Raw genomic sequence first — 72,089 nt, 5'->3', positions numbered from 1 at the left:
TCCTGATCCATCTCCCAAAATTTTATCTAACATTGCAGGCCAATGAGATCTGTGTCTAACTGAGTGATCACGGCACGATCATTATAGGCGGTGGGATTTGTAGGGATGTAGTTAGCTTTCAGCTTTTGCAACATCTGGTTCAACTTCGTGCCTCTTATCTGATCAAAAAAGTAATTACGTCTCTCAAGAGCCTGAGAGATGGTAGCATCTTTGACAACTTTCAGAACAACTGCTTCTAGTTTAATGAACGTGTTTAATTGGGATTTTCTCTTTAAATGCTTGGCAAAAACCTGAGTTCTGAACTTGTACCACTCATCATAAGTTGCAAGCTTCAAAGTTGCAAATCCATTGACCTGTTGCCAAACAAGGTCAATGTGTGTTTGAATAGCATTGGAAGGCCTGGGTTCTTCGATCAGTTTGCCCTTTCCTTTGTCTTGACTGAGAATATGTGGAATATTCAGCCCAGTCGAAGTGGAGTCCACCAGTTCTCTGATTATTATCCCTTTTGGTCTAGCCGGTACAAGAATGGTAGGGCGATTGACTTGAATCAATGAAGCTTTAGTCGTAGCTGACTTTTGGTGAGAATTAGCTGAAACTTCTGGAGGAATGACCTTCAGCGGAATAGCTTGAATAGGCTGTTGAGCATCTGAAACTTCCAACCTTTCAATCGGAATAGATTCCACTGTAGTTATCAATTTAGTCCTCTGTGTTCTTGGTTTCTTGGCAATTGTTGGAGATGGAGTTTTCTCTAAATCGGATTCACTCACAATCAATTTCCTCTTTGTTGTCTTCAATTGAGCCAACGTCTTGGTCTTTTTAACTGATTTGGGAGCTATCTTCTGAACCCCAATCTCTTGTTTGATCTTCACAAATTGAGTAGGGGAGATATCCAATTTTGCCTTGGGTGGCTGAACATTCTTCGCATTGAAGATTTTGAATTTTGAAGATTTTTCTGAGTCATCAGCCACTAACTCTTTGACTTTCAGCAAATAGCTTAGTTGCACTGCAAAGCCTTTTGACTGTTTTGAAGATTGAAACATATTCTTTAGGATATTGAAAATAAGATGCTTCCAGTTGAGTTTCCTTTCAGCCATGATGACAGAGATGGCTTGAAATTTCTCCAAAGTAAGTGCAGCAAAAGAACCTGCTTTCGCCAACAACCCTTTGGCGACTATATCAGCAAGTAACTGAGCCTCATGCTTCAGTTCTTTCTTTGGATCGGAAACTTTTATCTTCCGTCCATCAGCAGATAATAGAGTTAATATTTCTTCAAGATCAGATGCTATCAGCAAGTAGTGCCAAACCATCAGAAGGTAGAGAGAAGAGTTCTCCAAAAGAGTCTTCAGTGATGGTCAGTTGCTGACCATTGACAGTAGAGACGATATTTCCATCAGAATTGATAATACCGTTAGAGTAGAAATCCTGAAGTTCTTTGGGATAGATTACTTTCGAGGATTGCCCCAAGAATGTCCTTAGCCCAGCAGTCTCGAGCTTTTGAAATACGTTTTTGACATCAGCTTCGCTAAATGATAAAATGGATCCAAAATTTATGGCCATAGCATTCATCATATAAGCGGGAATTTGATTCGCTATTTAGAACTGAATGTTTTCCTGTGAAAAATAAAACTTGAGTTTGCTTGAGCTCTGAGGATTGAAGATAAATGTAAGCGTAAGGAAGATGAACTGAATCGAAGCGGGTAAAGTACTGATGTTTGTGACTGTTTGAATTATCGGACACGTGTCAGTCCAGGAAATTTTTAAGAAGGACGTGTGTACGTGTGCTATAAGCGTGTGTACTATTAAGCGGTTCAAAAGATGTCCATGTTTCAAACAATCATTTGCTGAAAGATAGCATTTAATGCTTGATAATCAGTCACATCACTGGTTTTTGGAGATAAAATGAGGTTAAATAGTTAACGTATATGAGAAGATTAGTGACATCACCAACAGAATGATCAGTCGTAAAACTGAGTTCTTTCAGTTTGAGACTTACTAATTCATGTCTTCTCAGTTAACTTAAAACCAATATTCCCCATAAATAAATGCAATTAAAGATACGAGGATTTAATCAATGTATAAAGACGATTAAACTTAATCTCAGTCTTAATAATTTAAACACTTGATGAAATGCTGTCGTCCTTTCAGCTTCCTGACCCTGGTCTATAAATAGAGGTAACTGGGTTAGTTTTAAACATATCAACCAAAATTAATACTCAGCAGATAGTATGGCTGGTGCGGGTAGCTCAAGAACTCCAGATATGGCCGATGCTTTTATAATGGCGGTCATAGAAACTAGGAAGGCTTCAATTGAAGAGCAAGTCTTTCAGAAGGTTCTCGGACTGTGGGAGGATCTTCAAAGACTCCAGTTATTGTATGAGTGTGGAGAGGCGAATACTCCTCGACTGTTGGCCAAATTGGAGAAGTATCGAGAACGTTTGAATGTTTCGGAGACTTGTAACCTGTTTGAAGATGGCTATGTTAATGAGCTAATGCTCTACAAGGAGAGAGAGACCCTGAAGAACATCGCTGATGCTGATAGCTTTACCAAAACCTCCTTTGGGGAAGTTAAACGATGGTTAATCCTGTGGATGCTTCATGTAGAAGAGGAATATTTCAACACAATTCGTTGTAACTTCTTTAAATGAATGAAAAGCTTTTTTATAATTTATCTTCTTCTTTTATATATTCCTGAAAAAGTTAATCTCATCAGTTGAAGGGTAAACTGTCAAACTAATAAATGAGATAAATCAACAGCTGACATAAAAGTAGTAAAGTGATTAAGATAAATCAATTAGACCAAGTATATTTCGAAAATGAGAAAACTTAGTCTCGGGTAATGGTTTGGTGAAGATATCAGCTGCTTGCTGCTCAGTTGACACATATTCCAATTTGATTTCCTTCTTCAGAGCATGATCTCTGATGAAGTGATGTCTGACATCTATGTGCTTGGTCCGTGAGTGAAGAACTGGATTGTAGGTGATAGCAATCGTACTTGTATTATCACAGAATATAGGCGATTCTTTAGCATCAACTCCATAATCTCTCAATTGTTGCTGAACCCAGAGTAATTGAGCACAGCAGCTTCCAGCAGCAAGATATTCTACTTCAGTTGTGGAAGTTGATATGGATGTTTGCTTCTTGCTGAACCAAGAGATCAGTCTGTCTCCTAGAAATTGACATGATCCACTTGTACTTTTACGATCGAGCTTACACCCTGCATAATCTGCATCTGAATATCCAACTAAATTGAAAGATGAGTCTTTGGAATACCATAACCCAACATTTTGCGTGCCTTTAAGATATTTTAAAATACGTTTGGCAGCAGAGAAATGAGATTGCTTAGGGTTTGTCTGAAATCTAGCATACATGCAGACAACAAATACAATATCAGGACGACTAGCAGTTAGGTACAATAATGATCATATTATGTCTCTGTAGAGTGTCGTATCAACTGATATTCCCCCTTGATCAATGTCCAGTTTAACTGATGAGCCCATGGGAGTACTTGCAGCTGAACACGATTCCATACCAAATTTATTCAGTAATTATTTCGTGTATTTAGTTTGACTGATAAAGGTGCCTAACTCCAGTTGCTTCACTTAAAATCCAAGAAAGAATGTCAGTTCACCCATCATACTCATTTCAAATTTATCCTGCATCAACTTAGCAAAATTCTCGCATAATTTGGGGTTAGTTGACCCAAATATAATATCATCAACATAAATTTGAACAAGTAAAATGTGATCATTCTTGGAAAATTTGAACAATGTCTTATCAACTGTTCCAACAGAGAAATTGTGATCAGTTAGAAATTTTGAAAGAGTTTCATACCAAGCTCTTGGAGCTCGTTTAAGACCATATAAGGCTTTGTTCAAATGATAGACATGATCAGGAAGATGATGATTGATAAAAACCTTGAGGTTGTTCAACATAGACTTCTTCCTGCAATTGGCCATTCAGAAATGCACTTTTCACATCCATCTGGTATACTTTGAAGTTTTTGAAAGATGAATAGGCAAGAAATATTCTGATTGCTTCCAGTCTTGCAACCGGTGCATATGTCTCGTCATAATCAATCCCTTCTTTCTGCCTGTATCCTTGTGCAACTAGCCTTGCTTTGTTGTGCACAACTGAACCATCTTCATTCAGTTTGTTTCTGTATACCCATTTTATACCTATAACAGTTTTTGATATTGGTCTTGGAACTAAGTTCCAGACATTGTTATGGGTAAACTGATTTAGCTCTTCTTGCACTGCATTTATCCAGCTAGGATCAGCAAGATCATCATCAGTTTTCTTTGGTTCCAATTGGGATACAAAAGCTGAATGAATAAATAGATTGAGCATCTGATTTCGTGTCCTTACTGGATCAGATGGATTACCTATCACCAATTCTGGAGGATGTGATTTCTTCCATCTGAGTTCTGCATTTGATGATTCTAGATCAGCAACTGCTTCTGGGAACAACTGATTCTTTTCAGTTTCAGTTGGAGCTATTTCAGTTGGTAACTGAATATCATTTGTTTGCTCCACTAACTAATTATTAGGATTCGCTTCTAGTTCAACTGATTGATCTACTATCTCAGGTTCAGGTGTTTGGAGGTAGCTTTGATTTTTATGGAAGTCTTCTTCTTCATCATCATCACCCAAACTGATATCTGTAAATCTATCGGCTAGCTCAACTGAATCAGTTGGCTTAATAGTTAGCGCAGATTCATCAAAAACAACATGGATAGATTCCTCGACATTTAAAGTATTTTTGTTGAAGACTCTATAAGTTTTACTAACTGAATAATAACCTAGAAATATTCCTTCTGCAGATTTAGCATCAAAGGCTTTTAGAAAAGTTTTACCATTGTCAAGTATAAAACATCTGCAGCCGAATATTCTAAAGTAAGAAACCACACTTTTTCTTCCATGCCAGATCTCATAAGGTGTTTTCATATGATTTTTATTAATCATTGATCTATTTTGAGTGTAGCACGCAGTGTTAACTGCCTCTGCCCAATATCTTTGAGAAATACTAGAATCAGCAAGCATTGTTCTAGCAGTTTCTCTGAGGGTCTGATTTCTCCTCTCAGTTACACCATTTTGCTGAGGAGTTCTAGATGCTGAGAGTTCATGCTTGATTCCAGTATTCTCCAAATAATTTGAAAGAATTTGATTGATGAATTCAGTTCCTCAATCAGATCTGATTCTATCAATTCCAACTGATTTTTCATTTAATAATCTTTTGAATAGCTTGATCAGTTGAGCAGCAGTTTGTTCTTTGGACTTGAGAAATAATACCCAAGTGAATCTTGAAAAATCGTCTACAACCACCAAGGTGTATTTCATTCCCCCTAAGCTCATGACTGATATTGGACCAAATAGATCCATATGTAACAGTTCTAAGCATCGGGAAGAGGATTTACGACCCTTGTTCTTAAAAAAAGACTTGATTTGTTTATCAAACTAACATGCTGAGCAAATTTTATCTTTGGTAAAAATCTGTTTTGGGCAATCCAGTAACAAGATCGTGGTTACTCAAATATGCAATAGACTTGAAGTTCAGGTGGCTTAATCTCTTATGCCACAACCAGTTTTAGAAGATTATGAAGCAATAAACTGGTGCATAAGGTTGATTATTCCAACTGACTTTGTAAGTGTTTCCACATCTTTTGCCAGTGAGAATAATCTCATCTAATGAGCTTTTGACTGAACAACAATGTTTGTCAAATTGAACTGAGAATCCATTATCGCATAATTGACTGATGCTTATCAGATTATACTTAAGATTCTCAACTAATAAAACATCATTGATGATAAAGTTACCATGGATAAGCTTACCCTTACCCACAGTTTTACCTTTGGAGTTGTCTCCAAAACTGATGTTTGGTCCAGTGTACTTGATCAGCTGGGATAGTAAGTTTGCATCTCTTGTCATATGTCATGAGAATCCACTATCCAAATACCAGACTGATTCTTTGCTAGTACCTGTTACCTGCACTCACACACAATGTATAACTTTGGTACCCATATCTATTTGGGTCCTAAAAAGATTATTCCCTTGGGAATCCAGACCTGGATTAGTCTAAGTGACTGTCTAGTTACCGTATTGCAAATGGTCTTTTTCGACTTGTGTGTGCCTTGTGTGTAGTGTGTAGGTGAAACAACATGTGATTTTGCTATGTTCGACTGATTGTTCAGCCAATATATTTTCTGAACTGGCTTTCTATTATAGTAATTGGAATAGCCCCTTGAATAATTTTCTGTAAATCCTTTTGATGGCTGACTACGTGAGTCAGTTGAAATATTTGGACTATAACCAATACCATGTCTATTAGCCTTGTTTTTCCTTCCAGTTGGATGTTCAATCAGTTTACTTGGCTCGATTTTTTCTTGTGCCATAACTGATTTAATAAAGTGAATATATTTCCCTTTGTTCATATTCAGTTTTGGCTGAGTATCAATGAATGACATCTCATCTTGACTGTTGAACCCTAAACCAGTTTTATCACTAACTGATTTCTGAGAGTTCTGTATTTCAGTCAAAGAATCAGATGATTTGTTCCAAGCCTGAATAAGCTCAGTGTGCTTTGAATTTTCCAGCATCAACTTTTGAATCATTAATTGATTCCTACTTTTTTCAGTATTAAGCTCAGCAATCTCCCTTCTTAGACTCAACATATCAACTGATTCATCAGTTTTAGCCTTGTTGTCTATGGGATCAGTTTGCTTTGCTTTGGCTTTTTCAAAAGATAAAGCAAGCTTTTGGTACTCACTAACCATGTCATGAAGAGTTGAAATGAGTTCATCTCTTGTGAAATAGTTGAGTTAAAATCAAATACCTGTTGGCTGTTTGTCTCCACCTCTATGTCATCAGTAATCAGACACTTTACTTCTTCCTCATTATCACTAGAACTGCATGAGGTTTCTGGTTCTGACTCTTTGCTGTCAGATTATGCCCATTTAGCTTTGCTTTCTTCAGCTGAAAGCACCTCATGTTTCTTTCTGTAAGGCTTCTTTTCATCCTTAGGTCTCCTTTTGTGCTCATATTATTTCTTCTTCTTTTCAGTTGAAACTTGACTGTCCTTCTTAGGTTTGGGACAGTTAGCAATGAAATGACCTGGTTTACCACAGTTGTAGCATGCACTTGATTCTTCTCTGGAGTTGTTTCTCTAATAGTGCTTTTGGAAGTTCCCTTGATTCTTTCTCATGAATCTTCCATACTTTTTGATGAACAATGACATGGCATCATTGCTCAGTTGATCGGCAGCTTTCTCAACTGAACCAGTTGGTTTTGTTCTTATAGCAGCTAATGTAGTAGTGGCTGCTGGTGTAGAGGGTTCTCCTTCCCGAGTTTGCAGCTCAAACTCATAAGCTTTTAGATCAGCAAAAAGATCATGAAGCTCGACTTTGTTTAAATCTTTGGACTCCCTCATTGCCATAGTTTTGACATCCCATTCTTTGGGAAGACTCCTGATTACTTTCAATGCCACATCTTTGTTTGTATACACTTTTCCAAGTGTATTTAGCTCATTTATGATGCAGCTGGTTCTTTCATCATATTCATGCATAGTTTCTCCAGTTCTCATCTTGATATTGTCAAACTTCTGCACAGCAACAGAAAGTTTATTTTCCTTGGTTTGTTCATTTCCTTCACATAGCTGGATCAACTTCTCCCAAATCTCTTTGGCTGTTCTGCACATCTTGATTTTACTAAACGTTACTTTGTCCAGTGTTTTATACAATATTTCCTTTGCTACGTTGTCTAGATTCGCTTTTCTTTTGTCCTCAGCAGTCCACTCATCTCTAGGTTTTTCAATTCTGTGAGGTGCCCCGTCTGTGATTGCGACTGCTGTATTTGCTTTGAGAATTTTCATTGGTCCGTCAGTTATGACATACCACATGTCATCGTCTTGTGCAGCTAAGTGAGCCTGCATCCTAATTTTCCAGTCATCAAAATCTTTCCTGGAAAACATAGGGATCTTGTTGAATGAAGACATAGTGAATCAATTTGAATGTAAATATTCTTTGACAAGATACAACTGCTCTGATACCACTTGAAAGGATCGGCTGACGAGATGGAAACTGCTTAGAAAGGGGGGGTTGAATAAATACTTACAGATTTATAATTCTTCGAAGATAAAGTTCAGTTTTGTTACAAACTGACTCTAGGTATCTTGCCGGTCGATAATAATCAGTTAAACTGATGAAACAGTTGCGGAATAAACACTGAATAAAAGATAGAATATTTAGCTGAAAAGTATAACTGAAGTAAAGGAAACACAAGTTGTTTCTGGATGTTCGGAGACTTGAATAACTCCTACGTCACCCCTTCTATCACTGCGATAGGATTTTCACTAAAAGACTTTGATCAAATACAATAACATGCACTGATCCACTTCAGTATTGACTTATCACTTGCCAAAACTGAAACTCTTAGTATACAAAATTTTTTACAGATCGTAACTGATCTTAGCACAACTTATAAAATCTATCAAAGATTACATCGTGCTTTATAAGCTCAGTAATGTAGCCTTGAATGCTACTGATATAACTGATAAGCTTGAGCTTTCGATTGCTGAATGTGAGTAGATATTTTCGCAGAGTAACAGCAAGTACAAAAGAATAGTTGAATCGGATCTTACTTCTCAGCTGCTCTCTTAGCTATTTATAGGCTTCCCTTTCAACGGTAACATTAATTGCTGTTTGGATATTATATCCGTTGAATTGCCACGTCATTATTCTTCTGAATGTCGTACTCTGAATTCTCTGAAATGCGGCGTTCCACTACATAACAGATTGAAGTGTACTATTGATGGTTCCCGATAACTGATAACGTGTACAGCTGGTAGTGAAAATGTGTCTGCTGAAAGTTTAGCTCAATCAGTTGTGTAGTTCAGTTACGTTACAATCAGTTACTTAGTTCAGTTGGTTCGCATAATCAGTTGGTTCATATTTTGTCAAACTCCGGAACATGGTTTCCAACAGAGTTTTACATCGATGTTCTCTAAATCATCAAGGATTTTCACAAACTCTCGATTTGATATACGAATTTCTTCTCATCGATGATCTTGAACGGATACAATCTCTGTTTCATATGTAGTTGTTGGCGAGAGACTTTGACATATATAGATGTTCGAGTTTTAGCCATATCGTTGATGCCGATTTCTCCCTTGAAACTTCACGGAGCTTGTCACCCATCCACTTAGTGCGCTTCCTGGATGTCGGGTTGAATCTTTTCTTTGTCCATTTTCGAGTCTAACAAATTCTTCATCCTTCTTGAATTCATCTGCTAATCCTTTTAGGACCAAGATTACCTGCATCTTGATCCTCCAAAGTCCAAATCATTTTCCATGTAGAGTTGTCGATATTGAATCTCATCATGCCCATTGTCGTGATTCCCACAGACGACGCAACTTGTTAGACCATGGAACACGTATATCTCCAAAATGGTATGATATTGTCCACTTTGGAAATACACTCTCATGGATTTATTTTTGAATTTTATCCAAAAGACATCATACCAATGGAGATATCATTCCATCTTATTAACTCATGATTTTTCTCTTGATCTTCCAAGGTGAGACTTTGGTTGCATTCCCAACAATTCTCCCCTCAAACGAAGTTTCACCATTATTCTCATGTACGGGCCTCCCTTCAAGCCTATCTTTCCTCCAATCGAGGTCACTCATCTTGTCACGCCCCGCAACCGGGGTTAGTCGACACCGGCGTTATTTAACAATCACATAATTGCTAAACAACAAGCCTCGTAGTACAGTATAAACCAAAATCAGTTTATATCATAAATACCATAAAAATGGAGTCGTCTTTACAATATTAACTCTGAAAACGATAAAAATCTGCGGAAGCGTTTACAACTTGAATTAAAATTAACAAGAATATATTCTTAATTAAAATTCTTCATGCGTCCACTATCAGCCTGAAAACCGGTGTCTGATTCTTCTTTCTCTATTTCTTCTTCTGATTTATCTGGGAGGGTAGAGTAAGGGGTGAGTATTTTGGGAAATACTCAGCAAGTGGGGGGCCGTTCGAGCACAACATAACAAAATGCATAAAAATTCGAACCACACACATTTCATAACATGACTCATACCACGTGCACATCATTAACCAGACACTGAGATTCATCTACTTTCTATGGTTTACTGACGTCAGTCCCTAATTTTTATTCCTCTAAGGGGGCGAGGCCGAATCGGTTATATCCTCATCGTATGAGGGTCATATCATAGTTGGGATTCCCTCCCATATCAAGTTGAATCCTCACAGTGTCAACATAAAACTCATGCAACAATCATAACCAGAAGAGGGTAGAAGAAGAATTGTACTTATAGTGACCCGTTCCAGAATCACCTACTAATCAAGAACTAAGCATGCAATTAACTTAATTAATAACAATCAGAGTTAAACGCGGAAAAATGCCAATGAACGAAAGTTATACAACCCGATCGAAATCTAGAATACTCAAACTAAACTGAAAATATCTGATACAACCATATCGAAACAGAACAGTAAAGAATAACTAACTCAACCATCCACTCCACGTCCTCCTCGTCCTCCTCCTGAGCCTTCCAACCTGAGGCCTGCCCCGAGGGAATGGGGTGTCCAAGATAAACAAAACCGAGGACGTGAGCGATAAGAACGCCCAGTACAAAAGTATGAGTATACAAGCCTATATGAAATGCACATGCTATGATATGATACCAGGGTAGTCAAGAAACAGGAGTCACAAAGGATCTCAAAATGCTCAGTCTAGAGGCGCCAAGTGGATAGTGCCGCGCGGTACTCCTCTGGGTCACTGCATCCACTACAAGATCAGACGTGGACCTAAAATGTCCCGGATCACCGAAGCCCTCCCGACCCGTCGGCCACTGTGTACTCTCGGTGTCCATACGTCCACAAGACAGGGCTGAGCGGCCCCACAAGATATAGCTTATCTCGAAAGAGATACAGCTCAACAGTAAAGGCTATCTCGAAGGAGATACGGCTCAACATGAAATGCAACATGCATCATAAAGCGTGACATAATAGCATGCATCATATGACATATATCCATGCAGCAAATAATCATGCAACACATATATGAATGTATACTCAACCAGGATATCTCGGATAGTACTTTCGTACCTCTATCACAGCAAGCCTAGCCTTACGCAACACCGCTAATCAGGTCTAGCACAAGCCTACGCAACAAAAACATACTCAATGAACGAAACTACCATGCTCGACTAGCAAAACCAGTACTCCCTAGTACTACCAAAGGTTTAGGGTTTACCTTCGTCCGTCGACAGCCCTTTGATGTCGATTGCCTCGTAACTCAGGCGTCGCTACGCTACCAATCCTGGCAGCTCTTGGCTATCGCTCGACCAACAACTAACCCTAGAAACCTTCCAAACCTCTCAAATAAGAGACACAATTTCAAGATTTTGCATTCCAAAATGAGGAATTTCGAGCACTATTTATAGGCTATGTTCGGATCCACCGAACCTACTTCGGAACGTCCGAACTCCTACGTGTCCAACGGCTCTTGACACCTCATAATCGGATCCACCGAACTTACACTTCGGATCATCCGAACTTGCATGAAAACTGACGTGTCGATCGACTCTTGACACCTCATGATCGGATCCACCGAACTTACTTCGGATCGTCCGAACTATTCGGTGCTACCGAACCATCTTCGGTCCGTCCGATCATGACCATGGTCAAAATTACACATTAAACCTTCTTAATCACCATTAATCCGTTAATTACCCAAATTGGAATTCGGGCTACTACATTCTCCCCCCCTTAAAAGATTTCGTCCTCGAAATCAGGCTTAGAGGATGAACAAAACGAAATAACAACATCGTTATTACATCTCAATTGTTGTTGAATACAACTGATATTTCGATTACAACTGAAAACACAAACATATACAAAGCACAACTCAAAAGAGCTCTGGATGCTCTGAGCGCATACGGCTCTCTAACTCCCAAGTGGCTTCTTCAGTACCTCGACGCTGCCACTGCACTAAGACAAGAGGAATGATCTTATTTCGCAACACCTTATCTTTGCGATCGAGAATCCGAACTGGTCGTTCCACATAAGACAAATCCGAATCAAGTTGAACTTCTGAGGGATGTAAGATGTGAGACTCATCTGCTACATAACGTCTCAACAAGGATACGTGGAACACATCATGAATCCCAGACAGATACGGAGGTAATGCTAACTTGTAAGCCAAATCTCCCACACATTCCAGAATTTCAAAAGGACCAATAAATCTCGGAGATAGCTTACCCTTGAGTCCAAATCTCAGGATCCTGCGAAAAGGCGAAACTCGGAGAAACACTTTCTCACCTGGTTGAAAATACAGAGGTCGACGCTTGGTGTTCGCATAACTAGCCTGTCGATCCTGAGCAGTCTTAATCCGCTTCTTGATTACTGCAACCTTATCAATAGCCTGCTGAACTAACTCTGGTCCCTCAACATGTCGTTCCCCAACTTCGTCCCAAAACAATGGAGTACGACAACGTCGCCCATACAACGCCTCAAATGGTGCCATACCAATACTACGATGATAGCTGTTGTTGTACGCAAACTCAATCAAAGGTAAATGATCCTGCCAAGCGTGTCCGAAATCCATAACGCAAGATCGCAACATATCCTCAAGCGTACGGATAGTCCTTTCAGACTGACCATCAGTCTCTGGATGATAAGCCGAACTCAAACTTAGTGAAGTACCCAATGCTGACTGGAAACTACCCCAAAATCGTGAGGTAAAACGAGGATCCCTGTCACTAACAATACTGACTGGTACTCCATGCAATCGTAGAATCTCTTGAATATACAATCGAGCCATCCGATCGAAAGTAAAATCACGGTTATAAGGTAGAAAATGAGCAGACTTGGTGAGTCGATCCACCACTACCCAGATAGCATCACTATTCCGCGAAGACAATGGCAAGTGAGTAATGAAGTCCATCGTGATATGCTCCCACTTCCATTCTGGAATAGGTAAATTCAATAATAATCCTCCCGGTCGACGGTGCTCTGCCTTAACCTGCTGACAAACTAGGCACTTGGAGACAAACTGATACACGCTACGCTTCATCCCTTTCCACCAAAATCGTGTTCTCAAATCTTTATACATCTTATTGCTTCCCGGATGAACACTTAACTTGCTTCGATGAGCCTGGGACAAGATCTCTTCCCTCAAAGTATCATCCTCTGGTACTACAACTCGATTAGACAAACACAGAAGACCATTAGACTGATAATGAAAATTGCTATCTCCACCAACTAACTGAGCTAATCTCTGAGTCTTGAGATCAGACATCTGAGCATCTCGAATCCGAGTGAACAAAGCTGGCTCAGATAAAATGGTAGCAACACGAATACTCTCCATACCTTTCCGATGCTTGAATTTAAATCCCAACGAACAACAGTCTTCGACAGCACTAGACATGGCACTGGTCTGAAGTGCAGAGGCTCTCACCTTGCGACTAAGAGCATCAGCTGTGAGATTCGCAGAACCTGGATGGTATTTGATTTCGCAATCATAATCCTTTAGCAGATCCATCCAACGACGTTGTCTCATGTTCAACTCAGCCTGAGTGAACAGATACTTCAGACTCTTGTGATCAGTAAAAATTTCAAACTGAACACCGTACAAATAATGACGCCAAATCTTCAGCGCAAACACAATAGCTGCCAACTCTAGATCATGAATAGGATACTTTTCCTCGTGAGGTTTCAACTGTCTGGAAGCATACGCGATCACATGCCCATTCTGCGTCAACACACACCCTAAGCCTTGAAAGGAGGCATCGGTGTAAACACTAAAACCATCAGATCCTGACGGTAACGCCAAAACAGGTGCAGAAGTCAGAAGTCGACGAAGCTCTCTGAAACTATCTTCGCACTCAGATGACCACTCAAATGGAACATCCTTCCGAGTAAGCTGCGTCAATGGTCTAGCTATCTGAGAGAAATTCACGATGAAACGACGGTAATACCCTGCCAGACCTAGAAAACTACGGATCTCGGCCACTGTCGTCGGACGTGACCAATTCAGCACTGCTTCAATCTTGCTAGGATCCACAGAAACTCCTTCCTTGGAAATCACATGACCAAGGAATACTACCCGATCAATCCAGAACTCGCACTTACTCAACTTAGCATACAATTGCTTCTCGCGAAGAATCTGCAACACAATCCTCAAGTGCTGGGCATGCTCATCCACACTGTGAGAATAAATCAATATATCGTCGATGAAAACCACAACAAACTGATCTAGGAAATCCCGAAAGACTCGGTTCATCAGATCCATGAACACTGCTGGCGCATTCGTCAAACCGAATGGCATAACTAGAAACTCGTAGTGCCCATATCGAGTACGAAAAGCAGTCTTGGAAATATCATCATCTCTGACTCTCATCTGATGATAACCCGATCGCAAGTCAATCTTGGAGTAAACGGAAGTACCCTGAAGCTGATCGAACAAGTCATCAATACGAGGCAATGGATACTTGTTTTTGATCGTCACACGATTCAGCTGGCGATAATCAATACACAATCGCATCGATCCATCCTTTTTCTTGACAAACAAGACTGGAGCTCCCCAAGGTGAAACACTCGGACGAATATAACCTTTATCAAGAAGATACTGCAATTGCTGCTTCAATTCTTTCATCTCTGACGGAGCCAGACGATAGGGGGCACGAGAAATCGGCGCAGTCCCTGGCATTAACTCAATGCCAAACTCCACCTCTCTAATCGGAGGAAAACCAGGAATCTCATCTGGGAAAACATCAGGAAATTCACAAACCACTGGAATATCATCTATACCAACACTACCTGTGGATGAATCAATCGCATAGATGAGGTAGCCTTCCCCGCCCGACTCTAAAGCACGACAGGCTTTCAGAGCAGATACCACTGGCATCGGAGGTCGCGCTCCCTCACCATAGAAAAACCAACTAGAGCTCTCAGTCGTACGAAACTGAACAAGCTTCTGGTAACAATCCACAGTAGCTCGATAAGTAGTCAACATGTCTATACCCAAAATACAATCAAAATCTTCCATCTCTAGGATCATAAGATTCGCAGTCAACTCGTTACCCTCAAAATCTAAAGGACAACCCATCACTAGACGCTTAGCTAACACCGAATGACCCATCGGAGTAGAAACAGAGAGAATGACGTCTAGAGAAACATATGGTAACTTATGACGCTTAACAAATCGTGCAGAAATGAATGAATGGGATGCTCCGGTATCAATAAGAACAAAAGCAGGAATACCACATAAACAAAAAGTACCTGCTATGACTCTCCCTGTCTCCTCTGCAGCCTGATCCTGATTCAGCGCAAATACCTGACCTTGGGCACGAGGTCGAAGATTTGAACTGCCCACTGCCTGACCCTGCATCCTCTGTTGAACCGTCGCCTGAGATCCGGAACCAGATCCTGCTCCACCTCGCAACTGAGGACAATTCTTCTTAAGATGGCCCATCTCTCCGCATTGAAAACAAGCTCCTGCGGCTGATCGGCACTGCTCAGATGGATGGTTCTTTCCACAATGCACACAAGAACCCTTCTGCTTACCAAAGCGAAAAACACCGCTAGATCGAGATCCAGATCCAGAAGAAGAAGAACCAGACTTCTTGAAAGACTGAGATCGAGGGCTCAAAGTACTCGGAGGTCTAGAAGAAATAATAGCCCTACCACGCTGGAGACTGATCTCTGCCTGGCGACACCGGTTCACTAGCCCATCATAAGAAGTAGGATTATCACAGACAGTGACTCGATCAAAGATTTCCTGGTTAAGACCCTGAAGAAAATGGTCATACTTGGCCTCAGGACTGCCACTGATATGAGGAGCAAAGGGCAACAACTCAAAGAACTTCTGCTGATATGCATCAACAGACATACTCCCCTGCTTAAGGTTCAGAAGTTCAATCGTCTTTGCCTGACGAAGGGCTGGAGGAAAGTATAGCTGCATGAAAGCTGCACGGAAATCAGTCCAAGTCACCCTACCATGAGACTGGACTATCGGCGCAGAAGTCGATCGCCACCACTTACGCGCACGTCCCTCGAGAAGAAAACTAAGGGTCTCCATCTGCTGATCTTCAGTGCACTGGAATGCACGGAAACAACTCTCCATGCGCTCTATCCAATCCTCAGCAACATCGGGAGTCTCACCACCGACTAAAGGCTTGGGCCCCAACTGCATGAAACGGTGCATCTCAAAACGCCTAGGGTCATCACGACGATGACGATGTTCACGACGACGCCTACGATCGTCCTGATCTCCCCAACGACCTACACTTCCCTGACTACTCTCATCACCACGGTGGTCAGCCATCGCTACAAGATAGAATGGGGAAATTATGGTGAAATGGTCAACGGAAATCCCAAAACAGAATCTATATCCCAAAATCATAAGCATGCTCTGATACCATAAATGTAGTGACCCGTTCCAGAATCACCTACTAATCAAGAACTAAGCATGCAATTAACTTAATTAATAACAATCAGAGTTAAACGCGGAAAAATGCCAATGAACGAAAGTTATACAACCCGATCGAAATCTAGAATACTCAAACTAAACTGAAAATATCTGATACAACCATATCGAAACAGAACAGTAAAGAATAACTAACTCAACCATCCACTCCACGTCATCCTCGTCCTCCTCCTGAGCCTTCCAACCTGAGGCCTGCCCCGAGGGAATGGGGTGTCCAAGATAAACAAAACCGAGGACGTGAGCGATAAGAACGCCCAGTACAAAAGTATGAGTATATAAGCCTATATGAAATGCACATGCTATGATATGATACCAGGGTAGTCAAGAAACAGGAGTCACAAAGGATCTCAAAATGCTCAGTCTAGAGGCGCCAAGTGGATAGTGCCGCGCGGTACTCCTCTGGGTCACTGCATCCACTACAAGATCAGACGTGGACCTAAAATGTCCCGGATCACCGAAGCCCTCCCGACCCGTCGGCCACTGTGTACTCTCGGTGTCCATACGTCCACAAGACAGGGCTGAGCGGCCCCACAAGATATAGCTTATCTCGAAAGAGATACAGCTCAACAGTAAAGGCTATCTCGAAGGAGATACGGCTCAACATGAAATGCAACATGCATCATAAAGCGTGACATAATAGCATGCATCATATGACATATATCCATGCAGCAAATAATCATGCAACACATATATGAATGTATACTCAACCAGGATATCTCGGATAGTACTTTCGTACCTCTATCACAGCAAGCCTAGCCTTACGCAACACCGCTAATCAGGTCTAGCACAAGCCTACGCAACAAAAACATACTCAATGAACGAAACTACCATGCTCGACTAGCAAAACCAGTACTCCCTAGTACTACCAAAGGTTTAGGGTTTACCTTCGTCCGTCGACAGCCCTTTGATGTCGATTGCCTCGTAACTCAGGCGTCGCTACGCTACCAATCCTGGCAGCTCTTGGCTATCGCTCGACCAACAACTAACCCTAGAAACCTTCCAAACCTCTCAAATAAGAGACACAATTTCAAGATTTTGCATTCCAAAATGAGGAATTTCGAGCACTATTTATAGGCTATGTTCGGATCCACCGAACCTACTTCGGAACGTCCGAACTCCTACGTGTCCAACGGCTCTTGACACCTCATAATCGGATCCACCGAACTTACACTTCGGATCATCCGAACTTGCATGAAAACTGACGTGTCGATCGACTCTTGACACCTCATGATCGGATCCACCGAACTTACTTCGGATCGTCCGAACTATTCGGTGCTACCGAACCATCTTCGGTCCGTCCGATCATGACCATGTTCAAAATTACACATTAAACCTTCTTAATCACCATTAATCCGTTAATTACCCAAATTGGAATTCGGGCTACTACAGTACTCGGCCGAAATTTCGAAAACACGAAAATGCATACACCGAAATTACACATTTAAAACAAGCTCACTTACAAAGAACAAGTGTGTAAATTATAATATAGCAAAAACTCACTTACCTTAGACTGGAAGAAAACGTGAAAAACTCGGAAACCATAGAAGAATCATGTTTCGAAAACGCAACAGCACCTCTACCGAAAAAATTCGCCGTCTTGTAAAATTTCTTGCACCTTATTGAACCGTTGGATCGGACTCAAACTTTTACAGTACGTTTCCAAGTACGTTAATTAAATTATGAACGGTGGAGATCTGGTTTGGAAGTCTTTTTGATCTGCTTATGGACAAAAACCGAAGGTATGCTGAATTTCCGCCTAAAATTTGGGCAGTTTTCTTGCGAAGACTATAAATGAAAAACTAACCGTTGGATTTTGCCGAAATTTGGATATGTTGTTTGAAACATATTGAAGCATGTTCTGAACGGTGGAGATCGGATTCAGGCTACCCGAGAGAGAGAAACGAATTTCTGAATATGAACATAATTTTGATGACTCGTGCAGTATTTTTGGAGAGGGATTTTCGAAAATTGGAGACCAAAATCTCGAAAATTGGGGTGTAAATTTTAGCTTCTCCTATTTATAGAGAGGGGTGGATGCTATCATGATCGAGTGATATCGCGCGTTTGAATTTTGAATCAAATATATATCTAGAATCGATATCAAATCAAATCTTATATCTTTATCTGGTAAAAATCTTTCCAACTTTGAATTTATATCCCAAACTTTACCTACTAATATCCAAATATTCCTTATTTAATTTCTTAGATCGTGGTCTATTTATTATCCCATGTTCAAAGTATATGCACAGTATTTTCTTAAATCTTGAGCTCAAAAATATTGTACAAGATATAATTATCCACACAACTTTAGATAATCTTCCGAATCTTACATCTTAAATAATGAGATAGATACACGAAGATTGCATAATCCTAATTATAGAAATATTATCATGATTAAAAATCTTGGGTTTTACATCCCTCCCTCCTTATGGAAAGTTTCGTCCTCGAAACTTGGGTTGGCTTAATCTAAGAAGAGGTACGAGTATTGCTCGCACAGCTTCCATTCTAGTTCCCAAGTGACTTCTCTTTCAGTATGAGTAGAAAATCGTCTAAAATTCTTAAATCATATATAGTGATTCTTGTCAGACATCTTAATAACTAAAGTGTTGGATTACTCATATTTTGAATTATACTTACACCACCATATTTTCTTATTATTACTTCTACTACTGCATCCATTGATAACACTCTCATTGAACCAAAATTACATTTGAATGCCCCTCTCTCTATTGCCCACTCACAATGGGGAGAGGTGCTAAATGGGCATTATATTGCACCCACAATGTGGGTTTTAAATAGGCATTTAACACCCAGAGAAAGAGGGATATTATGTTTGAACGCCCCTCTCTCATTTTTTTTAAACTTTTGCACGCTCCACAAATTGCATAAGGCAACCGCCCCACGCGGGCCCCACGCGTTTTGGATTTATATTTTTTTTATTTTTTTATTTTCTTTTTCACGCGGGCCTCACGCGTATTTGAAATAATTTTTTTTTAAAAATTTTTTCTTTTTCTTAATGGTTGGATTTGTTTTTTTTTTTTTTACATATTTTTTGTTTTCATTTATAACCGTTGTAAATTTTTTATTTTTTAAATATATAATTAAATTCGAATTAAATTATAAAAAATTCAAAAGATTTGTAACGGCTAGTTTCGATTCTCTTCTATAAATACCCACAAATGTGTACACATTTTCATTCCAACTCACTACACTCTCCAGTTCTACTCTCTAATATTCTCCCATCTATTTTTTTTAAGTTCCAAAAATCTTATTTTCTATCCGAAATGGATGAAAATAATAAGGCATTTTTTTACAAATTTCTTGAATTCTACAAACAACCCGCAAGATTATCCATCTTCCCAAAATCCACAAATTCCACCATATTATCAATACACACATCCATTTCCAAATATGACATTTCCTCCCCAAAATCTTCAAAATTTCCAAGGTTTTGGAAATTCTATGAATCATCCGAATTATGCCCCTCGAGGTCCATATCAACCGCTTCCAGCCGAATATTGACAAAACATGAGTCATCTGTATTTCACGCAGCCGGTTGTTCATAGATATATTACACCACGCACAAATGTCATGCTTTTCACATCTCCGATGTCGAACGAACCTGCAACTCCGACTTTTGTCCCGGAGACGCAACTTTCCGATCCTGAATCCCCAATTGAGGTGGTCAATTTAGAAAAAGCGGTTTCAAATGCTGAGGGTTCAAGAAAGCGTTCAATTTGGACAAAGATTGAAGAGGAGGTCTTAGCGAGCAGTTAATCGGCAATGATCAAAAGGTAGATGCTTTTTGAGGACGTATTGCAAGCTACTACAATGAGAATCGTCCACAGGTTCAAACACCAGAAGTGCAAATATTATACGGTCACATTGACACAATACAATACAATACAATACAAAAGAATGTATATCGATTCAACGCAAATTATAATAATGTTTACAGTTCATATCGAAGTGGTCACAGTGACGAAGATATATTGAGGTTTGCGTACGAAAAATATCGATCTGAAAACAATGGTGTTACATTCAATATCGAGCATGTGTGGAGAATTAGCATGCATTATTTTGCAAAACAATGGGTGATTGTTAGAGGTCCAGCTCGTTATTGGTATCGAAAAAAGTTAAAACAAATCATGTTAGCATGCATTGTTTTGCATAACATGATCGTTGAGTATGAGGAGGTCATGTGACAAATTGATACAACGATGAAGGTGACGAATCCGCACAACCTATCCATGGCTCAAACCGAGGATTTCAGGATTATCTTCGAACAAATTCTAAGTTACGTGACACTCAAGTTCATCACCAACTTCGTGCAGACTTAGTTGAGCATATATGGGGGCAATACAACAACAATCCATGAATTAGTATTTCGTATGTTATTTTTAATTTCATCAAAGTGTGTTTTATTTCTAAGTTATTGCTTCATTTCAATTTCATAATTATACTGTAACTTTAAATAAATGGTGCTCACGTCTTGTTTAAATTCTTCTTCCGCCGTGGTATTTCTTTCGAACATCTACTTTATTTAATAAATATATTTAAAAAACATTAATATTATTTTCTAAAATTAGGAAAATTATTTTATTAAAAAGTAATATTATTTTAAAAATTAGAATAATGATTTAAATAATGTAAAATATATTTAAAACATATTTATTTAATATGAAAAAATTTAAGAAGATTGATTGGACTGTGAGACCCATAAATAATGAGTTTTAATGTTAAAAAGAATGTGGGTAAAATAGATATGTTGTTATAATGAGTATGTGGCAGTGGATCCGACGATTTTTGATGAACTGATAACACCCACCCATTGCGCATGCTCTAACTAATTCCGTAGCTACACCCTTTTCAAGGTGAAGAAAAAACTATAAATAATGCATTTGAAACGTTCAAATTGAAGTATACACATCTGTAAATGTTTGATGGCATCAGAAATTTTACAATTCTGTTTACTCGTCAACATGTGAACTGAGCAGCAAATGTGGAAGAAGTCAGCAAGATCTTCAAATTTACTTTTCATGGACCCAACTAATCCTCACTGGGGTTGGAGCTGGTTAGAACGATGGATGGCTGCTCGGCCATGGGAAACTCAAAGTTCAACAGAGAAAGATATTAACAGTGATTCCATATCGACAAAAAGTGCTATACCAAGAACTAGTCAAGGAGAAATAACAAAATCTTTTGCACGTCACCTAATAAACTCTGAAAATCCATCTTCACCAATTTACCAAAAGCCACCTTCTAGCTACCAGTCACCTGGAACTCCCACTCCTCCAAAAGCAGCTGCATCTTCGGTGGCAGCAAGAAAATTGAAACCCACAAGCCCAAGAGGGAGTGCTTTAAGTCAAGAAGATGATTCAAGAAGCATTCTTAGCTTGCAATCCGAGCGTAATAGGAGGCATAGTATTGCTGGTTCATCAGTAAGAGACGATGAAAGCTTGGGAAGCTTGATGTCAGTCCCGAGTTACATGGCATCCACTCATTCGGCGAAGGCAAAGTCCAAGCTGCCAAATATTCCATTAGGAATGGAAAATGGTAATACTCCAGAGAAGGGATCTGTGAAGAAACGACTCTCATTTCCACCTTCACCTGACCGAGCCAGGCGGCATTCTGGCCCCCCGAAGATCGACACTAGCTCCATTTCTGTGAGTGGAGTGGCCAATTAATGTGAAGTCCAAGTTTGGAGGCCATGAAGAAAAAAGGAAATTAGACGTTCCACTTAATATTTATTCATTCGAGTGAACCTTTTGTGCTATATTTTTTACATTTGTTCTTCTCTTACTCTTGTAATATTGTTAACGTTCAGAAATATTTTACATAGGACATAAAATTTGAGTGATCATTGTATAAATATCATTTGCTTTGTGTTTGATGAAAATTAATACTAGAATCACTTGTTTATCAAAATTGTCTATTTCTGATTTTCGTCTTTTCACTTTGGTTTTCAAACATTACCTACTTTTGATTTTTTTTGTATTTTTTTTATAATTTATAAATTAACCACTTCTACAATATCATATTTTTTTCGAACATGATGAAAAAGTTAGATACATTTAATTCTTTTAAATGTGTTTTGAGAATAATTTAAATCCTAAAATAATAAATAAAAGTAATATCCCACACACCATTTTCCTCACCAAGGTGGTTTTACGTAGTGGCCTTAGAGAGGGTTACTTATAGGTCTTGAAATATTAGCATTATAACTACAACTTTGATGAGAATTTTATGATCTATTTCGGTTGCCAAAAAAAACTTGTAAGAATCATCTTATGTATCTAATCTTACTATATTATAATAGTAGATATCGTTTAATTAATGTTTTTTCGATTAATTGGCGAAACTTGAAATAAAATCACGATTTTATTCTAACTTAATTAAAATTATTAATGATCCATTTCGGCAATGTCTTGGTCATCATATCAGATCCATTTTCATCTATGTGAATCTTTTTAAGCTTTAACAATTTCTTCTCTAATACATCTCGTATCCAATGATAGTGTATATCAATATGCTTTGATCTTGAATGCATTAAATGATTTTTTCAAAGATGAATTGCACTCTGACTGTCACAGAACAACTTGTATTGATCTTGCACAAAACTTAATTCCTCCAAAATCCTTTTCATCCATAACAGCTCCTTACATGCCTCAGTTGTTGCAATGAACCCCGCTTCAGTAGTTGACAATGCTACACATTTTTGTAACTTTGACTGCCATGACACAGCTCCCCCTGCAAATGTAATCATGTATTCTGATGTAGATTTTCGGGAGTCAACATCTCCTGCCATATCTGCATCTGTGTAGCCTACAAGCTCAAGTTTAGATCCTCCAAAACTCAATCTATGTTTAGAGATTCTCCGTAGATATCTGAATATCCATTTTAATACAGCCCAATGTTCTTTTCCCAGTTTTGAAAAGAATCTACGCACTACACCTACAGAATAAGCTAAATCTGGCCGAGTACATACCGTGACATACATCAGACTTCCAACAGCTGAAGCATATGGAACACTTTTCATTTATTTTTCTCCATCCTCCGTAGTAGGACTCAGCTTTGAGTTCAACTTGGAGTGGTTGGCAAGAGGACATCCAAACGCTTTGGTCTGATCCATGTTGAACCTCTGAAGTACTTTTTCAATATACTTCTCCTGCGAAAACCAGGTCTTCGTGGCATATCTGTCTCGATGGATTTCGATGCCAATAATTATTTTTGATGGCCCAAAGTCTCTTATAGAAAAAATCTTGCTTAGTTGCTTCTTTAGCCCTTTGATTTCAGAAGCATCTTTGCCGACAACCAACATGTCATCTACATAGAGCAGAAGCACCATCAAATCATCATCAGAGGTATTTTGACAAACACACAATGGTCTGCAGTGGTTTTATTAAATCCATGTTGAGTTATCACGGATTCAAATTTCTTGTACCACTGTCTTGGTGCTTGCTTGAGACCATACAAACTATTCTTTAATCTTCACATGAGGTCCTCTTTCCCCTTATCTATAAACCCCTCTGGTTGCTCCATGTAGATTTCTTCCCCCAAATCCCCATGAAAGAATGCGGTATTGACATCCATTTGTTTCATCTCCATATCAAGCTCAGCTGCTAATCCTAACATAATCCGGATGGATGTCATCCAACACAGGTGAAAATATTCCGTCAAAGTCGACCCTATATTTCTTTCTGAAACCTTTGATGACAATCCTATCTTTGAATATTTGTTGACTACTGTGTTCTTCGTGCTTCAATCTGAACACCCACTTATTCTTCAAATCTTTCTTGCCTTTCGGCAACTTCACAAGCTCAAATGTCTCATTCTCGTGCAATGATTGCATTTCATCTTGCATAGCCTCCATCTACTTATCATTTTGTTCATTGGTAATAGCTTCCTCAAAGCTCTCTGGTTCTCCCCCTTCAGTTAGCATGATATATTCATTTGAGGAATATATGTTTGAGTGTCGCACTTCTCTTCCAGAACGTGTGCTCATTGTACCACGAGAACTTTCTGCTGGTGGTTCACTGTGAACACGGATATCATCATCATCCTCATTATCGTTCTACAATTCTTCATCTTCAACCGGTTGTGCATTTACTGTTGAAGACCACCATTCCAGATCTTGTTCAGATCCAGAATTCTCATTTTCCTCAGTCTCCAAGAATTCATTCTCCTTAAATATGGCATCATGAATTCTTATAGGCTTTTGAGAACTGTATTATAAAACTTGTAACCAAGCAGATTCTCACCATAGCCTATAAATATGCACTTTATAGTTTTGACATCCAACTTCTGTCTTTCATCCTTTGGTATATGAACATAAGCAAGACAGCCAAATACCCGCAAATGATTATAGGAAACTTCTTTGCCTTGCCACACATGCTCCAGGACATCATAATTTAGAGGAACACAAGGTGAGCGATTCAATATATATGCAGCAGCAACCACGGCCTCACCCCAAAATTCCTTAGTCAGCTTTTCATGTGAGAGCATGCTTCTGACTCTTTCTGCCAGAGTTCTATTCATCTTCTCAGCTAATCCGTTGAGTTGTGGTGTCTTTGGTGGTGTCGTTTGATGTCTGATTCCGTTCTTTTAGCATATCTCATCAAAAGTTTCAATGTATTCTCATCCATTATCTGTTCGAATACATTTGTGTTTAATGCATGTTTGTTGTTCAACCAAGTTTAGAAAATTTTTGAATGTTTCCGCAACTCGGTCCTTGGTTTTGAGTGTCCACACCAAAATTTTCCGAGAATGATCATCGATAAAAGTTATCTAGTACCTCACTCCTCTGAGCGACAATGGCATCGGAACACATATATCTGAGTGCACTAGATCTAGTATTTTATCGACTCTGCTAGGAGGTGAACTTTTGAATGATATCTTGTTTTGTTTTCCGGCTAAGCGTTTGTGCATTGTTTCTTATGAACCTGCTTTATATCGAGCATAACTTGCTTGCTCACAAGACGTGTAAGATTCTTTTCACTTATGTGACCAATACGTCCGTGCCACAACTCTGTTGAGTTTTATTCCCCTGTTTAGTTCACACCTTCAGAATGATTATCCTGAACTGCATACAACTTTGACATCTTTAATCCTTTTGCCACCACAAATGATCCTTTTGAAATTTTATATATCCCATTTTGGAAGGTTGTGCAGAAACCTTCTTCATCGAGTCTTTCGACCGATATCAGACTCAGGTGCATATCTGGCACATGTCTGACGTCTTTTAGGATACGTTTAGAGCCATCCACGGTAGTCAAGCTCACATGTCTATTTCCCACAACTCTGGATAAGTCGTTATTATCCATTCTCACCACACCAAAGTCCCATTGTGTGTAGGATGTAAAGCATTTCTTCGAGATGTGACGTGGACTGTTGCTCCACTATCGATCACCCAACTAGTTACTTGAGTTGTCAAATTCACGGAATCCTGCTCTAGCTCGTGAACAACATTGAATTCATCAATTGTGTTTGTTTTCTCATCATCGGTTTCATGTTTGTCTTTCGGTTTTCGACAGTATTTTTTAATATGTCTGTTTTCTCCACAGCGGTAACATTTTATGTTGGCATATCTTCCCAGATACTTGCTTCTTCCTGGCTTCTGATTTGTGTTTTTCTTGATCTTGATTCTCTCCCTTGACTCGGCAGCCAAAACATTTGACTGTGAGGTAGAGGATCCTTGAGATCTCCTCCCCATCTCGTCATTCAAGATGCCACTCTTGATGAAATTCATACTCAAAACTACTCATGGTGTTGTGTTCGTGAGTGATACCTTCAGAGTCTCCCAAGACTATGGCAATGAAGCTAGCACAATCAGAGCTATCACCTCATCATCAAGTTTAATGCTCATACTTGATAACTGCTCCACGAATCCTTGTATCTCGTTCAGTTGATCTGCGACCAGAGTTCCTTCTTTGTATCCAACCTGGACAAGCTTGCTCAAATAGAACAATTTGTTGTTGCCACTTTTGGAGACATATAGTGTCTCCAACTTTGTCCATATCGTACGAGAATGTGTCTCGTTAGAGATGTGATTATAGACGTTGCCATCGACAAATTGTCGGATGTACCAGCAAACTTGCTCGTGCTCGAATTTCCATTCAGCATCTGATTTATCAATTGGTTTAGACTCGCTGAACACCGGTATATGCATCTCGGTGACGAATGGAAGATCTTTCATCTTACTTTTCCAAAGTTGATAATTAGAGCCATTAAGGCTAATCATCTTGCTTGTGTGTACCTCTATCTTTTGTGACTGCTACCAACGAATTAATCGTCAAAGCCTGAACACAAAAGAACCACTTCCCTAATACTGTCTAGAAAACATTTTATGATGTGGAAGTTCATACTAAGCTGCAACCACAGAGGATACGAGGACTTCCTATAGTATTTGAGAACCTCGCTCTGATACCAGTTCTTGGGATATCAGAGAAATAAACGAGATAGCATCACAGTGGAACATCATAAGTAATATCAACAATGAATAAGATGAACACCAATATTTATAGTGTTTCACCCCAAGATTGGGCTATGTCCACTCTAAACCTCTCAAAGAGATCATTTCTTTATTAATAACAAAGAAGACAAGAGAATTGAGAATACAAAATATTTCACTCAGAATATTTTGATTTTAACACTCACTTGTGGGGACCCGGACGCTAATCAACTTCTTATTCATTATTGGGACAATTTAATCAGTTATATTAAATAGAGTCTAAATTTTTTATTTTTTTTAAATGCAAGTACGGAAACGTAATGTATTCGATCTGATATACATATCAAAATAAAGTACAAGTCGTGTACAACATACATCAAACTTAAACTAAGGTTCAACAACTAAAGTCAAGTGTTGAATCCTATCTACAGCAATGTCAAAGTCTGTGGTCTCCACTCTAATCATGATCTCTCGTCATCTCCTCGACCCTGATCATGTCCCACCTGTTGTCATGCACACATACAAACAAGACAACAGTCAGATAATTCCGGTGAGATATACATCCCAGTATAAATCAACGAAACATGCGATCATTTAAACAATATAAGGCATGAAACAGATAACATTAATATGTATCAAATCTGAAAACATAATCAATATAAAACTGTCAATCAGAATCGTGACTCCACGTCTCAGACTAGACTCAATCCTAGTCTAGGGATCCTGGTTTCCAGACGTTGACATTCCTATATCGAATTTAGTAATAGAAGAAACTCCAATTCTATTCAATCGATATAACCAAACATCCGGTGTCATGATCTATCCGTCACAGACTGTGGCACTATCGACAATACACTATCTTGTGACATCGTGCAATGTGCCCGTGACGATCCTGCCACTATCAGGCACTTCTGTCACAAGATCATTCGTCTAATACTCGTCTAATACATGCTTCTATAAATCAATAGAACAAGCATATCAAATCAAATCAATGCAAATAATAACAAATAGTATGTGATTTAGGGAAACTCAAGTATATCCTACTCGAGTCATTCTCCCGATACCACATTGACTTATACCTTTCTTTTTTTGTAGTTCTGAAGACGTTCCTGTCGGGAATACAAAGTCTGTCAATACACAATCTGGCAATGACAATATCAAATCTGTCCAATATCAACCGATAAATCCTGAAAAATCATAACAATTCCATAATCGATCTGTTTTTCAATCTGACTTCAATTCTATTATGTCTAACATGTCAAGAACATCATATATGAATCCTATTCAATTCTGACAATAGCATAATTTCAAATCTTAACAAAACGTAACAAAACTTACGTCCAGTTGTATCCTGCTTCGATAGAAACACAGTACTGAAGTCAGATTCAAAATCGGACGGACGGATTTATCGCAGATCAAAATCTAAAATCAAGAACTTGAAGTTGGCCTCGGTTTTCGTTTCTACCTTCTTTTCCTACTGAATGAACGCTTGTAATAATGTATATATATATATATATATATATATATATATATATATACACACACACAATGCATGCAAGGGCAAGTGACTCATTCTTTGTAAAACACGTCTCGCGTAAATGCGCGACCCTCCTCGGCGCATATGCGCGAGACCTACTGTTCTGCGCAATATTCTCCTCGGCAGCTCCCACATATGCGTGCACCCTCGTCGCACATATGTGCGAGGTTCTCTGGAAATGACTTTGAACCCTCGCACAGCTCGCGCATATGCGCGCCCTCACTTCGCGCATATGCGCGAGGCCTTCTGCCCATTTCGCGCATGTGCGCTCGTCTTGTCGCGCATGTGCGTGAATGGCACTGTCCTCGCACATACATTATCACATGTTACCTCAAATCGTGTCTCGGTTGGCCCTTTCATAATCACATTAAATTATAAATCCATAATCATTAATTAACAGTGATTAAATTTCGGACATTACATTTCTCCCCCCTAAGATATGATTTCGTCCCCGAAATCACAGGCAATCAATCATATCCATAAGAAAAAATGTATAATAGAAGCTGAATAAAATACTCACATCAGTGAAATAGCGCTGGAAATTTCTGTCTCATGTCTGATTCAGTCTCCCAAGTATCTTCTTCAGTGCCATGACGAGTCCAGTGAACTTTCACAAGAGGAATAGTCTTCGTTCTGAGTTGCTTTTCTTTACGATCGATAATCCGGATCAGTTTTTCGACATAACTCAGATTTTCATCAAGTTCTGCCTCGTCTGGCATGATAATGTGAGAATCATCAGTGAGATATTTCCGCAGCATAGATACATGGAAGACATTATGTATCCCCGATAATTAAGGTGGTAAGGCGAGTCGATAGGCACGATCTCCTATCTTCTCGAAAATCTCGTATGACCCAATATAACGTGGAGACAGCTTCCCTTTCTTGCCAAATCTGACAACTCCTCGGAAAGGTGAAATCTTCAGAAAAACTCGGTCTCCTGCCTCAAATACCAACGGTCGTCGTCGAATGTTGGCATATTTGGCTTGTCTGTCCTGATCTGCCTTCATTCTCTTCTGAATCAGCTTCAGTTTTCTGTCATATCTCTGATCATATCAGGTCTAATCTCAGGAACCTCAGAGATATCATCCCAATACAGAGGGGATCGACACTTCTTTCCGTACAACACCTCAAAAAGAGCCATTTCAATACTCGTTTGATAGCTGTTGTTGTACGAAAACTCACAAAAAGGCAATACATCTTGCCAGTTAGTGTTAAAATCAAGCACTACAGCTCTCAGCATATCTTCTAATGTCTGGATCGTCCGTTCTGACTGTCCGTCAGTCTGTGGATGATAGGCGGTACTCAGATGTAACTTCGTACCAAGAGCCTGCTGCAAACTCTGCCAGAAGTGCGAAGTAAACCGAGGATCACTGTCTGAAACAATTGACTTCGGCACTCCGTGCAATCTAACCACTTCCTTGACATAAATATCGGTCATCTGGTCATGTCTGCATGTCATTGTATGAAATAAAACATGCTGATTTGGTCAATCGATCAATCATGACCCAAATCGCATCACAACCTCTAGAGGAACGCGGCAACTGCGTTACGAAGTCCATGGAAATGTGATCTCATTTCCATTCAGGAATAGACAAACTCTGCAACAGTCCTCCATGTTTCTTTCTCTCAGCTTTCACATGTTGGCAATTCAGACATTTGGAGACAAATGTAGCAATATCAGCTTTCATCTGTTTCCACCAGTATTATGTCTTCAAATCATTGTACATCTTCCTGCCACCAGGATGAATGCTAAAACGACTGTTGTGCGCTTCTGCCAGTATTCGCTGTTTCAAGTCTGAAACATTCGGCACAACAATACGATTATTCTAAATAACGTTTCGAACCTGTTACTCCGATTGATGTCCAACTCTGACCATAGCAATCGAATTATGTACATTCTGATCAACTTTCCGAGTTGCTTTAATTCTCAAAATCAGCTCTGGTTCGACTTGAATAGAATATAATCTCAGAGGATGACAATCTGTTTCAAATGCTAATCCAGACAAACAGCAATCTTCCATCAAATTCGAAACACCGATCGTCGATAAGGATAGAGAACATACCTTTCGACTCAGTGCATCGGCTGCTGCATTGGATTTCCCCGGATAGTACTTGATTTCACAATCAAAGTCTTTCAATAAATCGAGCCATCTCCGCTGTCCCTATTCAACTCGGATTGTGAAAACAGATACTTCAGGCTTTTATGATCAGAATAAATTTCGAATTTCTCACCGTACAGATAGTGTCGTCATATCTTCAATGCAAAGACTATGGCTGCCAATTCAAGATAATGAATTGGATAACGAGATTCATGGGGCTTCAGCTGTCTTGAGGCATAGGCGATAACATGCCCTCGCTGTATCAAAACACAACTCAATCCTCGGTGAGATGCATCGCAATAAAAAACAAAGTCACCAGTACCTGACGGGATAGTCAACACCGGAGCACTGGTCAATCTTTTCTTCAATTCAAGAAAACTGATCTCACATTCTTCAGACCAGACAAATGGAGCATTTTTCTGAGTCAACTGAGTGATCGGCTTGGCAATACTCGAAAAATCTTTAATGAATCGACGATAATATCCTGCCAAACCCATAAAACTGCGAATCTCAGGTATTAATGTCGGTCTCGGCCAAGAAATCACTGCCTCAACCTTACTGGGATCAACTGATATACCGTCTCCGGATATGATGTGACCTAGAAATACAACATGTCTCAACCAAAACTCGCATTTCGACAGTTTAGCATATAATTTCTCAGACGTCAATATTCTCAAAACAGTTCTCAGATGTTCATCATGCTCCATCATATTCTTCGAATAAATCAAAATACCATCGATGAAAATAATCAAGAAATCATCGAGATATTTCTGAAATACACGGTTCATCAAACCCATAAAAACAGCCGGTGCATTCGTGAAACCAAACGGCATAACAATAAACTCATAATGTCCATACCTGGTTCTGAATGATGTCTTCGAGATATCAGAATCCCTGACTCTCAGCTGATGGTATCCAGATCTCAGATCGATCTTGGAATATACCGAAGAATCCTGCAACTGGTCAAACAAATCATCTATACGAGGCAAAGGATATTTATTCTTTACTGTTGCCTTATTCAGTTGCCGGTAGTCGATACAAAGTCTCATCGAACCGTCTTTCTTCCTCACAAACAGTATTGGAGCACCCCAAGGAGAAACACTCGGTCTAATGTAACTCTTGGCCAGTAAATCCTCCAACTGTTCTTTCAACTCTTTCAGTTCTATTGGTGCCATTCTGTACGGAGCTCTAGATATCGGAACTTTACCTGGCATCAACTCAATGCTGAAGTCTATCTCTCGAATCGGAGGCAAACCATGAATCTCATCTGAGAAGACATCAGCAAACTCACATACCACTGAAAAATCCGCCAATGATGGACTCAATTTCAGTAGATCAACTGAATAAATAAGTAATCCATCCGAGCATTTCTGCAATAATCGAGTCATATTCATAGCAGATATAAAAAGAACTCTGGCTCGAGAACCCTTACCATAAAATTTTCACTCCTCATCCATCTCAGGTCTGAATCTCACAATCTTGTGGAAACAATCAACAGTAGCTTTGTACTTGGTTAACATATCGATACTGATAATACAATCAAAATCAGATAATCCAAGCACAATACAGTCTAACTCAATCTCATGTCCGTCATACTGCAGTATAAAAGATTTAACAGATTTCATTGATATCAAACACGTCCCTAACGGAGAAGAGACAGACACTACCGCAGACAATGACTCAATAGGCAATGCATAAATCAATGCAAACCGCTCCGATATAAATGTATGTGATGCACCAGTATCTATCAATACATATGCAGGATAACCAAAAATAAAACAGTTACCTGCCACAACATCATCCGGAGCGTCCTGGGCCTGCTCCTCAGTCAAAGCGAATACTCTGGCCTGCTGTCTAGGAGGCTGGCTAACTGTCTGGCTTCCTCCTGGCCTCTGCTGCGACTGAGCTGGTGCTGGCTGGAAAGAGTGAAGTGCAGATGGTCGTCTACCAGTCTGAGCTACTGATCCCGATGACTCGGCACCCTGTGACCTCTAAGTATCTCTCTGGGGACAAACTCTAGCAAAATGTCCCTGCTGTGTGCAGATACGGCAACTGCCAAACACTTCTCGGCACTGCTCTCTGGCATGCTTCCCTTCACAAGTGCTACAGTAAGGTCCTGTATAACTCTGGCCCTGACCGGTCTGTCTCGAGCCACTAGAACTGGATGAACTGCTTCCCGATCTTTTGAACTACTTTCCTCGGGCTTTCAAGAAATATTTCTTTCCACCACTACCGCTGCCACTTTAAAATCGAGAAGGTGGTTGATGTGATCCCGGTGCTGGAAGCATAAACGAAGCTCCTCTCTGTCTCATCATACCGGCTTCGGCTCCCTTGGCTCGGTTCAGGGCATCAGTAAAATTATTCGGTCTCTCGGTATTCACCAAGGTAAAAATTTCTGGATTCAGGCCATTAATAAACTGATCAGCAACGGCCTCATCATTCTCAGCCACATGTGGAGCAAACCGCAACAGTGTATAGAACTTGGCCACATATTCCTCAATATTAAGCTGGCCCTGTCTCAAGTTGGCAAACTCGGCTCCCTTGTATTTCCTGTACGACACTGGAAAGAACCTCTGACAAAATTCAGTTCTAAACACATTCCAGATAATAGTCATACCTCGATTCTCTAATGTCTGCTTGGTTGTGATCCACCAGTTCTTTGCCACATCGTGTAACTGGTGTCCTATCAGTTTCACTCAGCCAAGGACTCAAACAGCATCTCAATATCGTCTAACCAACTCTCGCAATCAACGGAAGTCTCCGTACCCTTCAGTGTAGGTGGATGAAACTACTGAAATCTCTTCAACAATGTTTTCATTGGAGTTGCTGTTACATCCATTAGAGGATTCGAAGTGCTACCCTGTTCCGGTACTCTTCGGGGAGGCATATCTGATTATCAAAGAGGTTAGAAACCAAATACAACAAATCTGTTTTAGTCCTCCTCTGATCATCTTACTGCTGATCCAGAACGGCTCTGATTCGTTCTCAATAACACATGTAAATTCAAATAAATTCAGATAAACATGCATTATAAAGCAGTAAATCATGCTAGCAATCAAAATCAGGAGAGACAACTCAATCTACCCCGCTCAATAGCTCCTATCCCAATCTAAAGGATCTATTGCTCTGATACCACCTGTTGTGGGGACCCGGAAGCTAATCAACTTCTTATTCGTTATTGGGACAATTTAATCAGTTATATTAAACATGGTCTAATTTTTTTTAATGCAAGTACGGAAACATAATGTATTCGATCTGATATACATATCAAAATAAAGTACAAGTCGTGTACAACATACATCCAACTTAAACTAAGGTTCAACAACTAAAGTCAAGTGTTGAATCCTATCTACAGCAATGTCAAAGTCCGTTGTGTCCACTCTAATCATGATCTCTCGTCATCTCTTCGACCCTGATCATGTCCCACCTGTTGTCATGCACACATACAAACAAGACAACAGCCGGATAATTCGGGTGAGATATACATCCCAGTATAAATCATCGAAACATGCAATCATATAAACAATATAAGGCATGAAACAGATAACAGTAATATGTATCAAATCTGAAAACATAATCAATATAAAACTGTCAATCAGACTCGTTACTCCACGTCTCAGACTAGACTCAATCCTAGTCTAGGGATCCCAGTTTTCAGACGTTGGCATTCCTATATCGAATTCAGTAATAGAAGAAAATCCAATTCTATTCAATCGATATAACCAAACATCCGGTGTCTTGACCTATCCGTCACAGACTGTGGCACTATCGCCAATACACTATCTTGTGACATCATGCAATGTGCCCGTGACGATCCCGCCACTATCAGGCACTTCTGTCACAAGATCACTCGCCTAATACTCGTCTAATACATGCTTATATAAATCAATAGAACAAGCATATCAAATCAAACCAATGCAAATAATAACAAATAGTATGTGATTTAGGGAAACTCAAGTATATCCTACTCGAGTCATTCTCCTGATACCACATTGACTTATACTTTTCTTTTGTTGTAGTTCTGAAGACATTCCTGTCGGGAATACAAAGTCTGTCAATACACAATCTGGCAATGACAATATCAAATCTGTCCAATATCAACCGATAAATCCTGAAAAATCATAACAATTCCATAATCGATCTGTTTTTCAATCTGACTTCAATTCTATGATGTCTAATATGTCAAGAACATCATATATGAATCCTATTCAATTCTGACAATAGCATAATTTCAAATCTTAGCAAAACATAACAAAAATTACGTCCAGTTGTAGCCTGCTTCGATAGGAACACAATACTGAAGTCGGATTCAAAATCGGACGGACGGATTTATCGCAGATCAAAATCTAAAATCAAGAACTTGAAATTGGTCTCGGTTTTCGTTTCTACCTTCTTTTCCTACTGAATGAATGCTTGTAATTATGTATATATATATATACATATACAATGCATGCAAGGGCAAGTGGCTCATTCTTTGTAAAACACGTCTCGCGCATATGCGCGACCCTCCTCGATGCATATGCGCGAGACCTACTGGTCTGCGCAATATTCTCCTCGGCAGCTCGTGCATATGCGCACCCTCGTCGCGCATATGCGCGAGGTTCTCTGGAAATGACTTTGAACCCTCGCACAGCTCGCGCATATGCGCGCCCTCACTTCGTTCATATGCGCGAGGCCTTCTGCCCATTTCGCGCATGTGCGCGCGTCTTGTCGCGCATGTGCGAGAATGGTACTGTCCTCGCACATACATTATCACACGTTACCTCGAATCGTGTCTCGGTTGGCCCTTTCATAGTCACATTAAATTATAAATCCATAATCGTTTATTAACAGTGATTAACTTTCGAGCATTACATTTCTCTCCATTAATCATGTTCTTTCCAAGGATAAACACTCCTTAAGAAATCTCACACTAAATCATTTGTCTCACTTCTACACTTATGATTGTAGATGAGAGGATTTTTTTTTGTTTTTGTGTGATTTTTGAATGAAGAATGAATGTGTATTAAAGGTGAAGTTTAGTGAATAAAACAAAAAATTAAAACATCATTACTTACATAATCCAACCATTTTTGACGTGTTAATTGTGTTGTTGAATTCTAAAATGATGTGTTTTGAATTCAAATTTCGCTTGCTTTGAATTCAATCTTGGCTTGATTACTTAACACTTGGGCCATCTTATTTTTCTTGTATAATTTTGTCTCTACTGTTATGTTTCCCAATCGACATTTTCTCTCCTCAGTCGGGCATGAGAGGTGGCGGATGTCAGCGGTTCGAGTCCACTTATCTCCAACTCATGTTACAAAGCTATATGATAGCACTCAATTTTTTAGGTTCGGCGGTTCGATCTATGATTTTTATCATTCATGGACATTGATAAGATCCATTCATTTAGTACAACACTAGGATGGAATAACCTTATAATATAAAGGCGAGGTTCAAACGAGGAAAATCTTACTACGATGGATACCTAGGCACCTAGAGACGAGGAAGGGCGTGGTAATCCACGATTCCACTGAAAGATTACGAATAATTGTCCGAAATACAGATGGGTGTTGTGGATCATCTTGTTCACAAGACAAATGTATCTATTCATCCACCGCTTCAATTTCTGCATCCTCAATTTTCAGTATTATCATAATAGGGATTATTTTTTTCCCACGAAAGCTTCGAGGAAGCTAATTATGTGCTTAAGGCGATTTTGAAACCTGACAGTATTCACAATACTGCGGAAAGTAAGATATTTTGTGTTGTTTGTGTATCACAATTTCAAGATCTCTTTTATTGGCCGAAGATTACGTGTGGCCAGGTTTTCCATCTGTCGGTTTTGACAGTTAGATTACCATTTCAAGTTTATTGCATTGAATGCATGTTTTTGCTAAGCATGCGTAAAATGAGAGATGATATTAATATGAAGGTTATATGAAGTTGGCATGGATAAACTCTATGTCTCTAGAGTTCTCTCCAAGCGTAGTTATGCCAAATTTGCTTGTCATGTGCGATATTTTTTTTGGAGAGGTTGACGGGTCCTTGGTTATTTTTGGACAGGAAATGAGGTGCTGAAAGTCGAACAGTTTCTTGAAACCTTAATTCAAGGTAGTTTCCCATTTCCAAATTTTTCTTTAATTTTCTTCAAGGAGGAACTAGAAATCAAATTGTCTAATCTGCGTAGTTTCTGGTTCTTCATGATATTTATGTTTGACATTGATCTGTTACATGGAATAGCTCCTGAGTCAGAATGGAACGCGATATTGATCGATGGGGTTGAAGATTGGTAAAAGTGATATATTTCTCCTGAGTAATTAGACGGTGTTATCAAGAAACGTATCGAGGAACATTGATTAGAACAGTAAGCACTCCTACATGTAATACTTTAGGCTTTTCAGTTAAAAACAACGCAGCTTCTAATGATAACCTGCGAAAATATCGTCCCTCGACCTTGTTTCTGGAGGATGGATCGTATAAGCAACGCATAGTCATCGAGTATCTGAAAGGGATCGAAGCACGAGCAGAAGAGGTTGTTTGTGTGCTCCAGGGTAAAACACAATAGATTTCTTGGATAATGTTCAAAGTTGCTTCTAAATATAATGAATTTGGAAGGAATGCGACTTTAGAGGTTGATGGACTTCAGCAAAGCACGTCCCCAAAAAGCATCCGCCTTTTGATCATTGCCGACTATTGGATCATCGCTGATAGTGACAAAATTTCTTGCTAAGACATCGTCTTCAATCTTTGTCCAACTTGAATGCTTTCTTGAATCCTCAGCATTTGAAACCGCTTTTTCTAAATTAACCACCTCAATTGGGGATTCACGATCGGAAAGTTGCGTCTCCGGGACAAAAGTCGAAGTTGCAGGTTCATTCGACATCGGAGATGTGAAAGGCATAACATTTGTGTGCAGGGTACTATATCCATGAACAACCGACGGTGTGAAATACGGATGACTCATGTTTTGTTAATATTCGGCTAGAAGCGGTTGATATGGACCTAGAGGGGTTGGATGATTCATAGAATTTCCAAAACCTTGGAAATTTTGAAGATTTTGGGGAGGAAACGTCATATTTGGAAATGGATGTGGGTATTGATAATTTGGTGGAATTTGTGGATTTTGGGAAGATAGATATTCTTGCGGATTGTTTGTAGAATTCAAGAAATTTGTAAAAAATGCTTTATTATTTTCATCCATTTCGGATAGAAAATAAGATTTTTGGAACTTAAAAAAATAGATGAGAGAATATTAGATAGTAGAATTGGAGAGTGTAGTGAGTTGGAATGAAAATATGTGTACACATTTGTGGTATTTATAAAAGAGATGTCGCACACCAAGTGATTTGAGGATATATAAAGCGTAAAAAAAAACTTTTTATTTCTTCCAAATCTCCTTTATTCTTTTATATCACAAATGATTTTCTTTTTTTGACATATATTAGAAATGTTTTTACCATGTCAATTGTTGTTATACGTTTATTTGAGCAGGTCTTTTGTGAGACGCTCTCACGAATCTTTACGGATCAACCATATCGATATTCACAATAAAAAATAATACTCTTAGCATAAAAAGTAATACTTTTTATAGATGACCCAAATAAGAGATCTGTCTCACAAAATACGATCTGTGGAACCGTATCACACAAGTTTTGTCTGTTTTTATTTATATTTGATTTGAAAATACTTTACACTCATTTATTTACGTGAAACTAAAAATGAAATGCCGTTATGGTTAAAGCTGTCGACAGAGGATAATTGGCCTTGGCCTTTAGGCTTTCCCTGAACAACTTTTTATTTTGAAATAATGGAAAATTAATTTCGTAAGATAAAGATGTACACTAGGGAATTATCCAAGGATGCATATGAAAATTGAGATTTGTGTGAGGTCTACTGAAAAATATGGATCCACATATATTAATAAATTGTCGTATAAGACGTTTGAAATTAAAGATAGGATAATAATGTGGGATAAATAATAAATAAATAATTATATTTAATATAATATTTGATTTGGTTGAGAAATAATAGTTTGTTTGATTTGATTGATTAAATCTTATTGAAGAAGATAAATTATCATTTTGTTCTGTTAATAATTAATAAAATATTATTTATTGAGGGTAATATTGTAATTTAAATTCAACGATTTATTTATATATAATAAATAATTAATGATTTGATTTATGTAAGATAAATAATTAGTAGATGGATAAATAATATGGTAAAATAAACATGAGATTGAATAAGATAAATTATCATTGAATATGTCACTTGAAACGGTGCCTAAGAGGCTTAATGGATAAAAAACTTGAGTGATAAGTAATTTTTATATAAAGATATTTAGTTTTTTGTGGTAAGGACAAAGGTGTAAAAATGATGAACCGTCGCTAATTAGCGACGATTTAAGCAAAACCGTCGCTCATTAGCGATATTGCAAGGAAACCGTCGTGACCTGTCGCTAATTAGCGATGGTTGTGCTGAAACCGTCGCTAACAATTTCAGCAAAATCGTCGCTAATCAAAATCGTCGCTAATTAGCGACGATTTTGCTGAAATTGTTGCTAATTAGCGACGGTATTAAGAACTCTCGCTATAATTAACGACCTTTTATTCAAAAAATCGTCGCTAATAGCGACGGTTTGATGAACCGTCGTTGATTCAACTATCCGACGGTTTTTAAAAACGGCGCTATTAGCGACAGTTTAAATAAACTGTTGCTAACAGCGACGGTTTAATGAGAAATCGTTGCTATTAGGGACGGTTTATCAAAAAACCGTCGCAACTTGTCTATCAGACATGTAATATATTTTTCTCTCTTAAGTGATTTTGTTGTTTACTTATTATTGGAAGATTTAATTGTTTTATACATTATTTATAAATTTGAAAATCATTAATTTAGATGAGTTGAGTAGATTATTTAAAAAAAATTATAAATACATTTAATTTTAAAAAATTATAAAACAATTTTTTTTATAAAAACGAAATAACTAGTGACGGAATATAAAAATAACCATCGCTAATTAGCAGCGGTTTTTGAAGAAACTGTCGCTAAGTAACGACGGTTGTTCAAAAACCGTCGCTAATTAGCAACCAGTTTTGACAAAACTTTCGCTATTTAGCGATGAATTATTAATACACCGTCGATAAGTAGCGACAGTTGAGTCATATTCCGACGCTAAATAGGCGACGGTATTTATCTAAACCGTCGCTAATTTAGCGACGGTTTAGTTTCTAAAAACCGTCGCTAATTAGCGACAAGTTTTGAGAAACTGTCGCAAAATTTAGCGACGTTAAAAACCGTCGCTAATTTGATTAGCAACGGTTTATTCCGTCGCAAAAAAAAATCGCTAAACATAATTTTTTTTTTTGTAGTGTAACTTTTCAGTTGACCTAAATATTTATAATGTCTCTTACGAGAAAGTCTTACATAATTTTATCTGTGAGACATGTCATATCTACCCATACTTACAAAAATAATTAATACTTTTAGCATAAAAAGTAATATTTTTCATGGATAACTCAATAGAATATTCGTCTCAAAAAATTCACCCGCGAGATCGTCTCATAAAAGTTTATGTGAAATACCTAACATGCTTCATACTCTCGCCCAGCCAACTATGGTGTCTCGCAAGATCTTGTTAGATGATATATCCACAATGATTCGGTAGGTCATTATTGGGGCGTCTCCTCTACCTCACACTTTACACAGATTTTCCTACTAAATCTACAATATTTTCTTGTTAAGCGAATGTATTGTACACACATAAATACGTGATTTTGCGGTTTAATTTTTTATGTAAAAAATTACAGATGAATCTGTTGTATATTTTTTTCAAAATGATGTTTTTGCCCATATATAAACATGATAATCAATATGCAGAAATAGATCGAGCATTACCTCCGGCCATTGAATAATCTATAATTCTTCTTATTTTCCTCCAATTGAAGCCTTCTAAGTACTTCACGATCTCTGTAGATGATGTATATTTCTTATGAGATGTGTGCTTAGATACCTTAATCACCTCTATTTATAGGCGTTTCTCATACCATCAATGAGAAAAGTCGGGAGTTTGAATGTCAAAAGAAGAGGCGCATGTCAATTGTCAAAAATTTGAGGCTGCATGTATTGTTCGTAAAAAATGGTAGGTTTCTTGACCGTCGCCAATTCCTATATGCTACTTCTTTTAATATGTGTCATATTTCTTACATTCTCCCACTTGACACATATATCTAATTTACCATATGAGAAAATAAAATACATAAATCATGGCGATAGGTCATCTAAAAACGATTATTATCTTTCATGTATCACAATATATTATATCTCTCAAATAACTTAATGAATAAACCCTATGTTTATTCGAGATCCAACTTTATTGATATTTCTCAAATCAATGAATGTGTATGCAATAAATATGAGAAAATATCACATCATAGTTCCATTAACTTTGTTCTTACAACAAAATTACATAAATGAATCAAGTCTCATTTTCTCTATATGATCCTTGAATTTCAATGGCGACATACCTTTAGTCAAAGGATCTGCAATCATCAATTCATTGCTAATGTGTTCGATAAGTAACTTCATATATTTAACACGTTCTCGTATGGCTAAATACTTAATGTTGGTGTACTTGCTTCGACTACCACTTTTGTTATTTTTAGCCATAAAAATAGTAGCTGAATTGTCACAATATATTCTTAATGACCTAGATATAGAATTCATAATTCCAAGCTTAAAAAAAACTCTTCAACCACCATGTGAGATTGCCTGAACATAAGCATATAATCTTTGGTCCCTTGAAGATACCTCATGACTTTCTTTGCAGCTTTCCAGTGATCTAAACATAGATTACTCCGATATCTTCCCAACATCCCAACAATAAAAGCAATGTCAGGTGTAGTGCAAACCTGAGCATACATTAAGCATCCGACAGTAGAAGCGTAAGGAATGTTTTTCATTTAGATACAAGAGAAAAAACCGTTTATAATTGATTCCTTCTTGCTGAGTAAATTATTTATCAACGAGTCTTACTTTATATCTTTCAATTTTGTCTGATGAGTCTTTCTTTGTTTTGAAGACCCATTTACATCCAATGGCTTTTACATCATCAGGCAACTGAACAAGATCCCAGACTCCATTAACTGCCATAGAATTCATCTCTTCTTTCATAGCAATAAACCATAGTTTTGACTCATTAAAACTAATGGCTTGTGAAAGCATTTCAGGATCATTTTCGGCTCCGATGTAAAAGTTCGATTCTTGTAAATACACAATATAATAACTGGATATTGCTTATCTTCTTATTCTAGTATATCTCCTAAGGTTGTTTGGTTGATCAACAATTTCTTGTTATTCTTCATTAACAACTTGATCTACTTTCATCAGCGATTTGTGGAACTTAAGTAACTAGTTGTCTAACACTCATTTGGTCTTGAGGGGTGTGAATAACAATCAATTTGTCATTTGAATAAGAGGGTTGTGCATTAACGTGATCATTCTCAAAAACTATGTCATAATCACTTCCACTAATCAAGTCATTTTCAAGAAATTTTGAATTTCTTGATTCCAAAATTCTAGTGTTGTGAGATGGACAATGGAATCTGTATCCTTTGGATTTTTGGGCATACCCAATGAAATATCCACTTATAATTCTTGGGTCCAGTTTCTTTTTCATGTGGGTTGTAAACTCTTATTTCAGAAGAACAACCCCAAACGCATATATGTTGCAAACTCGTTTTCCAACTTTATAATAACTCAAATGGCGTCTTTGGGACAGCCTTAGTTGGAACTCGGTTTAATATATACACAGATGTCTTGAGAGCTTCAGTACACAAGGATTTAGGAAGTTTGGAGCAACTTAACATGCTCCGCATCATGTCTAATAATGTTCAATTTCTTCTTTCAGCTACGCCATTTCGGTCCGGAGAACCAGGAATAGTATATTGGGCAAAAATCCCATGTTCTTGGAGAAAATTCGCAAACGGACCAGGTGCGTGTCCATTCTCAGTGTATCTACCATAATATTCTCCACCTCTATTTGTTCTCACGATCTTAATTTGTTTATCATATTGCTTCTCCACTTCAGCCTTAAAAACCTTAAAGGCTTCAAGTGCTTTGTTTTTATTATGAAGATGTAGATATACATGTATCGTGAGTAATCATCAATGAAGGAGATGAAATATTTCGGACTTTGCATGTCCATATCTGGACAACAAATATCTCAATATATGACTTCTAATATTTATGTCTTCCTCTTGGCACCTTTTTTAGACTTATTAGTCTGCTTTTCCTTTATGTGGTCCACACAAGTATCAAAATCAGTAAAACCTAAAGTACTGAGTACTCCTTCATTTATTAATCTTTTAATTCTCTCTATGGAGATGTTCCCAATCTTCGATGTCATAGTATAGAGAAATCTTCATTTATAACACATTTTTTAATACCTCCTTGAACATGCATAGTGGTGTTATTATTTTGTAAAGAAATAGAAAAAAGACAATCAACCATTCATTTCCAATAAAATTTTATTTATAAAACAAATTTATTGATTTATCCAAAAACTGAAACGAATAACCAAGAGATACAAGTTTTGAAACTGAAATTAAATTCCTAGAAAAACTAGGAACATAAAAGGTCTTTTTCAATTTTAAAAAATAACCACTATTCAACACTAAGCAGCAAGTCTCAATAGCCTCTACATGAGAAGGCATCTTGTTTCCTGAATAGATGCTCCACTCATTTTCTATTGGCTTCCTTAGATTTTGCATACCCTGCAAGGTATTTGTAACATGGATTGTAGAACCAGAATCAATCCACCATGTGTTATACATCATATCAACCATATTAGATTCAAAACAGACAAATGAAGTAGGAATACATTTCTTTTCAAGTCAATTCTTAAACTTAATGCAATCATTCTTCATGTGTCTCGTCTTTTTACAGAAGAAACACTTAGATTATTTCTTGATGTCAGGTTGTGGTGGAATTATTCATTTATCTTTTCCTTTGACTTTGGATTGTTTCTTAAATTTTCTTTGTGTAGTCATAAAGACATTATCACTTGTTTCCATCAACAGGCTTCCTTCCTCTTGAACACACATGGTCATTAATTCATTAATTGACCATTAATTATCATTATGTGTATTGTAGGAAATTTTGAAGAGTCCATATTGCTGTGAAAGAGTGCATAAAATGTAGTGCACGAGAAAAGTCTTAGATATTTCCATTTCAAGTGTCTTGAGCCGAGCCGATATGTCACGCATCTTCATGATGTGCTCTCGCACACCTCTCACACTGGTGAGCCTTAATGAAGAGAATTCTATAATCAGTGTGATAGCAAGTGCCTTATCTGAAGACTGAAATTGTTCACTAATAGTCTTTAGTAATTCTCTGACGTTATTATGTTGATCGACAGAATCACGCATATCAGCAGAGATTTTGGTCTTTATGAACATTACGCAAAGTCGATTAGATCGCTCTCATTTTTCATAAAGATCAACATCATCTGGAATATTATTTTCAGTAATAGCATATGGTTTGTCTTTCTGTATAGCTTAATCAATATCCATCAACCCCAACTGAAGAATAATTCTTTCTTTCCATATTTTATAGTTATCACCCTTTAGTTAGGGAATGTCACATTTTATATCAAAAAAACTCGCAGGTTGCATACCTGCACAAAATATCATATGCTTAAATTTTTGAGACAATATCATGTTTTGCCAATGTAATTCATGTTTTAAAAATCTAGTGACATAATATTTGCATGTAGGCTAAAATTTTAATTCAATAAGATTTTTTCTGTAACTTTATGATAAAACTATCAAAATGTATTTTCTTTCACTCATGTGGGTAAATTAAGAAAATATAATTTGATATTTTAACCTAATTAGTTATATAAATATAATAAAAATCTTTGTGGGGTAAAATTTATTATGTTTATATAATTAATTACAATTTATTTTCATTATGTGATCCAAATCCACTTAATGCATATTTTTTCATAATTAAGAATGTTGTGGCTATTCCTCAATTATTTAAAATTATACGGTTCACCGAACATAATTTTGGTTTTACTTTAATAATTTATATAATAATTATTTAGTAACGTAATCAACATTTTCTAAGAGTGCTCCCAAGAAAGATAGGTAGTACTAAGGCACTTTGAATAGCTAACTCCTAATCAGAGCAACATTCCTCGAGAAGACCAGTGGCAACTCAAGGCAGTTTAAACCGATCTATGAAGAACTCCCTTAGATCATGTTTTCTTACGTCACCTTATAATTATTTTTAAAATTAATTATCCACATTTATGTGAATCTTTATATGCCAAAATTTTTCATTAAATAACTTTATATTCACATTTTTACTTAATATGAACAAATATGTTCCCCATCAGCTTTTCTCTTCAATCAGAGTAGTGATAAAGTGAGGATCACATTTACGTGAATGTGGGCTCTTCATCAGTTTTTCTCTTTTATCAGAGTAGTGATAAAGTGAGGAATATTTGTTCATTTGTGAACATCTGAAATATTTTATTTTATAATATTATATTCACATCTTACTTGATATGTTTATTTCAAATTATAAACAACTTAATATAATTTAATATGAACATAATGTGAATATTGATGTACCAATTATTTATTTTTTAAATATTATTTGCATTTTAAATTTCAAAAATAAATGCAAACATAATATTAAATTTGCATTTATACATCAAACACTATCCATAATATTTGACATTATATCTAACATGCAAAAACAATTTCTAAACATGTATTAGAAATTACGTCGAACTTGTAACTATTTTAATGTGTACAAATTATTTAACCAAATGTTATATGTATACCGAATTATACATATAACTCAATAACACATTAATCATTATTTATTTATTTTTTATTATTATTATTTTTTATTTTAAAAACAATAACAATATAAAAAAAAAACTAAATTGTTACCGACAATGGCTTGTAAGTGTCAAATTGATGTGGTTCCCGCATTAACTTTTTAAAAATAACAATAATAGTAATAATAACTAAATTAATTGCCGACAATTGAAGAGAGACCAACTTTCTCAATAATTCAATTCACATAAAGACAATTGAATGCATACTCGTTGAATTGTATTTTGATTCATTTTTGAAGCCATGTTGCAGAGAGTTATCTTCAACCTCTCAGGAACTTCATATTCTAAGTTTCTTGAACAAAATTGCAGAAATTATCCTCATGATAATTTTCAAGATTTCGACCGAGAAATTTTCGAGTAAGTTTCTTAATATCATTTCGAACTTTCAAATTTCAAAACTTTTTTTTTCATAAATTAATTTTGAAACTTCATGATGTCCGATTTTCAAAAATGAAAACAAATATTTTCAAGGCAGAGGTATCACTGTTCTGATACCAAATGTTAGATATTTTTCTCAAAATCATGTTTCTGAACATATATAAATATGATAATCAATATGCGAAAATAGATCCGTCCATTGAAGAATTTGTAATTCTTCCGATTTTCCTCCGATTGAAGCCTTATAAGCACATCACGCTCTCTGTAGATGATGTATCTTTATTATGAGATGTGTGTTTAGGGACCTCAATCATCTATTTATAGGTGTTTCTCATACCATCGACGAGAAAAGTCGGGAGTCTGGATGTCAAAAGAAGAGGCGTATGCTGTCTCAATTGTAAAATATTTGAGACTGCATGTACTGTTCATAAAAAATGGTAGGTTTCTTGGCTTTTGCCAATTCTTACATGCTACTTCTTTTAAGTGTCATTTCTTACAGAATCTTCATATCCGATGGGTTTTCAGGTCAGTTCGTCGTTGACTCCTCGATTTACAGCATAGGCTAAGGTTTTGAAGCTGAAATCCATTCAACACAAATAAACTCATTCGTTGAAGTTTTATACGGTTAAACCAAATATATGAAATATACAATGATGTACCTTTAGAAAGAGGCTATTGAACTTGAAGGGAAATAATATTGTCGAGTTTGATAGAATTATAGAATTAAATTATTTTCGTAACTATATCTTTCTTTATTGATTTAAATTGAGTATGGTAATATTATGTGATTTTGCCTTTCTTAAGATAATGAGATAATTGTGCAAATATATTTAAGCATATTGTTGACCTATTGAGATATTATATTTATGTTAATGATTTGATGAGATATGATATCAATGTTTAAATAGAGTTTATTTCTAATCAAACTCTTAACTTCCCTTGTTTAATAGGTTTCCTTATGTGATAGGACTCTCATCTATAAAAAGAAAGACCAAGGACTTTGTAGGGCTGGCCGTTTTTACTCAACATAATACACGCACTTTGCACGTACTGAATCTCAGAGAAAAACACTGTCAACGTTGCTGCTGCCTTGAAGACTGTCGAGAGCAAGTGTTGTCTTGAGTGTTGGGAACATCTGCAGACAACATCCGTGACGAAGTTGGCTGAAGAGTGTTTCTGTGACTCTAGTTTTCGTTGGCGTTTCTTTTGCTTTCTTATTCACGTTTTAATATTGTTGGTTGTTTTTAGAAAGTTTTATTTTCTCAACTTGTTGAGAAAATTGATTTTTGTCATAATCACTAGTGATAGGTTTTTGCCATATAATCAATAGTATCACATATCAACGAAAAATTAACTCTGTGTTTTAAAAGAATCAAATGTGAAAAATTCTCCAGCAAGTATCACATGAAAACAATTCTTTCAACGAATTTGACAAAAAAAATGTTCATATACAGTAATGTACCTTGAGAAAATGAAGATTGGCTATTAAATACGGAGTGGGAGTTTCAAGAAATAACATATAAATCGATTGGGTGATGGTAACATCTTCAAGAAATATGAACTTAATAGAGCTAATATTGATGCTGATTTTCAGCTATCTTCTTAATTTCTTGGTACAGGGATAAGTATCCTAGTTGTTTTATGGGTGGTTTTAATGTGATGTATTCTGCTTATTGATATTTTTGGATGGCTATTTCTGAACTGTCAATTGTCAGATACAACATTAGTTTCTTTCCTTTTGTCTACGGCGGCTGCCTTCTAATCTTATTCTATGAATTCTATGATGATTCACAACAATAATGACACCAAGAAATCTTGGGAATCGGATAGACAAAACAAGTTTATATGTCCGTTTGAGCAAGTACCCTTGAATTATTTTTTGTGGATACATGACTATTTGATCCCAAAATAGATGAACCCCGTGGGAATTCATATGGGATTCACGTGATTTGATGGTAATTGAATAGTATGACATAGAAAGTACTGCCAAATATTTAAAAATATTTCTTATTTTTTTCGTATATTTATAATCCATGGAGAAAATATATTCATGAAAATCTAACACTTTGTAGAGATACGTAGTAATGTAGGCATATGAAGTACTATGCCAAATTAGGTATGCTACAAATACATGGGGAAATTTAATATTTTTTCTTGTTGTTAATTATAATTATTCACATGATAGTATATGAATTGGAAATTGGAATGTTATGCACTGAATACTGTACATTATTCGCAACACTTGTTAACAATAATGATGAGGAAAAACTCTACAGAACAAATTATGTCTTTGATTTCTGTTTCGCGGCTTAATTTTCCGTCGCTAATTACACATGAAGTATTTCAACTTTTATATTAGCCCTTTTAAGCTCTCTTGATCCCATCCATAATAAAATAGATAGATCGCGCACATATTCTCCTGTGGAATTTATTGGATCCAACATGCTAATGTAAATAAAAATAAGTATACCGTTTATATCACCAAAAAGAACATGCCATATACATTGGAAACGAGACAACCTTGAGCAACACAAAAAACATATTGAAATCACAAATTATTCTCATTGGAATCACCAAACACAATATGTCTTAAATGTTACTTCTACCCTTTTGAATAATCAATCTCGATAAATCCCTATAAATTAATATTTATACTTATTTGAAACAATATACAAATATGAACTGTACTGGTACAGTTATTTAGCCCTCCATTTCCTCAAGATTTCGGGTACTGATCGAAGAACTGTGCGGTTGTAGTGGTGAATACTGAAAAAGGGAGAGGATATGGATTGGATGAAGTACCGGTTGTAGTAGGAGTTGTACTCGGGACAAAATTTTCTTGCTGCAACAAGCCTATACCAGGGGAGGTTGAGCTCTCTCCTGTTACATAGTTTCCAGTTCCCTCCAGTTCAGGGCCTTGATCATACAGAATGCCTGTGAATACATGGCCTCCAATGCTTACTGATGTTTGGTACGCGTACTGATTTATCACGTTGTCCAGTGAACTCACACGAACACAACGAAATGCAGTGGGAAAACAGGCTTCTACTGGAAAAACGCATTCTTGTAGGCCTAAGATTGAACAAATTGCAAACGAAAGTTGATTTGTATATCATCGTCACATCAAGAAATTGTGGAACATCAAGAAAGATTAAATTAGAAAACTTTCTCACAAATTAAAGATTATGATTTGTATAGCTTATCAAATATAACGTGCAACTCTGGTCTAACATTTTTTTATATCATAGTCTTGCGCATAGGACAATATTTTAAAACTTAGTAGCTCATATAAACGTGCATGTTGCATTCATTTTCCCTATAATTCATGAATTTAACACCTCTTGCATATTATAATTTTAATTTTGCACTTGATAAGGGAGGTAAGTTCGCCACATAAAATAAATATATGGGATGTGAATTAAAAATCTCTAGAGTAAAACATACAGTTTTAGCTATTTTTTATATCATATCAAAACTTAAATAACTAATCATCTCGTTTTAAAATTCATGAGCTGAATCCTCTAAAAAAATCATGAGCTGAAGTATTAAACATGTGTACTGAAAAATATGTGAATATACTCTCAAATCTTCGTGTAATTTCTTGAATTTTAAGCCACAAATTGTCAAAAAAGAAAAAACATCTATATGATGATCAAGAATTAATCTTTGAAAACACAAGAAAACTTTGTTTGGATTAGAAAATGATGTACATCTAAGGAATTCAAAATATATAGAATTTAAATTTTAAAAATTAAAGTTGCTTTGGTTTTGTTCTTCACCATGTAAGGTAGTGAAAGCTGTAGCTAGGGTTTGTGGTTTACTATATCCAAACTTCTGCAAGATTCACCAACATCAACCGCGCGTATGCTAGTTCATCGATCAATATATATATAACCAATTATTACACCTTATAGTGCGTGTTCGTGCGGGATCTGCGAAAAAAGGAGCCAAGAAGAAAACAGTATACCTAATGGTGGAGGCCCTGCAGCTTGATTAATGGCTTTGTACCTTTTAGGGTTTGGTTGATTGGCTTCTTGGTGCTCAACAGTTCCCGAATGAATTTGCTGTTTCTGCTGCAGCATTGGGTGGTGCCTCGGGTACCTTAAAGAAACAGGAACCCAAGTACTCTTAACGTGGGTTTGGCAAGCAAATCCCCGGCTTTTGCAGCAAGTTCTGCACCTCAAGTGTTGGCAATCTTTCTTTGCTTTGTTGCCACAGTCTTGGCACCTTCTGGTTGCTAAAGAAACGCCTGTCTCGCCTACCTTTTCTTCTCTTCTCATCATCGCAATGAATAAATAACCAAATCTTGGAAAATTTAACTTTATATTGATGTCCTATGTATTTTCGAGAAATGGCTGCTTCCCTTCCCTTTACTTGCGATCGTCGTGCACTAGAAGAAACGATAAAAGGGTTCCAGCCGGCGATGGATCATTTGATTTCTCATGGCAAAATCAAGAATTCGAGTCATATTATCCGTAGTGTGCGTTTGGTAACTTACGAAGAAGAAAGAAAGAGTTTACGGATCAAAAATAACAAAGGAAGCTGGCTTCCCGGCCAACAACCAAACAAGCATTTTCTCGAGCTCAAATCTCGCGTTCAGCAGAAAAAATTAAGTCATAAACGAAACGAATGAACAAAAGGGCTTCCTCCTAATCAAGCTAACGACCTTTTGAAGCTCTGAAAAACACATTCTTCTTCAAGAATCAGGTACTCTTTCTCGAGGTATTTTCTCCTTACTACAAGAGCAATGAATCTGAGCTCAGATCGTAAGGTTTAGAAGGGACAAAAAACAAACAAATGGACAAAAGGGCTTCCCTCCAATCAAACAAACAATCTACTAAAGTCCTAAAAACACATTATTGTTCAAGAATGGGAACTCTTTTTCCAAAGCTTTTCTGGTTAGGTTTCCACTACTGTTTAATGTACTGTTCAACTTTACCACCTTTCTCGGTGAGCTTCATTTCATAGAATGGCTCACTGCTCAAAATGTACAGTTCTACTTTGATTCGGACGCCTTTTTCCCCCCTTTAATTTGCGCCATTGATGCTAATGGAATTATATATTTAGGACATGGATTTCTTTCTCAGTAGATTTCTGTGTCCGTACAATAACTCACAGTGTTCTGTGGGGTTCCCAACATTTTACATTACACACCAAACAGTAGATCCAAATCTGATAAAGCAATGTCTCAACGGTACATAAAATATTAAAAATAAATATTTTTTTATAAGAAATAAATCGTAATTTATAATCATTAAATAATTTATTTATTATAAGTAACACACACACACACACACACACACACACACATATATATATATATATATATATATATATATTTAAATTGCATCAAAATTTACAAAGTCGTGTCACGTCAATAGACGTCTAAAATTACACAAAACTTGCTATATTAGTTGGGCCGTTAAAACATTTGATCAAGAATGTTGTGTTAGTTAAGTGTTAATATAAATATATAATCCATTTGGCAAAAGTAACCTTATGTATGCCATTATATCATCCATAGGTATTGAAAATTAGAAATTTTATAGGTAACGTTTTGATACAACTCAAAAAAATTTAAACCATGTACCAACCTAATTAAACGTCACGGTTCGATAGCTCTCCTAACATAAGTAATTATGACACCCCCAACAAATTTAGTGTTTGTTTAACTCGTATCTTGATTGGAAACTCGTATGGTTTTTCTCGTTTCAAATTTTATTTGATTTTAAGCGATATGAAACTTGAAAGAAAGACAGTGTGTTAGTGAATATGGAACATGACCAATAAATAAGCTCGTCACTTTGCCATTTTCTGATGTTCGGGTAAAATTTAATAGTTTAGGGCTTTAGGCCACCAAATTAGAATGGTACATTTTGAGATCCTCTGTGGGGTCTATGCTTCTGATTAACGTTTAATGACCAAACAAACAGGATTCGTTAATGTAAACATTGAAAGCGATTAAAAATTTTCTTTTTGGGGCAACAGAAATTTCGGCATGGCATCCCCGTAAGTAGGACATCCCAAATTTTCCAAACAACATTTATTAACTCGAAATAAAGTTATAACATCAATTCTCAAATCTATTGTAACGTCCCAGATTTGACGATTGTCCTCACTGTACCAAGACGAGTCTTTCTAGCGTGCTTATGTCCTCACTCACACGCACTTTGGGAAACTTCCCAGGAGGTCACCCATCCCAAATTGCTCCAAGTCAAGCACGCTTAACTTTGGAGTTCTTATGTGATGAGCTACCGAAAAGAAGATGCACCTTCGTGATATGAGTAGTACCAATCAAATCTTTTAAGCCCTCTTCAACTGTACAGTCCATTACGTTGAACAGTCTCGGAATCCCTCTCATTCCCGTGTTGGTCGGTTCATTCATGTTCACTCCACCTAGAAGCCTGCCCGGAGCCGCTCATTGTCAGTGCAACTGATGGCACCGGCGATCACCCCCCGCCCTCTACGGCCCCGGGCCTCACATGCCCACCAGCTTCCGCTTGGTTCGTCCCCGAACCACACCGTACTAAGAGAGGTCGGCTCTGATACCAACTGTAACGTCCCAGATTTGACGACTGTCCTCACTGTACCAAGACGAGTCTTTCTAGCGTGCTTATGTCCTCAATCACATGCACTTTGGGAAACTTCCCAGGAGGAGGTCACCCATCCCAAAATTGCTCCAAGTCAAGCACGCTTAACTTTGGAGTTCTTATGTGATGAGCTACCGAAAAGAAGATGCACCTTCGTGATATGAGTAGTACCAATCAAATCTTTTAAGCCCTCTTCAACTGTACAGTCCATTACGTTGAACAGTCTCGGAATCCCTCTCATTCCCGTGTGGGTCGGTTCATTCATGTTCCCTCCACCTAGAAGCCTGCTAGGAGCCGCTCATTGTCCATGCAACTGATTGCACCGGCGATCACCCCCCGTCCTCTTCGTCGCGGGCCTCACATCTATAGTCGAACTGGCCAGGATTAACACATGTAGAGCCGACAAGGCTCGATCACACAACAACAATCCAAAATATCGTAAAAGTAACACTACAACTACACAGGACATCCCCTGCCATAACTCGATAAGATAATACACACATATATATAATATATACATATATTTGGTAACTCCCAATCAATAACTCAACTGGTGGGCACCGATACCTGACGCTCCTCCAAACGCGTCAAATCCTCATGTATAATCTGCTATGGTATCAAAACAACCACATCATAAAAAAAAAAAAGAAAGGTCAAGCCCCAGTATGAAAAACCAGTAAAATTATGACAAATATAACTGACATGAAATAAAATCAAGTAAAATGTAATGAAATGCAATGCGTATCGTTAACAAAAAAATAACGGATACCAAAACGGAGTCCAATTGAAATGCACCAGCAACGAGAATAGTGGCCACCTGTGTCGGGAATACAGCAACGAAACATCAAGTCGCCGCTCATCCATGAACGTAGCATCGAGGGTTCGGTATCGACCTGATCAGTCCTCACCCTATCACTCGCTCCATCGACAAGATGTCAAGAGTGATCTAATCCTATCACTCGCTACATCGATGACTCAACATCATAATAGATCAATAATGATAGCAATCAATAGAGTCAAGGCTCGAAATGCTATGCATGAATAGTATCAACTCAAATAAATGCGTGAATGCAAAAACGTTATTCACAGAAGCGCATAAGGCACGCCACAACTCATTACAAAATACTTAATATCATTCCACATCATTACAGACGCCATAATATAACAGTTCATGAATACCTCAACGATACTTAATTTACCACTGAAATATCTTAAGGATTTCTCGAAGAAACCGATCATATGGCAAATAATGCAGTTCACATCAAGTTTCATTTATTTTTCCAATATTAACAATTTAGCCTAAAATTCAAGAAATCCTTAATTTAGGCTTTATAATTTCTAAAATATATCGCAAAGTCAAATATAACGAATTATTTAACTTAATAAACCTAAACTCCTCAATAATATACAAAATGAAATTTTGAAACTTCGATCATACCGAATCTGAAATTTTCGATATTTTCTAGGAATTTCCAAAATTTTCATTTTTTATTTCTAATGCTATAAACACGTTCCAAAAACGATTTAACCTTTCAAAAAAAATAATAAATCCTAAATTAATAAGCTAAATTCGAATATTGTCTAATTAAATTCCGAAAATTAGCTTAATACATCCAATCGGCTCAATGATTCACCTACAATCAATAATACAACATATATTAATTGTTAGAGCTCAAATTAATTAAATACCCAAAATTCGAAACACTAAATCTAAAATATACCTATGAAAGTTTCGAATTTGGTTCTAATCTTCAAATTCAAGCTTCAAACACCCAAATCAAGGTTTCCTCCTGATTTTCCGACGAAAATAGGCAGCGGTCTCCGAAGGGTCTTCGAGAATTTCGAGTTTTCCTAGCAAAAAGGGTATAACTGGATAGCCCTTGTCGAGAGGTTTCCAAAACTATGCTTACTTTCAAAAAATGATCACTGACGGCAAAGATACGGCCGGGCAAAGTAGCGAAAATTAGTTGAAGAAGAAAGAAGAAGCTTGCGGTAGAAATTCACGGGAGAGAGAAGGAAAATTGGATGATTATCAATTTTTTTTTACTTATTTACTTAATTAATAAAATTGTGCCGTGCTTGGGGAATTTTTTTGGGCTTTGGGGAAATGGGCTCTCACAATCTCCCCTACTAAAACACGATTTTGTCCTCGAAATCTAGCATACACATCACTTGTACAAAAGTGGTTTATAAACATTTACCACTGATAGTACATAGGGAAATCATAATACATGGAATAATTTATTACATTTTAAAACAAATGAGGCCATTCCTGACGTATCTTAGCCTCTAATTCTCATGTAGCTTCTTCTCTCCCATGTTTAGTCCACTGCACCATAACCAGTTGAATTGTCTTATTTCTGAGTTGCTTTTATTTACGGTCAAGGATTTGTACTGGATGCTCAACATAGCTAAGGGAACTATCCAACTCCACTTGATTAGTCCGCAAGACATGAGAAGGATATGGCCCGTATTTTCGTAACATAGATACATGAAACACATCATGTATCGTAGACAAACTCTGCAGCAAGTCCAAATGATAAGCCAAAGTGTCAATGCTCTCAACAATCGCATACGGACCAATATAACGCGGAGCTAGCTTCCATTTGCGTCCAAATCTCATAGTACCACGAAACAGTGATACTTTCAATAAAACGTGATTGCCAACCTGAAATTTTATAGGCCTACGCCTTTTATTAGCATAGATGTCTTGATGATCCTGAGCTGCTTTCATTCTTTTACTGATCATTTCAATCTTTTCTTTCATTTGTTGAATAAATTCTGGCATTGACATCTGTCGTTTTCCTACATCTTCCCAGCATATCGGAGATCTACACTTTCTGTCGTATAGAGCTTCAAATGGTAACATCCCGATGGTTGCCTGGAAACAGTTATTGTAAGAGAATTCAACAAGTGACAATGATTCCTGCCAACTACCACTAAAATCCATCACGACTGCTCGCAACATGTCCTCGAGTGTTTGAATAATCCTCTCTAACTGACCATCTGTCTTTGTGTGATATGCAGTGCTCATTGCCAACTTTGAACCCAATGTTGATTGCAAATTACCCAAAACTTCGAAGCAAACCTGGGATCACGATCTGATACTATGGTTACAAACACACCATGCAATCTCACTACATGATCAATATATATTTTTTCCATTTTCTTATAAGTACAAGTCCGATCATAAGGAATAAAATGGGCTTATTTAGACAATCTATCCACAATCACCCAAGTCGTATCACCACCACGATTAGAACGAGGTAGGTGTGTCAAAAAATCCATAGCAATGTGCTCACAATTCCACTGTGGTACTTCAAGACTATGTAACATACCACCAGGTCTCATTCTCTCAGCATTAACTTGTTGGCACATCAAACATCTAGCCACAAAGTCAGAAATCTATTTCTTCATACATTCCCACTAGTAATGAGATTTCAAGATATGACACATTTTTCTGATTACAGGATGAACACTGTGTCGACTACAATGAGCTTCTCGAATTATAGCTTTTTTTAAATCTATCAAATTCGGAACCACAAGTCTACCATTATTGCCCAAACATCCATCTGAAGCAACACCGAACATGTCCTCATTGACATGTCTCAGTCAATTCTTTCAATCTATGAATATGTGGATAAGTTCTCTATGCTGCTTGTATTTTAGAAACAACATGTGGTTCAACTTGAATAGCTAGGCTGGAAAGTCCATCCTGAAGTTTCCAAATGCTAATGAACTTTTGAAATAGTCAAAGATGCCAACATTTTAGGCTAAACTTTTTTGCTTAGAGCATCTGAAACTTGATTCATTCGCCTTGGTTAGTACTGAATCTCACTATCAAAGTCCTCAGGTAATCCAACCATCGACGTTATCTCATATTCAAGTAGTACTGTGTGAAAAGATATTTTAGACTCTTATGATCAGAATAAATCATAAATTGTTCTCCATACAGATAATGACGTCATATCTTCAATGCAAACACAATGGCAGCTAAATCTAATCATGAACTGGATATCGAGTCTCATGTAGCTTCAACTGACGAGATGCATACGCAATCACTCAAATTCAACCATTTTGCATCAAAACACAACCCAGGCCATTTAGAGAAGCATTTGTACAAACAACAAATCCACCTTAGCCTGAAGGCAAAGCTAGCACTGGAGCTGTGGTCAAATTTTCTTTCAAAGTCCGGAAGCTAGACTCACATTCTGCAGTCCACACAAAATTTCGATCTTCTGTGTCAACTGGGTCATAGGCCTATCTATTCTAGAAATTCCCTCAATGAAACGCCTATAATATCCAGCCAATCCCAAAAAGCTTCGAATCTCAGACACATTTGTTGGTTTATGCCAGTTGATAACAGCTTCAACTTTACTATGATCAACATATACTCCTTGTGCAGATATAGCATAGCATAAAAATAAAACTCTTTCCAACTAGAACTCGCACTTAGAAAACTTGACATACAATTGCGCTTCTCTGAGTGTTTGGAAAACTAATTTCAAATGTTCTTCGTGCTCTTTATTTGACTTGGAATAAATCAATATGTCATCAATAAAGAAGTAACGAATTTATCTACGAATTCCCGGAATACACGATCCATTAAATCCATAAACCGCTAGAGCATTAGTCAAACCAAATGGCATGACTAGGAATTCATAGTGTCCATAACGTGTCTGAAATGCTGTCTTAGGAGCATCTTCTTTTCGGACTCTAAGCTGATGGTATCCGGAACGAAGATCAATCTTAGAACACACACAAGTACCCTGCAACTGATCAAACATGACATCAATACGCGGCAGAAGATACTTATTCTTCACAGTAGCCCGGTTCGACCGTCGATAATCGACGCACATTCTCATCGTTCCGTCTTTCTTCTTTACAAACAATACCGGAGCTCCCCAAGGCGACATATTGGGTCTGATATAGCCTTTTTCCAGTAAATCCTGAAGCTGTTCTTTGAGTACTTTCAACTCTTTTGGAGCTAAATGATATGGTGCTCTAGAAATAGGATTTGACCCTGGCATCAATTCAATGCTAAGATATATTTCCCTTTGAGACAGAAAACCTGGAATCTCATCAGGAAATACATTAGGAAAATCCTTGACAATATGAATATCAGAAACTTTCAACCGTTCTTCTTGTGCCACATCGAGAGCATAAATCATAAATCCTTCATTAGCTATTGACAACAATCTGAACATTTCCATTACTGATACTAGTGGAATGCGAGATTGTGAATCATAACCATAGAAGTTCCATTCGCTGCCATAATACGGTCTAAATCTGACAACTCCATGGAAACAATCAACGGTAGCTCGATAATTCGTCAATATATCTATACCGAGGATACAATCGAAATCAGACATAGCTAACTTGATTAGATTAGTTATCATAATATTATCCTCAAATCTAATCACACAATTTAGGACTATCTCATGAGACATCAAGTATACACCGGCAGGAGTAGCCACAGACACAGTATTCAACAACGGAATAATAGAAATCTCATGCTCATCAACAAATGCAGCAGATAAAAATGAATGAGATGCTCCAGCTTCTATCAATATACGCACAGAATAATCAAAAACATAGAAAATACCCACAATCACTTCTCCTGGTGCATCCTAAGCCTGATCCTGAGTCAATGCATGGACTCGAGCATGCTGTGGCACTGGAAATTGCTGCTGAGGAAAACCTGTAGGTGGTAGATAGCTGGACTGCTAAAATGACTGTATAGGAGCATATGTCCTGAAATCTGGTCCTCGGGGAACCTGTCCAGACTGTTGTGGCTGAAATATTTGTCTTTGTGCATTGGGGCATACTTTGGCATAGTGCGCAACTTGACCACAGAATAACAATACCTTTGAACTCCTATAAATTTTGCACTGAAATGTCTTCCACCACATCGGTCACAGTATACAACATTCGAAGACACAACAGCACTGCCCCCTCTAGTAATGTCTGAACTAGAGGAGTTAGATTGCGATTTCTTCTTGAATTGTTTGCCTATTGCCTTGAATCTTTGTTTTTTCGGTTGCTGGGATGACTGTAGAGGCTTGTAAGGAACTAAACCCAATGGTATCGGCATATTACTTCTAGATCCCTGAGAAATAGAAGCTGGAAGTGGAACTGGTTGTGGTTCTCCCCTGAGCAAACTAGCATCATCTTCTTCGTAATCTCTACTACTTGAACATATGTATTAGGCGATCCAGTCATCACCAAAGTATGAATAGTCCTTTGTAGTCCGTTTAGGAAACGTGAAATTTTGGACTGATCATTTTTTGCAACATGTGGCATATATGGCAAAAGAGCATAAAACTGATAAACATATTCAACAATTGTTTTATTGCCCTGCACCAACTGGTTCAACTCTTCTTCCTTGGCATAATAATACGAATGTGGTGCATATTCCTGTGTAAACTGAGCACGGAATACTTCCCAAGTAATGATTTCGCCGGATGCTTTAAGTGTTTCCTATGCAGCTTCCCACCAATGTTGTGCTTGGTCCTTTAACTGATAGATGGCCATCTTCAGTCTGACACTTTGAGAATATTTGAGCAAATTGAATAGATTGTTTATACTTTTCAACCATCCTGCTACTTTTTCGCCACTTTCATTACCAAAGAATTTGGGAGGACGTAATTTTTGGAATTGAGATATTATCAACTGCATCCTACCAACTTTTCGAGTCAACTGCTCTACCTCTTGGTTCACATCTTCTTCCACATTTCTAGCGACCTGGGCTGCAAGACAACCACGTTTACCTCTGACAATGTCATCGAGTCCTCTTACATTCTCTACTTATGACTCCTGTACAACTTCTTTCCCCTTTTTGCCTCTTCCTCCAGGTGCCATTCTATAAGACATAAGGAGTTAAAACCAAGGCAAAATAATGTAATAAGCACAAAATAACTAAAGGAAAGCTGACACTTAGTCTAGTAGGTAGTTATTTAACTGAGTTCAAAATCTAATTAACTGGTAGTGCTAACTCAGGCAAATTCAAATAATCCATAGCAAATAATTCAAATCAAAGCAAGTAGTCAAAAACATACGCAATCATTTTTTTTGTGTCTAGACTCAAGTGTCCTAGACTCTAATTCGAACATATCCCAGTTACGCTCTGGTACCAATTGTGGGGGCCCGTGCTCTTGATTAACGTTTAATGACCAAACAAACATGATTCGTTAATGTAAACAGCTAAGCGATTACAATTTTCTTTTTGGGTCAATAGAAATTTCGGCATGACCTCCCCATAAGTAGGACATCCCAAAAATTTTCAAACAACACAAACAACATTTATATACTCGAAATAAAGTCATAAAATCATTTCCCAAACCTATAGCCGTACTGGTCAGGACTAGCACATGTAGAGCCGACAAAGCTCGATCACACAACAACAATCCAAAATATCGTAAAAGTAACACTACAACTACGCAGAGCATCCCCTGGAAGATATATAACTAGATAAGATAATACACACGTATATGTATTATATACATATATTTGAGAACTCTCAATCAACAACCCAACTACTAGGCATTGCTACTTGACGCTCCTCCAGACACGTCAAATCCTCCTGGATAATCTGCTATGGCATCAAAAACAACCACAACATAAATAGAAAAGAAGGGTCAGGACCCAGTACGACGAACCAGTAAAATTATGACAAATATAACTGACATGAAATAAAATCAAGTAAATGCAATGCAATGCGTGTCAGGAACAGTTGCACCCGTACCAGGAATGCAGCAACGAAACATCAATCTGCCGATCATCCATGCACGTAGCATCGAGGGTCCGGTAGCGCCCCGGTCAGTCCTCAATCTATCACTCGCTCCATCGATGAGATGTCAAGAGTGATCTAATCATATCACTCGCTCCATTGATGAATCAACATTATAATAGATCAATAATGATAGCAATCAATAGAGTCAATGCTCGAAATGCTATGCATGAATAGTATCAACTCACATAAATGCGTGAATGCAATCACGTTGTTGACAGAAGCACATAAGGCACGTCACAACTCATTAAAAATACTTAATGTCATTCCACATCATTACAAACATCATAATAAAACAGTTCATGCGTACCTCAACTGATACTTAATTTACCACCGAAATATCTTAGAGATTTCTCGAAGAATCCGATCATGTGACAAATAATGCAGTTCACATCAAGTTCCATTTATTTTTTCAATATTTGAAAATTTAGCCTAAAATTTCAAAAATCCTTAATTTAGGCTTTACAATTTCTAAAACTCATCGCAAAGTCAAATATAACGATTTATTTAACTTAATAAACCTAAATTCTTCAATAATATATAAATTGAAATTTCGAAAATTCAATCGTACTGAATCTGAAATTTTCGATATTTTCTAGGAATTTCCAAAAATTTTATTTTTTTCTTCTAGTGCAATAAACACATCCCAATAATGATTTAACCTTTCAAAAAAATCATAAATCTCAAATTAATAAGCTAAATTCGAAATATTATCTAATTAAATTCTGAAAATTAGCTTAATACCTCCAATCGGCTCAATGATTCGCCTAAAATCAATAATACAACATATATTAATTGTTGGAACTCAAAGAAATAAAATACCCAAAATTCGAAACCCTAAATTCTAAAACATACCTCTGAAAGTTTCGAATTCGTTTGTAAGCTCTAAATCAAGGTTTCCTCCTGATTTTATGGCGAAAATAGGTGGCGGTCTCCAACAGGTCTTCGAGAATTGTGAGTTTTCCGAGCAAAAAGGGTATCACTAGATAGCTTTTGTCTAGAGATTTCGGAAACTACGTTTACTTTCGAAAAAATGATCACCGACGACAAAGATACAGCCGGCAAAAGTAGCGAAAATTAGTTGAAGAAGAAAGAAGAAGCTTGCGGCAGAAAGTTACAGGAGAGAGAAGGAAATTTGGATGATTATCATTCTTTTTTTTTAATTTATTTACTTAATTAATAAAACTGGGCTGAGCTTGGGGAATTTGTTTGGACTTTGCGGAAATGGGCTCTCACATCCTCTATTTCGTCAAATTTTAGTTTTAATTGTTATCTTAATTTGTTATTTTGACAATTTTAGTCGTTTTCAGACTTGATGATGACATGAAACCATTGTAGTGTCAATGAAAAAACTAAAATTACCAAAAATTAAAGAATTACATGACTAAAATTAAAATTGACAGGGTTATCTAATTGATACGACCAATTTGTGGTCGGATGAACAGATGGACTTTGATTTTAATGTGAGTCTCGAATAAGAACAGATTGATTTTGCTAGATTCATTTGCTGTGATAATGAAGTTGATTTTCTAGAAAATGAAATAGGAAATTTATCTACAGTGGATACCTTTCCTACATATTGACTATATTGTACGTAATATCATAATTAAAAATAGAGTTTGAGGAACTATTAAAAAATATCTTATGGAACAATCCAATACAGGAGAATGTCGTTAATAGAAAATGTTTTTTTACATAAAAATTTCGACATGATTTCCTCTATTTTGAACTATCCAACAACACAAGAAACAGTTTGAATAATAATATATAATTGATCTACAACTCTTCTATGAACATATATGTATGACAACATCCATTTAAGATAACTATTAACTACAGTAGTATTTCTTCCTGAACGTGTAGTCACAATCAACATACAATATTTAAAATCCATAACTTGCACCATGTAGTATTGCTTGTTCACACTATTTCAGTTATTGCAAGTATAGATCATTGACAAAAACTTATGTGAGACGATCTCACGAATCGTATTTTGTGAGACAGTTCTCTTATTTTGGTCATCCATGAAAAAGTATTATTTTTTTTGTTAAGAGTATTATTTTTTATTGTGAATATCAATAGATTTGACTCGTCTCACAGATAAAGATTCGTGATACCGTCTCACAAGATCATTTATACATAAATAAGCATGCCAACATATTAGCGGAAGCGATGACGATCTCATGCCCAGGTCCTTGTTTATGTAACACATGTGACAAGCATCCATTGGTGAAACGATATTTGTGTTGTGTTTGGATAAAAAGATTTGAAGCCATGAATGATTTCAAATTCATTTGGTTGCTTAGATATATTTTGTTGAGTGAATTTGAAATCCACCTCCTTGTTGATATACGTAAATTAAATGTTAATTATGATGGATTTGAAATATACCCAAAATATAAGTCATTCAAATTCACCGTTCAAAACCCTCCGCATATATATATTTTTTTATTTTAACAATTTTTTGTAATTATTTTAATTATTATAAGATAGGATATAAAATCACTTTCACAATGGTTAAATATGCTTGATTTTTAAATAAAATGAATGATATATTAGTAGATTAATACTTTTTATTTTTTAAGGTGTTTTATATCTCTAGATTGTTCGCATATTCTTATTCTATTAGCCTCACTCTTGGTTTGAAGAAATGGACATGCCCAAAAAATTGAAAATATTTTGGGTGAAACATCTGTACTATTATATAAAGAATCTACCAATTAAATGACACTATCTTTGTTTCTCAAATTGATCTTACACCAACATTTTTCTCAAAATTATCACAATTATTTTCAATATTACGTCTCTCAAATTATATTAGACCTCTCGTTAATTTCTATCAATTATCATTAAACTAAACATAAAATTAAGCATTTAATGAAAAAAAAATCTTATATAAATTATGATTATAATTTTACATATATACATAATTTACTAGTATTTATTATTCAACAGTATATCAAAGCCAATGTCCTTTTCTTGGATCCAACTAAACCATTGTTGCATTATTTATAACGATTTGGATGCAACATACCTTGTTTCCATCTCTAAAGATTTCTTGAAGTTGTGGAACAAGGATGGACCACCAATATTTTCGAAAATTTTCAAATTTTACTGTAATACTTTTTAGGAAATTTAAAGCTTTATTTTCTTCTTAAAAAAACATTTGAGTTACCTCATATACTATCCTTGTAAAAAGAATTAATGGGCAAAATTGCATTCACTAACTATCCTTGTAAAAAATAATAGAAAAGCGCAAAATTCCCTACATAAATCAATGATATTTGGAATTCTAAGCTTTTTGCCCGAATAAGATGCAGTCCTGGAGATTCCAGGAACGGTATCATAAGCACGACGATTATGCATTACAATCGTATGCACGAACTTTAGTGTAGTTATACGACATTAATATTTTAAATTTTCGAAACAAGGATGCATACAAATCATCATGCAATGGGAGTGACCAACTAAGCTTGCTTGTTGAATAAATTCACGAAGAGACCAGGAAAGAATGCATCTGAGCAGCTAACATGAGGGTCGGACATTCATTAAAAATAGCATTCTTCAGGCAAATTACATATTTTTCAAGCCTCTGGATTGGAAACGAAAAACTATCCCGAGAATATAAACAGGTTTTCTTGTCCACTAATATTGATTATGCTACACCAAACTATAATGGTTCCATGGCTAGATTATTTACCTTCGAGGGAGTCATATCCGAACAGGGCTGCAGCCTACATCAGAGATTTTCCAGATCGAAGTAAAAGAGGAGACGGTTGTGAGAAAAACCATGGTGTGTTACCAAAGTTTTACCTGAAACCAGCCAATGCAGCCAAAAAGAACCAACTATAAACCACTTATCTCAGAAGTTCGAATTCATAGAATATGATTCAAACTATAGCCCTATACTTCCACATAAGCCTGAGACCAGTAACAAAGGCTTACACACAAATGATCGAGTATTGGACAATTGATATGAATTTTCTCTGCAGGATCAAACCTGTGAATTCTGCTATTGTACTACTACATTATAGAGGATTTCTGCTGAAACCTTGAGCTTATGAAAGACCGGCAGAAAAAATTTGTAGGTAAAAGAAAAAATCAAGATCTGTACATAAATTGCATGCATTTCAAAGAAAACAAAGTTAAATTACCTTTTGAAAACTGCAGTCACGTCTTCATTTAATCGTTCCATTTCAAGAAACATGTCTCCACAATCATTTACATTGACAGTTTCCATTTCAAGGTTTTGGTGACCATTAAATTCGTCCCATTCGAACCACAACTTTGCTATGGACTCCTTCCTGAAGCACGTGGAGTGATCAGCTTCCTCTGGGGAGCCACTAGCGATCAACCTATATGTGTAAACCTTCCTCACCTGGCCAGGCCTGAATGCTCGCCCAATTGCTTGTCGTGTGACAGAAGGGTTTAAATGAACATCCAATATTATAATGCGTGACGCCCCTACAAGGGATATTCCTTCACCACATGCTTTAATTGAGCCAAAAAAAACCCTCGCATCAGCTGAGGTATTGAACTTTTCCATGTAAGATTCTCGAGTCTCTGCATCTGAGTCACCAGTGATCATGAACATTTCTATACCAATTCTGTAACCCTTCATTTTATAAGTCAATCTCTCGAGAAATTTAAGGGGCAGAAGATACTGGCTGAAAACCAGTAACTTTTCGCTGTTAGATGCACATAGCTGGAGGAGATTTAGGTAGAATTTAGACTTTACACCTTCTCTGACATCCAGTTTCTCCAGTATGGTATCAATTTTCGCCTCGTCGATTCTATCTTTAACACCGGAATTCTGGGAGAGAGCCTTCAACTTTGGATGCGCATATATTGCACTGCCCTGTGCATTGATTTTGAACTTTCTTCCCAGCCTTTTTAGCTCTTTAACTTCTTTTTGCTGCCAGGGACTGAGCTGGAGAAACACTGAAAAATCCACGAGTCCTGGAAGTTCATCTAAATTGTCACCCTTGTAATAGTGCAAGACTTTTTTCGTCATTTCACGGAGATCTTGTATTACAGTCACTTTCCTAGTGTAGTTCTCATCTTTTAACAATGTGTGCTCTATCAATTCATAGAACTCGTTCTCTCTACCACTTTTCATCAAGTTCCTACGGGTGGAAATTTCCGCTCTGCTCAAGATACGCCTCTTCACTGCTTTGGATGTCTCCATTTTTAAAAACCTTGGGCGAACAAGGTTTAAAATATTGAAAACTTCTTTTACATGGTTCTGATACAATGTTCCAGAAAGAACAACCTTCCTTTGAGTCTGCACCCTTTCCAGTGAGGTTAAAACATCAGTGTCCTGGTTTCGAGGAGTGTGCCCTTCATCCAAAATGAGAATCGAAGGACAGATCAGTAAAATCTGTTGGCATGCAACAGCAGTTTTCCCATTATCGGTGTCACATACAATAGAGGAGAACTGTTTATAACCCAAAAACAATATGCTTCTCACTTCCGACCATTGCTTCAGAACTTCAAGCTGCTGTGCACGACTATCAGCTTTGACGGAGTAGAAATCGTACAATGGTATGTCTTCAACTTGCCATCTAAGAAATTCTTTCTTCCAAATGGCCAAAATTCCCCTCGGTAGAATAACTAGAGGCCTGGCAGATGGATATTTTGCCATGAAACTCTGAAGGAAACTGATTATCATAAATGTCTTGCCAGAACCAGGGGCATGTGCCATGATACAACCTCCAGGATTCTCTGCTACCAAGTTGCTTACTAAAAAATTGAATCCCTCAACTTGATGTGGCTTCATCTCCTTCTTATGTCGTGGATGTGGATAAATTTCGGCAGCAGTGAAATCACAACCAGATGGTTTAAATCCATCTGGGAGAATATCTTCTATATCTCTGGATGTCCGCCCTTCGTAATGGTAAGTTCTTGTGCTCCTTGTGCTCTAAATTTGAATGGATGCATGTAAACCAGTGGTCAGAAAAATCTTGTTTTTTCATCGATCCAAATAAAACACGCATAGACTCAGATGGCTACAGTGTAGAATTTGGAATTAGAGGAGGAACAAAATTCTTGTGGAGAAATTTCAAAATAAGCACTGAATGGTAAATGTCCAACTTCCACCAAGGGAATATCAAGTTACAAAAGTAACAAAACAGTTGTTCAGACAAGTATGCGATAAGAAACAGAACTCCATCCAGATAAACCATTTGCAATATTCTTTGGTGCACATTCAGGGAATGAATAAAATATCCAGATACACTGGCAGATTATAAATAGTTAAACAATGATGTCCTAATCCATAGATATTCCTGGTGAAGTAAAATATTTAAAGCTCCGACGATATAATGCTTAAAAAATAAAAATGGCACAAGTTATCCACGCATTCTAGACATGGATAACAAAGTAGAAAAGGGAACAATTTGACAGAACTGGATGGGAAAAGACCTAATAACGTGCACTGTATGCATGAATTTTATTTAGTTTTTTTTCCATACGGAAGCAGAAATGTAGTTACCACACATCATACATAATCCAGTTGATAAGCACAAAATGCATTGGAGTAACACAAGTCAAGCAAAATCACACTCGTCCAGATTAAATTTCAAAGTTTTTGGTATGTACATTATATACCGGAAGCAAAGCTTCTTTAGAAGTTGTACTCACAAATCACAATAGATTGCAAATATAAAATTATCGTAATGATATCCATTGAACTGAAAATCCGTACCTTGGAGAAGTTGTACTCGATAATCGTTTCAATTCCTCTCTTAATAACCCCACAAATGCGGCAGACATCACCAATATCATCTTTCAGTATAAAAGTATGTTGGCATTCAATTTCACTCTCAGCTTCATGTTCATCAGGAACTTCATTGGCTTCCTGGGACATATCAAAAGACTTGCCAATCACTCCCAAACATGTAATAGTGATTCAGGATTTGATAAATTATGGATGGGAAACTTTCAGATTTTCATCTCCAAAAGTTTATATTAATTAAAAGAAAAGTTATTTTAATTACTAGAAACCAGCAAAACGCAGTGGATAGCTATCTCAAAAGAAATTTGGTTAAGAAGAAGATCGCATTGCAGGACAAAGAGGAAATATAGATATTTGTATCCAAAATAAACAGAATATAAAGAACAGATATAGAGGATATCTTTGGTTTTGTTCTCCAGGATTTTGGAGGTATGTTTTGAGAAAATGAGGCTTTGTTTGTTTATGTTAATAAACAGAAACAATACTGCTATCTCATAATTTCCACTTAAGAATAAAAAAAATATCATATGTTTCAGCAAAAAAGCTGATTTGCATCTACTTAAAGAAAAGTTATATTTGTTATCACCAAAAAAATGCTCTGGAAGAACATATTTTTGTCATAACCGTTGGCAAACAGCTCCAAGTTACGATCTTACAATTGCAGCACCAAAAACATGTTTAGTTTAGTCAATTTTATGATACCCAGAATCAAATGTTTTCCTCAATCTGCCACATTGATTTTGAGTGTTTAAATAAGCATCATCAGACCATCTCCAATCCATTACACCACATTATGTGCTACATTAATGCTACACCAAAATCATCTGCAACCCATTGCATTACATTTTGCGCCATAGAATATTCTTTTTTATTTCAACATTAATATTTATGTTTTCTAATAATTATTTATAGCTTGATAATACAATGATAATTAAATCTTATTATCAATATTAAAAATTTGAATTAATTATTTCGTATAAAAAATAATTATTTGATGACAAATTTTAAATAAAAATACTCTTTTAATAAAATAAATAAATAATTGGAAATAAAAAACACAATCATTTGATAATAAATTAATAACACAACACAAACACAACATTAAATATTCGAATTACTATACTGTTCTCACAAATGCTCTATTAATGTATTTCGTGGTTCATAGTGAGCACCTCTATTTGTACCCCTTTTTAACGCATTGATAATTTAATTTGGTTGTTTTTTTAATTTATATTTTTATACTTAATTAATTTCAAATCAAAGTTTTTATAATTAATATTTCAAAATTTTAAAGAAAATTTATTTTAAAAAATTTATAAAATTCATTATTTAATCGAAATATTAAACAATTAAAAAAAATCAAAAAAATAATATGTGGCGCAGCTACAGTGCTGTGCCACATGTGGAGTGGGATATGGAGTTGCTCCAATCCAGCGTCAACTGTAGAGCTGGATTGAAGCAAAAATCTTAATGGTGTCAAGGTTGGAGTTGCTCTCAGTAGCTATCTGAGTCCAAGAAGTGCAAAGACCGTTAATAACATTACATGGAATCACATAAATCAATCATAAACACGGTTACCTTCGAACACTCTAATGCAACTGTCATCTCATTCCAAATGTCACCCAGACCATCAGAATTGGTGTCAGACATTTCACTATTTTCATCCATCTCCATGTCGTCGTCCGTACCAAAAATAGACACATTTTTATCTTCTAATAATAATGGGGTTTTACCAGAAATACGTGCATTTCTTTCTCCAGAACTATGGTGTTGAGAAAAAGTTTTATCCTGCATAGTCACGATACAATCAAGTGAATGACAATCAAATAGACAACTGATAAGTGTTTGTGCAACCAATGCGTGAATTTCATTGATTCGCCATGCAAGAAAATCCAGATAACAAAATCAGTTGATTGTCCACCCCCCCACCCCAACTGGAAATGAACTGCATGGAATAAATAACAAGTGCGCAGTACAATATTTTTTCATTGGTTTCGGCACAAATAGAACTCCCCTCAATTTAACAAGGTCGTGCTGACACAATTAACATAATAAGCTTATATGATTCCTTATGTAAACAAATTCAGACATGATTTACCAAGAAATCCTTCATAAGAAGCTTTCCAGAAGGCTTCAAGTTCACTTCCATATAAGGAGAAGTAAAGTTCTCACTCCTGACTTCATTGTCATCATCTAGATCAATGATAACAACTGGGCCCGCCAGATGGGGTGGCTGCACAGATGTAGTAAACCTTTGGACTATAGCATTACTTCCATCTTCTTGATCATCATCTAGGTTGATGACATCAGGTGCAGCTGTTTCAGTTGCCCTTGGTGCCACTTTATCTTGCACATCAAAACACATGTATGGTAGTGAAGAATCATTTCCATAATAAGAGGCCAACAACTTCCTCCTTCGAGCAAGAAGCTCCTTAATATCACTGGTTACACTCCCAAATTTTCCAGAATCCAACTCTGTAAGCAAATTGTTTGAACATAGTGGATCAGTGTAATCTAAAACTTTGGAACATGATTCTTTTCTTTTCTGCTCAGCATCAAATCTCCATGAAGCAGTGAAAGTACTGTCATTGTACCCAATTCCCTCACTTAATTTTAACCTTTTCCGCCCTTTTCGGAACAAATCTGTCATTACATCGTCAAATCAAGTAAGTACAAACATTATAAACACTGATTAGCTAGGTGGGTAAAATTAACAACTGATGACTGATCATTCTTTGTACGTATTTAAACCAAGTTACAGTTCGGAAGTTGTTATTAATCTTTAACTTCTAAAGTTTGACTTACAATTTCTAAGTTCATCGTAGGAAAACAATTTTTAATACAGCTTTACATCCTTCATACCCATCTACCAGAAATTCATAGCACAATATCTCGATTCAGGAATCACACTCTACCCGACAGATGCACCTATGGGCAACCAAGCCGGTGGAGTTTCTTGGCAAGCATTTGAACCCTTCAACATATATTGCTGATGCACCAAAATTAAGGGACAAAATATGATGAGCCCTCACCCTGAGCTGAATTATATCTAAACACGTTATTTTGTATTTGATTGGGACTTGTCAAAATCAAAATGAAGTAACAAATCTGTGCATGGTAGATGCATTGGTCCAAGTGGATCTGTATCAAATTCAACATAGATGAGATCCATGCATGCCAAGTGAAGTTCCACCCAGAGTCCATACCGCTCGTTTAAGGAACAAACAACAACAACAAAAAAAAAAAGCAATCCTTGCCTCAACCTAACAACAAATACAAAGAAATCCCAAAGACATATTTTCTACGGGGTTGAGTGATATTAACAACAACATTAACAAAATCAACATAAAAAAAAAAACGGTTCAAAAACTTATGAAACAAAATCAAAGACAATGCTGTACACAAAAATATGTCACCATATAGAACGTACCCATGCTTCCGGAAAAACGAGAAGAAAAGCAAAAACAAAAGAAAAATCTGATGAGAAAATTACCGCTTGGACTAGTGGCCGGAAACCTTTTCGCAGAGGCATCCCCATTATATCTTTCAGCAGCTGCATCCATGCCGCACTAAACCCGACAAAAAACAATAAAAAGAGAGAGTTATTCCAACATCAGAATATCGATATTCGAACAAAACAACACTAATCCATGGGTTTCAAACAAGGATAAAAATATCTTAAAATGATCAAAAAGCCCCAAAACTAAAACCCACAAAAAAAAACAACTTAACATAGAAAATCCCTTTCATGGAGATGCGAATAATTACTCACATTGCTGCTAATTACAGTGAAAAAAGGAGAGGGATTTTTCTTTTAGGGGGAAATCAATGGGAGGAAAAGACATATGAAACGTCTTCTCGGGAGTCCGCTGGTCTCGGGTCACTGAACTTGTGACTACTAAGACAGACGACGGTGGCTAAAATTTATTCCTATTTTCCCCCGGGGAATTTACTACTGCCAGAACAATTGTCTTTAGCGCATACCAGATTTGTCCTGATTGACCACTGTACCCTTGTTACTTATTATTTTTATGGAAATTCAAAATCCTTGCCTCAACCTAACAAAAAAAAAAGCAATTATTTTTTATTTTAAATTATTTGCTTCAATTCTTTACTGCGTAGTTATCAGGAAAAAATAAATAAATAAATAAATAAATAAACATATTCATGTCAATTGTTATGGATCTCATTCTTTTTCTCCGTCATTACTCTACATTTTTGTTCATTATTTCAAGTAAATTACTTTATAATCATTGTTCAATATCTGTTCTCAATTTTAATGCATTTTTAAACTTGTGTCATTCAATATATGATAACTAATTGAAATATAATCTTAAAAATATTTAACTCAACATAAGAAGTTCAATCGGAGACGGTTGGAGTCCACCATAACCCTGTGACATTCCATCAATTCTCAATAATTAGATCCTAAAACTCGGATTTATGTGATAAGTTTGTATTGTTTCCAATGACTCAGCAAAAAAATTATTTCAACAATCAACAAGAACACATAAATATACACATCTTAATACATACAAATAAAAAAATTCAAACATATTTCAACTTCAAAATATTCTTGTTATAATCAATATATCGCGAATCTTCCACTAATTAATAAATTCAAATAAAAGAATTCAAACATATTTCAAAAAATTCATACATATTTCAACTTCAAAAAATTCACACATATTTCAATTGCAATAAATCGCAAATCATCTATTTATTTCAACTTAAAAATATTATTAATTAAAAAAACTTAAAATTATGGAAAAATCATGACAATAATCAAGTCAAATTTTAAAAAATTTAAAATCAAAATTAGAAAATTTTATTGGAGTTAATATATTCAACAATTTGACAGAAACAAAACAGTTTTGCCATATATCTATGCATATATATTATTATAAACAAAAAAACAATCATTATTTGTGTAAAAAAATATGTGGAAAAAAAAATTCATACAAGCTTCAAAGCTCCTAATACATGGAATTGATGAGAGAATAAAAGAGATTGAGAGAGGAATTAATGGTGAATAGGGTATAAAAGATATATTTGTAATTTGATATAATAAAAATATTATTTCGATACGATATTA

General features: G+C 36.8%; 5 protein-coding genes across 6 annotated transcripts; 1 reads left to right on the top strand and 4 right to left on the bottom strand.

Annotated features, from left to right (window-relative positions):
• Positions 1-20,125: 20,125 nt before the first annotated feature.
• LOC140804250 (protein IQ-DOMAIN 2-like) lies at positions 20,126-22,203 on the top strand. Its single transcript, XM_073160145.1, has 2 exons — positions 20,126-20,275; positions 21,514-22,203. The coding sequence occupies exons 1-2, from the start codon at positions 20,126-20,128 to the stop codon at positions 22,201-22,203; spliced, it is 840 nt and encodes a 279-aa protein (XP_073016246.1).
• An 18,848-nt stretch (positions 22,204-41,051) lies between these two features.
• Positions 41,052-41,810, bottom strand: LOC140804235 (uncharacterized). Its single transcript, XM_073160109.1, has 3 exons — positions 41,622-41,810; positions 41,397-41,497; positions 41,052-41,295 (listed from the first exon to the last, which is right to left on the bottom strand). Exons 1-3 carry the CDS (start codon positions 41,808-41,810, stop codon positions 41,052-41,054), a joined length of 534 nt encoding a protein of 177 aa, XP_073016210.1.
• A 6,682-nt stretch (positions 41,811-48,492) lies between these two features.
• LOC140811403 (protein SHI RELATED SEQUENCE 3-like) lies at positions 48,493-50,884 on the bottom strand. Its single transcript, XM_073169254.1, has 2 exons — positions 49,847-50,884; positions 48,493-48,951 (listed from the first exon to the last, which is right to left on the bottom strand). The coding sequence occupies exons 1-2, from the start codon at positions 50,160-50,162 to the stop codon at positions 48,596-48,598; spliced, it is 672 nt and encodes a 223-aa protein (XP_073025355.1). The 5' UTR covers positions 50,163-50,884; the 3' UTR covers positions 48,493-48,595.
• A 3,956-nt stretch (positions 50,885-54,840) lies between these two features.
• LOC140804228 (uncharacterized) lies at positions 54,841-58,563 on the bottom strand. Its single transcript, XM_073160097.1, has 5 exons — positions 58,206-58,563; positions 57,931-58,032; positions 57,052-57,810; positions 56,678-56,865; positions 54,841-55,557 (listed from the first exon to the last, which is right to left on the bottom strand). The coding sequence occupies exons 1-5, from the start codon at positions 58,561-58,563 to the stop codon at positions 54,841-54,843; spliced, it is 2,124 nt and encodes a 707-aa protein (XP_073016198.1).
• A 5,221-nt stretch (positions 58,564-63,784) lies between these two features.
• LOC140827822 (protein CHROMATIN REMODELING 35) lies at positions 63,785-70,929 on the bottom strand. Of its 2 annotated transcripts, none has more exons than XM_073190677.1 (7): positions 70,767-70,929; positions 70,488-70,563; positions 69,093-69,637; positions 68,573-68,782; positions 66,965-67,117; positions 64,413-66,178; positions 63,785-64,071 (listed from the first exon to the last, which is right to left on the bottom strand). In XM_073190677.1, exons 2-7 carry the CDS (start codon positions 70,555-70,557, stop codon positions 64,068-64,070), a joined length of 2,748 nt encoding a protein of 915 aa, XP_073046778.1. In that variant the 5' UTR covers positions 70,558-70,563; positions 70,767-70,929; the 3' UTR covers positions 63,785-64,067. The 2 variants fall into 2 exon arrangements, with proteins under 2 accessions (XP_073046778.1, XP_073046784.1); XM_073190683.1 differs by having other exon boundaries at positions 70,782-70,909.
• Between the last annotated feature and the right edge of the window lie 1,160 nt (positions 70,930-72,089).

The sequence above is a fragment of the Primulina eburnea genome, chromosome 1 (assembly GCF_022965805.1).
Source record: "Primulina eburnea isolate SZY01 chromosome 1, ASM2296580v1, whole genome shotgun sequence".
Taxonomy (NCBI): domain Eukaryota; kingdom Viridiplantae; phylum Streptophyta; class Magnoliopsida; order Lamiales; family Gesneriaceae; genus Primulina; species Primulina eburnea.
Note: the sequence above shows the minus strand (reverse complement) of the source record. Positions and strands in the feature narration are given on the sequence as shown.

What these genes read in the sequence shown, in the direction of transcription:
- LOC140804250 (XM_073160145.1), top strand. Translation starts at nt 20,126, where the DNA reads ATGTCGAACGAACCTGCAACTCCGACTTTTGTCCCGGAGACGCAACTT. An exon ending in GGACAAAGATTGAAGAGGAG is followed by an intron (nt 20,276 to 21,513) that starts GTCTTAGCGAGC and finishes TGAACTGAGCAG; the next exon opens with CAAATGTGGAAGAAGTCAGC.
- LOC140804235 (XM_073160109.1), bottom strand. Translation starts at nt 41,810, where the DNA reads ATGCTTTCACAAGCCATTAGTTTTAATGAGTCAAAACTATGGTTTATT. An exon ending in ACAAAATTGAAAGATATAAA is followed by an intron (nt 41,498 to 41,621) that starts GTAAGACTCGTT and finishes ATGTATGCTCAG; the next exon opens with GTTTGCACTACACCTGACAT. An exon ending in GCTGCAAAGAAAGTCATGAG is followed by an intron (nt 41,296 to 41,396) that starts GTATCTTCAAGG and finishes TTCTATATCTAG; the next exon opens with GTCATTAAGAATATATTGTG.
- LOC140811403 (XM_073169254.1), bottom strand. Translation starts at nt 50,162, where the DNA reads ATGATGAGAAGAGAAGAAAAGGTAGGCGAGACAGGCGTTTCTTTAGCA. An exon ending in TGCAGGGCCTCCACCATTAG is followed by an intron (nt 48,952 to 49,846) that starts GTATACTGTTTT and finishes GTTCAATCTTAG; the next exon opens with GCCTACAAGAATGCGTTTTT.
- LOC140804228 (XM_073160097.1), bottom strand. Translation starts at nt 58,563, where the DNA reads ATGCCGATACCATTGGGTTTAGTTCCTTACAAGCCTCTACAGTCATCC. An exon ending in GTCTGTGGCTACTCCTGCCG is followed by an intron (nt 57,811 to 57,930) that starts GTGTATACTTGA and finishes TCCTCGGTATAG; the next exon opens with ATATATTGACGAATTATCGA. An exon ending in ATCGTGTATTCCGGGAATTC is followed by an intron (nt 56,866 to 57,051) that starts GTAGATAAATTC and finishes TATCTGCACAAG; the next exon opens with GAGTATATGTTGATCATAGT.
- LOC140827822 (XM_073190677.1), bottom strand. Translation starts at nt 70,557, where the DNA reads ATGGATGCAGCTGCTGAAAGATATAATGGGGATGCCTCTGCGAAAAGG. An exon ending in TCCGGCCACTAGTCCAAGCG is followed by an intron (nt 69,638 to 70,487) that starts GTAATTTTCTCA and finishes ATGTAATGACAG; the next exon opens with ATTTGTTCCGAAAAGGGCGG. An exon ending in TTGCATTAGAGTGTTCGAAG is followed by an intron (nt 67,118 to 68,572) that starts GTAACCGTGTTT and finishes GATATGTCCCAG; the next exon opens with GAAGCCAATGAAGTTCCTGA.